The sequence below is a fragment of the Prenolepis imparis genome, unplaced genomic scaffold (genome assembly GCF_030444845.1).
Source record: "Prenolepis imparis isolate NDT839.2.m4 unplaced genomic scaffold, iyPreImpa1.0 SCAF_16, whole genome shotgun sequence".
In the NCBI taxonomy this organism is placed as follows: Eukaryota; Metazoa; Arthropoda; class Insecta; order Hymenoptera; family Formicidae; genus Prenolepis; species Prenolepis imparis.
Genome location: NW_028141174.1, coordinates 85,423 through 157,511, shown reverse-complemented (window position 1 = coordinate 157,511; position 72,089 = coordinate 85,423). Strand labels below are relative to the sequence as shown.

Sequence of the window (72,089 nt, the reverse complement as noted above, 5' to 3'; positions counted from 1 at the left end):
GATATAAGCGAGATTAATCTAAGGTTGTTTAATTAACGATTGATATGAACGGAATCAATTGAAGGTCATCCGATTAACAATTAATATAAACGAAATTAATCGAAGAGTTCGATTAACGATTAGTATGAGCGAATTCAATTAAAAGTCATTCGATGGACGATTGAACCGAGCAAATTTAATCGAAGACTGCTCGATTGACAATTAATTAGGGAAAATTTAATCGAAAATTATTTAATTAATGATTAATCATAACAAATTTGATGCGAATCTCTTCGATTAATGATTGATTTAAGCAAATGTAATCAAAGACTTCCCTTCCTTCTACGACGAAGTGAATCAATTTAATTGAAGTCCATTCGATTGACGATTATGATATGAGTGAACGCAATCATTCCCCTTCGTTCTAACAATTTTCTCGTATGCAGTAGCCACTGTGAAAATCTTCTTGTACGTAGTAGACATTTTCTATATTATTTATTATTATGAATTGTAATAATTTCGTTTATATTAATTGTTAATCGGATGACCTTCAATTGATTCCGTTCATATCAATCGTTAATTAAACAACCTTAGATTAATCTCGCTTATATCAATCGTCATCGAATGAACTGCGATTAACTTTTTTTTAAATCAATCGTTAATTCAAAATATTTTAATTAAAATTGTTTTATCAATTATTTAATTTTCAAAAAGTAATTAATATTTTTTCAACCTTGAATAGAAGGGAAATGTTCGATTACGTTTGCTTAAATCAATCATTAATCAAAGAAATTTGCATTAAATTTGTTATGTTTATTAATTAAATAATTTTTGATTGAATTTTTCCAAATTAATTGTCAATCGAGCAGTCTTCGATTAAATTTGCTCGGTTCAATCGTCCATCGAATGACTTTTAATTGAATTCGCTCATACTAATCGTTAATCGAACTCTTCGATTAATTTCGTTTATATTAATTGTTAATCGGATGACCTTCAATTGATTCCGTTCATATCAATCGTTAATTAAACAACCTTAGATTAATCTCGCTTATATCAATCGTCATCGAATGAACTGCGATTAACTTTTTTTTAATTAATCGTTAATTTAAAAAATTTTAATTATAATGGTACACTTCAATTGATAATTAAACATGGTAATTAATTGAAAAAGTAATTAATTATATACAACTCTGCCATATACCCCGGCGTCCCCCATTCCCCTCCCAACACCCATCTTAAGTATCTATCGTGTACCCATTCCGTTCCCTCCCTCTCTTTCCACCCCCATACTTCTACCCGTACCCTAGCACAGCCCACACTAGCGCGTCAAATAACCAAACCCTTTTTCCCCAGTCACCTCCAAAACGCCTCTTTCCCAGATCCACTTCTCCATCTCCTCTCCACCGTACTTCCAGACCTCCCCCGGTATCTCATCTACTCCTACAGCTTTTTTATCCCTTATCCTACCTAATGCCTTTTTCACCTCCTCTCTGCTTAACCCCTCTTCCCCATCCGTTCTTAATCCACCATGCGTCCCCATCATAACCTCGGACTTCACTCCCCCTAAAAGGTCCTTAAAATATACATCCCACTCCCCTATCTCTATTCCTTCCCCCACCGCCTTTCTCCCTCCCCTCCTTTCTCTTCTAACTATTTCCCAAGCCTGACCCTCCGTCTTCGCTTCCTTTGCCTTCTTTATCCATTCCTCGTTCTCCTCTTCCTTCTTCTCCCTACATAATTTCCCATAGTTCCTTTTCGCGTCTTTATAATTCATTCCTTCTCCTCCCTCTCTTCTCCACTTCCGCATCTCTTTCCTCACTCTCCTCTTCTCTTCCCTACATTCCTTATCAAACCACCCCCTCCTTTTACCTTCTTTTCCCCCACCGTCCCCGTTACCATCCTTTATAATCCCCAACACTTTTTCTTTCATCTTCCCCCAATCTTCTTCTATCTCCTTCTTCTCCCCTCGAATTTCTCCTAGTTTCCCTCTAAATTCTCTTATCCTTTCCTCGGATCAAATCCACCTCTTTTGCCCCTTCCCTCTCCCTCCAACCCCTCTTATTCCTTCCCTCTTTATCCGCATTATCAATGGCATATGGTCCGAATCTATCCTGCATCCCACCTCCAGGCTCCCTATTCTTTCCTTCACCACCCCACTCCCGATTACGTAGTCTATTACCGACTTCCCGTTCGGTCCCATATATGTCCAGTTCCCTTCTTCGTATCCTTCTATCCCCCCCCCCAAATAACTCCCATCCCACCTTCTCTAGCGTACCTACCAGCATTCTCCCTTCCCTGTTTACCTTCAAATCTTTTGACCTTCTCTCTTTCCCCTCCCACTCTATTTTTCCCTCCTCAACCCCTCCCCCTAACTCCCCAGTTCTCGCGTCGAAATCCCCTCCTACCATTATTCTAATATTCCTCCTTGCTCAGTTTTTCCTCCATATTTCCATTTATATAAATTCCTCCAATTCTCCATCTCTCTTTTCCCAGCCTTACTATCTTTTCCATACCTTCCTCCTCTGTCTTCGCCGTGACTTCTATTGTTATCCCCTTCCTAATCCCCACCACAATCCCTCCCATGGCTCTTCCCTTCCTATTTCTTCTCTTCGCGTATTGCACATCCCATCTGAATCCTTTCGGCAACCTCCCCCTTATCTTCTCCCAACCCCGTGAATCCACCCATGTCTCTAGTAAAAATATTATATTCCCTTCCTCTATTGCTTTCCAAAAATCTACATCCTTATTATTTAAACCTGCCACATTCCAGAACATCACCTTCCACCCCTCCTCCTCTTCTCCCCCATTCCTCATCTCATACTTTTTCGTTCTCCATCCCCTCTCCTCAATCCCTGTTTTTCCTTCTCCTCTCTTATTCTATCTTCTCTTACACCCCCCTTCCCCTATCATCTATCACTCCTTTTTTGCATCTTCCACTAGCATCGCCTCCCCCCTCTCCTCACTTTCTCTTCTCCTAATTTCCCCCCCTACTCTCCTATCCACTCCTCTTTCCAGCGTTAACATTTCTCTCTCCTCATCCCACTTCCACCATTTTCCGTCCTTCCAGATTCTCCCATATTTTACCCATGCTCTTTTGCCCTCGCTTTCTTCACCCCTTGCTATTTCTCCTAACCTCCACATCATCTTCCTCTCCTTCCATGTAAGATCCTCCTCTATTCTTTCGTCCCTCCCCTTTAATCTCTTTTTCTTTTCCATAATCTCTCTCTTTAAATTGATATTTTCCAGTTTTACCACCACCATGCCCAACCCTTTCATATTCCTTATTCCTACTCTCCTAGCTTCCTCTATCCGTCCTTCCGCGCCTGTTACACCTATCTCACTTAACAACTTCCCCACCTTATCCTTTATCTCCTCCTTTCCCTCCTTTAATCTCTTTATTAAGATATTCCTTTTTCTTTCCTCCCTTTCCTTTCTCTCCAGCTTCCACTCTAGTGACTTCATTTTCTCAGTTAACTCTTCAACCCCCCATCCCTTTCTCCTCCACATCCCGCTCCTGTCCTACCTCCCATCTCCTCCACCCTGCCTGTCATTCTCTCAGACTCCGCTTTCTCTATCCTTCTCTCCATTTCTTTCATCCTTTCCCACATCTCTTCCCTCTCCGACTCCCATCTTCTTTCCTTCTCCCCCAACTCTTTCTTTAGCTCTCTCAACTCCTTCTTTATCACTGTCTGTCCTCTAATTTCTTCTTTGATTTCATCTTTTATCTCCTTTTTCATATCCATCATCCCAGCTAAAATCTCTTCCTTGAATTCCCTATTCATTTCCCTAAAATATTCCCTCCAACCCTCCGCTCCCACCCATTTCTCTTTCTCCGGCGATTGAGTTAATTTTATACTTTTCCTAAAAACCCACCACCCATCCTCTCCTTCCCTTCCCCCGAATCTCCGTTTCATCCGACTCTACTCTTTTCCTTTTCAACATGTCCTCAATTGTTCCTAGACTCCCTCTTCTATCCTTTCCCTTATTACCTTTCAGTTTTATCACCTCATCCATATTCCTTTCTCTCTACTTGTTGCTCTATGCCTTATCCTTGCGCCACCTACTGCGATCTCCCTAGCTCCGGTCGCTTGCTCCCTCTCTCGGTCCCCACGGCTTTAAACTCCCTAGCTACGTCTCCTCTCCCCCTGTCACCCTCGCCTATCACTCTTCTGCTGACTCACTCCCGACCACTTATTTCACGCCCTTTTTACCGCTTTCTCTTTCACTCTCTCACCTCTCCTGCACTCTCTCTACTTGCATTCACTCCCTTTAACCACACACGCTTCTCTTTCCCTCTTTCTCACTCTCTGCAACCTTCTTATCCTACTTACAACCATGCACCACTTTCTCCACAATCAGCACCGTTGACACCGGAAACGGAAGTCCTCAACTAATTATATTAATTATATTAGCTAAAATTTTGCTATGGTAGCTAATATTTTCTTCCGTAAATGAGAAAAATAATGAAAATACTTACATGATTCACAGTTATATGATGTTGAATGTAATCTATGTCGTCATTCCATGAAATAATTTGAATTCTGTTTCCTTTCTCATTATTTAAATAAATATTAAAGAATTTGTATTGTTGTTTTGTGCATACGTATCGTGGAGACTATGCCATCAGTAGTGATAGTATGAGAGTACTAACTCAGGGGCAATGAGGGGGGTGAGGGGCGAGGGGAACCTTTGGCGAGGGGGAATGACGTCACGCGGGGAGGGGGAATGACGTCACGCGGGGAGGGGACTAACCTTTTTTTTTGACGCTGTGGTAACCATCATGGTACCACTCACCCCCCGGGTAGGGGATGAGGATTATGTGGGACTCCTTGTTCCCCTTGACCGATCCACGAATGAATCGGCCAGGGGGCCCAAGACCTACCGCACTAAAACCACAGCGGGTGTCCTTCGCGGGCGTTAGGTAGGGGACGGCGAGGATGCTGGTATCCCATGCCGTCTCGCCGCCCCCCCCTTACCTTCTCAGGGGGAGTGCCGCTCTCGAAGGGAACGACACTCTCCCTCCACGCATCGTGTGGACCGTCGCGGTTGCGGCGCAGGGTGATCACCAACCCCACGCCGCGCCCTCCTAAAAAGTTTGGGGGGCGGGGTCACGGCTCGAGTATTCCCGCTCGAGCCGCCACCCCCCGCCTCCGGAGTGGTGCTCCCTCCCCCTCCCTAAGGGAATGGGGATTCGGCAGCCAGCCTCGGAGGCTCTCACCAGGGGGCCCTTCTCCGAAGGAGAAGGACCCCCTCTACAGCATTGGTGCCCTCCCACCGGCGCCTAACGGCTTCCGGTGAGAGGGCCCCTCTGCTGCATCTACGTCCGTGAGGGGAGGCCGGACATGGTCCGGCCCCACGGGGCGCGCAACCCACCCCTCGGGGAGGGGACTAACCTTTACCTAACCTTGATTATCCTAACCTAATCTAACTTTGATTATCGTCGATTGTCGAACGAACCGCATGTCGTGGTTGTGGTCCGCGAGGGGTCCGCGGGGAGGGGGAAGCGTCCGCGATGTACCGCGAGGAGTCCGCGGTGAGGGGGAAGCGCCTCCCCCTCTCTGCGGGGTCCGCAGGGAGGGGGAGGCGTTTGTTAGGGTCCGCGGGGAGGGGAAGGTGTTTGCTAGGGTCCGCGGGGAAGGGGAGGCGTCCGCGATTTAGGTGCCGGGTCCGCGAGGGGTCCGCGGGGAGGGGATCCGCGAAAGACCGCGTGAAGCTTTGCGGGCGAGGGGTCCGCGGGGAGAGAGGAATGCGAAAGAGAGCGCAAAGCGCACGTGAGAGAGATGTCGCGAGAGAGACGTTCGCGAAAGAGAGATAGCGGTTGCGAGATGATGCAGCGAAAGAGAGCGCGAGGTGTTGCAGCGAGGCGTATATGCAAGAGCGAGAGAGATAGCGGTCGCGATATAGTGCGAGATGGAGAGGTAGCGAGATGACGCGAAGGAGAGCGCGAGGCGCACGCGAGCGAGATATCGCAAGAGAGGCGTATATGCAAGAGCGAGATAGCTAGCGGTCGCGAGATGATGCAGCGAAGGAGAGCGCGAGAAGATGACGCGAAGGAGAGAGAGATAGCGCTAGGAATTTTAAATAAATACATTTTTTTAATATTAATATTTTTTAATTAATATACGAGGGTGGATCAATAAGTACCTGTGTTTGAAGACAGGTGGTATTGCTGAGGGAAGTTCGCATTATCATCGTGTATTATCATCTTTCAAACGACGCCATACCAAATTTCAGACTGATTCATAGATTAGTTTTGATTTGACAGCCATTTGTATTAAACATGTTTGGTGTTTTTCGATACAATGGAAAAAGAGCAATATCGATCCGTAATTCGCTTTTTATTTTTGAATGGAAAAACGTGCGAAGAAATAAAAGTGAAGTTGGATGCTGTCTATGGGGACCCTTCGTCGTTTTTCCATTCAAAAATAAAAAGCGAATTACGGATCGATATTGCTCTTTTTCCATTGTATCGAAAAACACCAAACACGTTTAATACAAATGGCTGTCAAATCAAAACTAATCTATGAATCAGTCTGAAATTTGGTATGGCGTCGTTTGAAAGATGATAATACACGATGATAATGCGAACTTCCCTCAGCAAGACCACCTGTCTTCAAATACGGATACTTATTGATCCACCCTCGTATGTATATTAGAGTGGTCGTTAAATGGAAGATCATGTTGGATGGTCATAAATCAGCTCCAAATGTAGAAAAAATGATTCTCTAATTTTTTCAGATTTTTATTTTCAGCCCTGAGTCCCCCTGTTTACACGTGGATTTTTTCCATTTAAAAAAATACCAATTTAAGTAATTTTTAGATTAAAAATAGAATCAACAAACCTGATTTAAATAAGTTTCGCTGCCGTGAGGTATAGCATGAAATTGTATACGGGGTATTTCACTCGAGTTGTGTGTTATGTTATATTCTTATATCAATTCATTTATTTATTCATTTATATGTTATTTAAATATTATTTATATGATATTTTTTAATAATTTGAAAAAAATACTAATTTACTTCAGTTCTAGATGGAGTCAGCTGCAAAAGTAGTGAACAAAATTATTCAATTTTTCGTAAAAGATAGTCAAAAATCGTATATGGGCTATTCCACACGAGTCGTGGGTGTTTTTAATTCAGTTAATTATTTTTTATCCATTTTTCAAGCAATATAACGACGTATTTTATATTTTTTTGAATCTTCCTTGAACTTTAAATCGTCGTTATTTTCGATTATATAGGAAAAAGATGTGTAGGGAATTCCATTCCAGTGCTCAATGATTAAGCGCAAATTTTCGATAATTTTTTTTTTTTTTTTTTAGAAAAACAATTCGAGGAAATCAATAATCAATGGTTAAAATATTTTTAAAAAATCTAAAAAACTAAAAGTCGCAAAGTTTCAAGGAATATTATTGTACTGTATAATTGTATTTATTCAAAGTATAAAAAGAAAGTCGATCATACAGAATTAAAATTGTTTCATAATCGTCTCTTTTCTTGCATCAGGAAACATTTTTCGGTATTCAGAGACAATTTGCAACACGAACATTTTTTGGTCTTCGTTTCTCGTCAAGAGTGAAATATCTCATATACGATGTTTTACTATTTTCACGGCAATGAAACGTATTTCATAAAATGTCGCTATTTTAGACTAGAACTAACTTAAATAAATATTTTTTAAATGAAAAAGAAAATTACGTGCCAACAGGGAGACTCAGGGCTCAAAATAAAAATCGGAAAAAATTAGAGATTTTTTTTTTCACATTTAAAGCCGATTTACGACTATCCAACATTAAAATTCTGAAAAAACCCATATAAGGACCACCCTAATGTATATATGTGTTGTTGTAACCGTAAACACTATGACCCAACCACGACCTAAAAACCCACAAAAGAGAACGCAGAATCAGCATTTCAAAAGATATAACGCGCGCCTCGAAATCAAAAACGCAACCGATTGCATACACGCGTTAAGACATCGCGACACATTCGAGATCGTAAAACGCAGACGATGCAAAACCGATTGCATACAGGCGACACATTAACCAAAAAACAAAACCTACTTTCGGGTAATATAAGCGCGCTTGATTAACTCCTCGAGGCCGTATTCCGACACGAGGACGACAAGTAATTACATCTAATCTATTGTGAGGACGCGCTGCGATTCGACATACCAAAGGATTGTACACGTGAGTTGGAATAAACTCTTCTCTTGTGACCAAAGTGTTCTTTTCACTACCCTCGACACTCGGAGTCCTAACTCCTAAGACGAACGGACCCTCAAAGTATCCTACAAATCCCGTTGTACCCTGAGAGGCACAACAAAATGGTGGCAGCGGTGGGATGCTGATACTGAGCAATAAAGGATATCTGACAATACAAGATTCCTGACAACAAGAGAGATCTGCCAAGTAAGGATCTGCCAACATCGTCAGTGCTCGAGGACCTCAACAAAGGAATACCGAGAGAAGCTGCAGCGGACCAGAACAGGACCCCCAACCACGAGACAGCACAAGGAACCAACCAACAGCCGACCGTGCGAAAACGACGAGCGAGCGAAAGAAAATGCGTATCATCGTTATACTGTAAGTCAGCATATTGTATAATAATATTGCCTGAATGTCGGCACCGGCAAAAAAGAAGGTCACGTTTCAACGACCACGTTTTTTAAGCGCACCCGCGAAATTAGCAAATAGATTCGGCTTCGTAACGCCCGTGCAAGTGGTAGAAGAAGCGGCCCGCGATATTCGCGATAGCGTCCGAAAGAATCTCGAATCCGAATACCCAGGCGTAAATCCGCGCGAACCGGAAGCTCGCGAACCCGAAACCCAAGGCGGAACGGACAACCAGTCCTCGCCGCATAATAATAATAACGCAGGACCGAGCAATATCGATCGAACATCGGTTGATCGCGTTTCGGTAAGACGAAACTATTCCCCCGTGTCGTACGATAGTAGTATTTTTGAGATACCTGACGGAAACACTATGACACACCCCTCGGTCCCGTCCGACGACATAGATAGAGAAATCGAGCGTATGCGAACGCAGACTAGGCATGGCGCCGCCGCCCACTACGAGGATGCGGGACGTCCTAGCGAAGATCCGAGCAACGCGGTATTAGTCGAGGTTTTGCAGAGCTTCCGAGAAATGCAAGAGGAAATGAGACACCTCCGCGACCAGATGAGGGACCTACGTACAAACCGGGAAGACTTAAATAGAACGCGAATAATACACGAAAACCCCTATGCCGACCTCTCCTATGGACGAACCGTGAGCGATGTGCGCAGGCAAACCGCACATCTGCATGGTTTCTTACGACTGAAAGAAGCGCGAGACATGATACCTGAGTTCGACGGAACCTCCCAAGCCAGACTTAAAGAATTTCTAAGCGCCAGCTCCTACGCTATAAAAAATATTAACCCAGTAGACGAAAAGACGCTACTAGAAGCGCTACTCTGCACCAAGCTAAAGGGGAAGGCTATGCTCGACTTTGAAACACGCGACATAAACAACTTCGCCCAACTTAAACGGGAACTGGAAATCTGCTATCTAAGCAAGAGGAGCACTACCCATCTTCAGGTGGAATTCAATACCCTGAAGCAAAAACCCGGCGAAAGCGCCCGGGAATACGGAACACGCGTCGATAATTTAGCCATGGAACTGTACGAATCCATGATCGAAGGGCAGGCTTTCGGCAGCGAGCGCAAGCGCATTATACTCGATACGCTGCAACAACAAGCCCTGCAGAACTTCCAGATAGGCCTCCAGGAAAACATCCAGCTGATGGTACGAGCACAGCATCACACGACGCTACAAGACGCCATCGCACAAGCCAGCGCGGAAGAGAAAGTGAAGGGCCCGACAGAGCAGACACTGCGACCCCGGACCGACCAGACCGCTTCACACACAGGACACATCAATAAAACTATACAGTGTCACAAATGCGGGAAGACCGGACACCTCGGACGAGACTGCCGCACGAGCAGATACGCCAACAGATTCTCCTTGCCAAAACCACAAGGGAAAATCAACGCTGTTGAGAAACATTGCACCTACTGCAAAAAATCAGGTCACGGTCGTAACGAATGTTGGAGTCTGCACGGACGCCCGGGAAATACGCACACAAGGACAAACGGAAATAAGAGCGCCCAAGGCCATTCTAACACTAGTGGACAGCGAAAGAAACATACAACACCGGAGGATGAAGAAGACGAAGAAAACACGAAACGGCCGAGACCCGCGGCCGAGTATCAAATATCGCAAGTAACCACACAACTACCCACTACGACAGGTCTAGATCTAGTGACTCTGCCCATACAAGAGGCAAAGAAGGGAAGGTTAAATTTACTCTTCGACACCGGCGCAACAGTGACCTTAATTAAATTAAGAAATCTAAAAGGGGAAGCCATGATCTACGAAGAGAAAATGGCATTGACCGGAGTAACGGGACACCAGATCCAGACCATAGGAAAAATCAAGGCCACAATAACCTTGAAGGACCGAAAAATACGGCATCCTATCTACATCGTGAAGGACGATTTCCCCATCGACTACGAAGGAATCTTGGGAGTAGATTTCTTGCAAAAGCACAAGATAACGTGTGATTACGACAAAAAACAGCTACAACTAGCAGAGACAATATTAAAATTACGCCCGTACCGCGCGCTAATGCTGAAGCCGCGAAGCGAAACAATCATCCGAGCCACCACCGACTCGAATAAGGTAGGCGTGGTACGCGCCGAAGAAATGCTGCCCGGAGTATTTATCGGACACTGTCTCGTAGAACCAGAAGAATTTTCATGCCCGGTTAGCGTTATAAATACAACCGAAAAATACATTAAAATGTCAACTCCATGGGTAAACATCGAGGAAATTATGAACACGGTGGCTCGAAGAGAGAATGTCCCGCCTCTCAAGGAAGCGCCTACACTCTCCCGCAGAGAGCAAATAAAAAATTTACTCCGACTACAACATCTCAATCAAGAAGAAGAAAAAACATTGCTTCAAATCTGTGAGGAATTCGGTGACGTGTTTTACCTTAAAGGAGACGCGCTGACTTGCACTCCGACTACGTCACACGAAATCGCGCTCCGAGCTGACAGTGCACCTGTAAATGTACGCCCATACCGATTGCCGGAGAAACACAAAAAGAAAATAAATAAACAAATAGAGGGCATGTTGAAGGACAAGCTAATCCGACCTAGTAACAGCCAATGGAATGCGCCTTTACTTGTGGTCCCCAAAAAAGCGGATGCGGAAGGAAACCGAAAATTACGCATAGTTGTAGATTTCCGGAAACTGAATAATTTAACCATAGGCGATTCTTTTCCAATACCGAACATAACGGATATACTAGACCAACTGGGAAATGCAAAGTACTTCACCACCTTGGATCTAGCGTCGGGCTACCATCAGATACCCATGGCCGAGCCCGATAAATGCAAGACTGCATTTTCCACACCGTATGGACATTACGAGTTCAATCGAATGCCATTCGGGTTAACGAACGCGCCAGCTACATTCCAACGGTTAATGAACTCCGTGCTGACGGGACTACAAGGGATCAAATGTCTCGTATACTTGGACGATATAGTAATATACGGTAACAGCCTAGAGGACCACCACATGCGACTCGCCGAGGTTCTCTACAGATTACGTAAACACAACTTAAAACTCCAACCAGACAAATGCGAGTTCCTTAGAAAGGAAGTAATATATTTAGGGCACATCGTTACAGAAAAGGGGATCATGCCTGATCCTTCCAAAATAAACGCCGTACAAAAATTCCCCACTCCCACCAAAGCAAAGGAAATACAAGCGTTCATAGGGTTAGCAGGTTACTATAGAAAATTTATAGAAAATTTCTCAAAAATTGCTAAACCCTTGACAAAATTAACAAAAAAAGAAGAAAAATTTGAGTGGAACAGCGAACAGCAAAACGCATTTGACACGTTAAAAAATAAATTAACTACCGCACCCATACTAAAATATCCGGAATTCGACCAGGAATTCCTCGTAACAACGGATGCCTCCGATTACGCCATCGGAGCCATACTGTCGCAAGGCCCGGTAGGACAAGACCGCCCGATTGCTTACGCAAGCAGAATTTTGTCGCGGGCGGAACATAACTATAATACTACTGAAAAGGAACTACTAGCCATAGTATGGGCAGTAAAACATTTCAGGCCTTACCTGTATGGTACGAAATTCAAAATTATCACCGATCACAAACCATTAGTATGGTTATTTAATGTAACGGATCCTGGATCGCGATTGATGCGTTGGCGATTAAAACTTGAAGAATACGATTACGAGATTGTACACAAGGCAGGCAAAGCTAATAAAAACGCCGACGCACTCAGCCGACACGTAGGTGAAATTAATAAAATCGATGAAGAAGAAATTAATGACACAAAAACAGAGCGGAAATACACGGAAGAGGAGAAACGCCGCATACTATATGAGTATCACGACGCACCCCTAGGAGGACATCAAGGGACCGAACGCACCATTAACAGAATCCGGTTACTACACAACTGGAAAGGACTGACTAAGGACGTAGAAAACTATGTAGCAAGATGTGAACTCTGTCAAAAAAATAAACTTTCGCGAAAAAACAAAGCACCGCTGGTAATAACAGATACCGCAAGCAAACCATTCGAAAAATGCGCTTTAGACATCGTAGGACCCCTAACGATCTCTGGTAATGGGAATAAATATGTACTTACCTTCCAAGATAATCTAACTAAATTTAGTAAAGCGATTCCGATAACTAATCAAGAAGCCGCAACAATTGCAAGGGAATTCGTAACAAAAATTATCTTCGAACATGGTATCCCAGAAAAGGTCTTAACCGACCAGGGTACAAACTTCCTTAGCGAAATGTTCAAGGACGTCTGTAAATTACTAAAAATTGAGAAAATTCAGACAACTGCATACCATCCAGAAAGCAACGGAGCCTTGGAACGATCACACCGTACCTTAGCAGAATACCTTCGCCACTACATTAATGCTGAACAAACAGACTGGGATGAATGGACATCATACGCAATGTTTGCATATAACACCACACCGCATACAGCCACGGGGTTCACGCCGTTCGAACTACTTTACGGGCATCAAGCAACCCTACCTACGGCATTATCGCAACCCCCGAAGCCGACATATACATACGACTACGCGCAAGAATTGAAAGAAAAATTACGCGCCACCCAGCAAATCGCAAAGGAACACTTAAAAAACGAAAAGGTGAAAGCAAAGGATAACTACGACAAAAAATCGAAGAATACCACGTTCAAGGTAGGAGAAAAAGTACTATTACACAACGAAACCGTCCGCAGGGGCCGATCCAAAAAACTCGATGCATTATGGACCGGACCGTACACAATCATCGACAAAATCTCCGATGTCAATTATAATATTAAAGTAGGACGAAAGATAATAAATACACATGCGAACCGTTTAAAAGCGTTCATAGAACATTAAGAAAGAAAAATTTCGGCACATCTATTTCCATTCCAGAGCGCTAATGACATGGAAGATGCAGCCTACTACCGCAAGAAAGGACCTAGAAGAGGAATACGAGGTAGAACAATTTAATCGAGAGCCAGGGATATACTTCGAAAAAATCGGTTATCTACATCAGGTAGAATCCACCTGGAAGTTAATAATTAATATAGACCTAGGAACCTTAAATAAAAGATTCCACGATTTACAAAATTATATTGATCACGGACACCTCCTACACAAGATACAAAATAAAGAAAGCTGCCAAATCCAAAAAACGATTATCGAAACGGAGAATGATAAATTAACACACCTCTTAAAACGAGTAAACACCATATACAGGACACCGACAAACAAACGAAGAGGACTACTCGACGGGATCGGGACAATAGCAAAAACACTCTTCGGAACCATGGATGCCAATGACGACAAGGTCATCAAGGAACAACTACTCCTCTTACAAAATCAAGAGCAAACACTGCATCACACGATGAAAAATCAAGTAAAAATTTTAAACACAACAATTGCCCACATCGATAATCTGGAAAAAACAACCCAATACAACGAACAACTACTACTCAATTTTACCACCAAAATCCAAAAACAGATGGCAAATCAAGTACAACGAGAAGAAATACACGAATACTTCTCCATAGTTAATGCCATAATAACGGATTTGATGAGAGACGCGGAAGACGTCATCGAACACTTAATGGCAGTAAAAACAGGAAGGATACATCCGAGGTTAATCCCGTTAGATCAAATCATAGAAAGTCTCAAGGAAGCCACGTCACAAGTGCCCCAAGGACTATTCTTCCCCTTCGGAATCTCCGAAGACAATTGGCTCACGATTGAAAAATTCGTAACCGTTAGCGCATATTTTAATAACCCTTACGTACACACTATTTTGCGCTTCCCACTAATTTCGCATCCTAGATATAACATAGTGAAGGCTATCCCCCTACCGAGTTATAGCCACGGGAATTTATTTACCTTCGCAGAAATAAACCAACCGATAGTAGCCATTGATAACGAAAATCAAAACTATCTAACAATAACGCAAAGTAATTTAGAAAAATGTATTAACGTAGACAATCACTATATATGCGAACAAAATAGGCCCATCTATCACATAAACGACAATGCGATCTGCGAAATTCAAGCATACACACACACCCCCCCGGGGCAAAAGTTATGCGACATACGATATATACATTCCAATCATACCATATGGATTGAGCTGACTAACCAGCACTCATGGTTGTACTCCACACTTACCGAGCAGCCGATAACCATAAACTGCCAACACCATGAAGAATATAGGACAACCATCGCGGGGACAGGACGAATTACACTAGGCAACACTTGTAAATTAGTAACAGCCGACATGATTGTAAAAACTTCGGGAACCATAGACGGCACATATCTCCAAGCGTACTTACCAGAATATAATATCTCAAGGTTAAAAATCGAAATACCAGCGAACCTGAATACAATACAGTTAAAGAAAATAATTCAGAACCCTACCGAACTAAAGGATTTAAGCTCGAGACTACAAGATCTAACAGAAGATCTAGACAACGTCAGCGTCAATCCGTTTTTAAAAAAACAAGTTATATATCCAATATCAGGTGGCACAGCCATTCTTATTATAAGCACAATAGCCATAATATTGTACCGAAGAAATAGAAGACAAAACCCACCACGTGAAGAATAGGGAAAAGGAAAACTCGATCCGTTTTCTTTTTTCCGCGGGGGAAGGGTGTTGTAACCGTAAACACTATGACCCAACCACGACCTAAAAACCCACAAAAGAGAACGCAGAATCAGCATTTCAAAAGATATAACGCGCGCCTCGAAATCAAAAACGCAACCGATTGCATACACGCGTTAAGACATCGCGACACATTCGAGATCGTAAAACGCAGACGATGCAAAACCGATTGCATACAGGCGACACATTAACCAAAAAACAAAACCTACTTTCGGGTAATATAAGCGCGCTTGATTAACTCCTCGAGGCCGTATTCCGACACGAGGACGACAAGTAATTACATCTAATCTATTGTGAGGACGCGCTGCGATTCGACATACCAAAGGATTGTACACGTGAGTTGGAATAAACTCTTCTCTTGTGACCAAAGTGTTCTTTTCACTACCCTCGACACTCGGAGTCCTAACTCCTAAGACGAACGGACCCTCAAAGTATCCTACAAATCCCGTTGTACCCTGAGAGGCACAACAGTGTATACACGTGTGACGTGTGTGTGTGTGTGTGTGTGTTAGATTATATAATAAAAAATATATGATTATTAATATGATATAAAATATAAAATATGAATATATAATACAGAATATAGGAATATAATGAATATAAGAATATGGGCGGCTGCGAGGTGGTGAGGTGGTCGGGTGGTGGCAGCCGGGTGGGACTCCTACATAACACAAAATTTTTTATTAAATATATTATTATTTATTTTATGAATCATTTTATTATTTTAATAATTTATAATTGAAAAGAAATACTTACAACAATTATTCCTCCTCAGAATTCTCTATGCTCAGCATAGTAAAATCTAGAAACGCTCGACTCGAATTGGTGAGAGCGATTTTTCGAATCAGCATTAAATTTCGTAGCCCATAGTTCATTTTTAGAGCATCAGTATGAGGTTTTTTCAAACCTATTTCGCGCCCATGTATCATCTGCTCGATTGAATTAACCGGAGTGTTTGTCGATACTGCCGGAACATTCATATCTACGCTTAAGAAACGTTTGCGTAGCGATCTTTTTAAGTTTTGGAGTTGCACGATTCGAGCTTTCCGCGACTGCAAATTTCCAATTAATAATTTCTTGGGGTTGATTTTCATTCCGAAAATTCTCATTAGTTCTTGTGGACATTGTCCTTCTAACAAGTCGATACATCCATCGCAATCTGGCTCCCACATACAGTAAAACGTTTTATCAATTTCATGTGGATGCATTCCTCCGATTAAATCATGTTCTTTCAGCTCAGCAGCCTTCTCCAACACAAGTTGTTCCAGTAATTCAATGTATTCCTCCAGAGTTAACATCTTTACAGCACTTGCAGAATTATATATTTTATGTTTAATGCTTTCACACAACACTTGAGTACAAGTCTGCTACTCTATGACACGATACACATATTATAATGTTGCTCCCCTCTTGATTTTTAATTCTACATCTCTCTTGTTCTAACTGGAGTATCATGTCTCGGCTAGCTCATCACTTTTTACATCACCAGAGAGCGAAGAAATAGTTTTGTCAGCTATATCTTATTGGGAAAGAAATAATTAAACACAGATTAACAATAAAAATACTTTATTTATTACAAGCATCATGAAAAATATCATTTACAGCACATGTTAATAATTCACAATCAATAAGTGATTCGTTGTCAAACATAGAACTTTCACGTATCGCCTTTGCAGCATTGCTCGCATCGCGGATATTATCACGTTGTAATATATTTACAAATTGATTAAATTTTTCATTAACACTATGCGTATTTTCACACAGCCAGAAATACATATGATCTATATATTTTTCGAAATTGAATAAGTATTGTAACGTTGACGGCTTCATATACAAAGTATTAGAAGATAATGTGATTTTTATAATTTTTGAAGTAGACATGTTAACCACTTTAAGTATCAGATCACAAATCCGTAGCGGAGTTTCAGTTAGTCGTTCAATATCCGCTTGTTTCTGCATTAGCGATTTCCATGTTTCAATAGGCAATATTATTTGATTGCCTCGATTATCGCCAATAACCAATTCCACATATGATATGACTCCAACACAAATTCCTATTTCCAAATATTTGTATGACGTAGCAGTCAGGGCGTATCTTCTTCCAAGTATACGGACCGCACGATGAGAGGAAGCGCTATAAAAATTGTGATTATTTAAAAATCATTATTTAAAAATCATTATTTGACAAAAAAGAATCGAAACTTACTTGTCACATTTCTTCTTGCACAAAACATCACTCTCCTGAATTCTCGAAGCGTAATAATTCATGCTTCCGGCAGAGTACATTTTAAAAGAGCCTTTCACATAAGTGATTGATACAATACTAAATCATTATTATAAGTTTTTATTGATACAATGCAATGGGTGGGGATTATTGCTGACGCAATATTATTTTTAACCAATCATCAAAGCGCCAATGTATGGCTGCTATGACATCATCCTCAGATGAAATATTAGATGTAAAATAATGCAACATATCCAAAATTTCATGGCCGATGCACGATTGCTATGACATCATATATGTGATAAAATCACAATTATCCGATTTGCAAAAATGTAACACAAGCGCCAATGTTTGGCCACTATGACATCATCCTCAGATGAAATATTAGATGTAAAATAATACAACATATCCAAAATTTCAAGTGTCGATGCACAGCTGCTATCACATCATCCACAGATGAAATATTAGATGTAAAATAATGCGACATACCCAAATTTTCAAGTGCCGATGTACGGCTTCTATGACATCATTTGTACGTGACAAAATCCCCAATTTTCGATGTACGGCTGCTATCATCTTGAGATGAATCTCGCGAAATGTGCAAAAATGTATCAATTTCAAGGTCGATGCATCATTCGTACGTAACAAAATCACAAAGTGCAACATACTCGAGTACCAATGATCTCTACGATCAAATAAAAAGGATGGTAAAGAGGCATACTATGTTAGTATCATTGTCAGAGGTTCAGCAAGAGCATCTCAAAAATGGCGCTAGAAGAAGCAAGTTTGTTGGAGCAATTCGCAAGGGTGAATTCGGTGGAAGAATTCATTGTGTGGGAGCAGCGATGTGACGAATACATCGAATCATTGCAAGAACAAAGCCGAATCAAACGTCCACGATTAGCGATTGGAGTTCGGCAATCACTTGTCGCCCAAACTGCTCGTCTTGAAGGGCTGAAAAATTCGGTACGCAGACGTTTCATACACGCAGGTGCCGGATGCAGTACGCAAGAAAACAGATTATTTTGGCGAGAGATTGATACAGCGTTCGAGAGCCGCATCTTGACTGGTGCGGTAATAAACTGTAATCACATTGAACCTCATCAATTTCTCGAAGATGCCAAAGACATTGTGATCGAACACGTGCAAAAAGTGTTGCAAAAACATTTTAATGTAAAAGTGAACACTATATTTAATGGCGAGTTTGTGTCAGGCGATAAGCGCGTTAATGAAAGCATCAATACGAGAAACTACGAAATCTTTCGCACCTCCGATTTATGCGAGTGGTACGAACGTTGCGTTATCGATCCCACGCTAGCATCGCTAGAAGAATTTCAAGAACGCGATAGTGGTTGGGCATTGTCGCGAATAAACAATTTGACTATAAATGTAAACAAATACAATGCAATGCGTGCGGGATGCCACATTAAATTACCGCGAGAAATAATGATGAAAAGAGCAGTGGTGAATGTGCAATCAAAAGACAATGCATGTTTTGCGTGGGCGGTGGTCGCTGCTCTATACCCCGCAGAAAGAAATGTGGAACGGGAATCATCATATCCTCATTATACGACAGTGTTGAATCTCCAAGACATTGAGTTTCCAATGATGTTGAATCAAATAAAAAAGTTTGAACTTGCAAACATCACCATCAACGTTTACTGTATCGAGAACGGCATCATTCCGATGTGTCTCTCAGAGCAAAAGAAAGAAAGACACGTCAACTTGTTGTACATGCATGATAGCAACAGCGTAGGTCATTGCGCGTGGATCAAGAACCTCTCCTGGCTCGTGAGCTCACAACTGAGCATAATGGTCAAAAATATATCTGCGAGCGGTACGTATATTTATTGCAATAAAATTATATATTAAATAATCATAAAATAATTATAAAATTATAATTTTACAGATGCTTACACTATTTCCATTCGGAAGACAAGTTGCAATCGCATGCCATCGACTGTCGCAAGATGAATCCCTGTGCTATCCGATTACCGAGCGATAAGGGCAAGTGGCTCGCGTTCAACAACTTTAATCGCAAAGAGCGACTTCCTTTTGTCATATACGCCGAACTCGAATGTGTGCTGACAAAGACGGATAAGAAGGAAGAAGAAAAGAATTTATACCAACATCACCAAGTATTTAGTATAGCATATTATGTACATTGCTCATATGACGATTCGTTATCCGAGTATTATTCACGTCGTAGTGTAGATTGCGTTTTCCGAACAACTACCAAATTTAGCGATACGCGTAAAGAATATTTTAGCAACTAACGTCCCCATGGTAAATTTAACATCAGACGAGCGGGAAAAATTTCATAGCGCGACGCATTGTCATATATGTGAGAAACCATTCACGCAAGATGACGATACAAGCGTACGCGATCATTGCCATCTGACTGGCAGGTACCGAGGTCCCGCGCATTCAAATTGCAATCTAAATTATAAAAACTCTTTTTGTATTCCAATAGTATTTCATAATTTATCCGGTTACGACTCACATTTCATAATTAAGGAAATAGCTACAGCGTTCGAAGGGGGAATCGAATTACTTCCAATAACTAAAGAAAAATATATATCATTTACAAAAAATGTTCAATTTGCAGAAGACAAATCCAGAAATATTAAATTACGTTTTATCGATTCATATAAATTTCTCAATACTAGTCTCAACAAATTGGCATCATTTCTAAGTAAAGATAAACTCAAAAATTTAAAATCAAAATTTCAAATTTATCAACCGAAAATTTCAATTTATTAACACGGAAAGGTGTCTTTCCATACGAATACATCAACTGTTTTGAAAGGTTGCATGATACATGTCTACCATCGCGCGAATCGTTTTACAGTTCCTTGACCGGCGACATTGTATCCGAGAACGATTACGCGCACGCCGAAAACGTATGGGAGCGGTTCTCCATTCGAACGCTGGGCGAATATAGCGATCTGTATTTAAAAACTGACGTCTTGTTATTAGCCGACATTTTTGAAAATTTCCGGGATAAATGTATCGAGAGTTATGGGCTCGACCCCGCGTATTACTATACTCTCCCCGGGTATACGTGGGACGCCATGTTAAAGCACACAAAAATTACGTTCGAATTACTTACAGACTGACATGGTAATGTTTATCGAACGCGGTATACGCGGTGGATTGAGTCAATGTTCAAACAGATATGCACACGCTAATAACAAGTACATGCAGTCGTACAATCCATCGAAACCATCTTCATATCTAATGTATTTCGATGTAAATAATTTGTATGGATGGGCAATGTGTCAACCATTGTCATATGCAGATTTTCGATGGGTCGATGACATGTCTAGTTTCGATTTATCATCTATCGCGCTTGATTCGCCTACAGGCTATATCCTCGAAGTAGATTTAGAGTATCCACAACATCTTCACGACAAGCACACTGACCTACCGTTTTGCCCGACATGCGACAAACCGCCCGGCAAGCGGGAAGACAAGCTGCTCGCGACATTATACGATAAGAAGCGTTACGTGATACACTGCAGCAATGTACGCGTCACGGTCTTCAAGTTACAAAAATACATCGCATATTACAATTCGCGCAATCTCCATGGCTTCGAAATTATATCGAACTTAATACGCAATTTAGAACGCAAGCAAAAAATGATTTTGAAAAAAATTTATATAAATTAATGAATAATGCGGTATTTGGCAAGACGATGGAAAATGTGCGTGATCGTGTCGATGTAAAACTCATTACACATTGGGATGGGCGATATGGTGCAGAGGCAATGATTGCGAAACCAAATTTTCACAGTAGAAGCATCTTTTCTGAAAATCTAATCGCTGTCGAATTACGCAAACTCGAGGTAAAATTTTATAAACCAATCTATGTCGGGATATGCATACTAGACATCTCCAAAACGTGTTTATACGAATTTCATCACGAGTACATGTCACCGCTGTATCGTGACAGATGCCGGGTAATGTACACCGACACAGACAGCCTAATATATCACATCGAATGCGAAGATGTATATAAGAATATGAAGTGCGATGTGAGCAAATTTGATACGAGCGATTACGCTGTGGACAATGCGTACGGTATAACGCTCGTGAATAAAAAGGTACCCGGCCTAATGAAAGATGAAAACAACGGTGCGATTATGACCGAATTTGTAGGGCTTAGAGCAAAAATGTATGCCTTGCGAGTGGATGGCAAGAAAGATACGAAAAAAGTAAAAGGTGTCAAGAGTAACGTTGTCGCGAGAACGATAACGTTTGACGATTATACGCGGTGTTTGAATGATGATATTGAAATGACACGTAGTCAGTCTTGTATAAGATCGAAATTGCACGAAGTATACACCATTCGCGAGACAAAAATTGCTCTAAGTCCGTACGACGACAAGCGGTATATCATACCTGAAACCACTGATACATTATCGTGGGGACATTATAAAATACTATTGTAAATAATATTTTTGTAAATATGTATATTTTGTAAAATATGTAAAAATTGTATATTATATGTATATTAGTATGTATACCATGTAAAATATAAAATTGCATTATTTATAAAGATTATGTGTTAGATGTTTTTACAATATATTATTTGTAAAATAAACAGTGTACAGATATTTTAAATAAATGTTTATAATACATTTATTTTTATGTATCCATGAGTTGTGTGATTTATCCAGTCCCAACCATTACACATAAATATCATCGCCTTTCTTCCGCAAAACCTTTTCCACGAGATATACATCGGGATTTGCAACATGATGTAACTCGTACTCGTAGAATCCTCCGGCGACGGAATTTCCGCGCGAATCTTCGAGTAGATATGTTACGGGATTAGTTTTCTGCACTTTGATAATTTTAAATATTTCGGTAGTCCAATTTGGCGTAAAATCTTTTTCGAAGATGGTCTTGAATTTACTCACGCGTACCTGACAGCCTACTTTGAATCTTGCCGGAGCAGCAATTTTTACGTTACTGTATACCGTATTTAAAAGTTTTTCGGCAATCTCCGGAGTAACATCGATAGGTTTCATATCGATAGTGCGATGTTTTCGCGCATTGTACTCTGCAACGAGTCGGGACAGCGCGTCGATCCACTTGTAATTACCATTAAGTGTAAACATTTTCCACATATTGTTCTTTAAAGTACGATTAAATCGTTCCACCACTGAGGCTTTCATAACAGAATACGTCGAGTAATGATTGATGTTGTGTTTCTTTATGAGTTTCTGCACATTCGCATTTTAAAATTCTTTTCCTCTATCGGTTTGTATGTTTCTCGGACATCTCTTGCTATCTCGAATTATCTCGGCGATAGCGTCAGCTGTTTCGCGTCCGCTCTTATTCTTGAGCGGCACGGCCCATGCATACTTGCTCAACACATCGATAACGGTGAGTATGTTATTGTATCCTTTGTTAACTCTTGCATAAGGACGCATCTCGACCACGTCAGCTTGCCACAGGTCGTCGTATCCACGTACTATGACGCGTCTACGCGGAAAATTTCTTCTCGCTGGAGCGTGCAATTCCTCCACGAGTAGCTGCTTTTCAGAGGTGTTTGATCGAGGCATATTTGTAATAATGTGATATAATTTCACGTACAGTTCTTTATGTATCTTTTAATGTAGTCTGCGTTACAACCATTTTATCCAGCGTTAATAATAGCGCCTGCATATTCCTTTCAAACCTGATTATTTTTTTCTCAATTTCTTTCTGTTGATCTCTCAAAAGCTTGACACTCGATTCGACATATCGTTTGTTGGCTGCATCATTATCATCTTCCGGTTGTGCTACACGTCGTATCTTGCGCGACCTTGCGTCATAGCCGGAGGCTGTTAGACACAGAGTGTTATCGCGCACGTAATTTCTTAGTAATCCATTTCATTGATAATATGAATTATTATATTTATATACATCTGTAGGGGACGGACGTGTTTTTGTTCGGGCTGTTACTGGCGTGATTTTGAATTTTTGATAGTTGGCTATTTGGGACATTTACCGTGATTTTAAGCTTTCTTTAATGTCATGGATGGAAGAAAGACGCGCAAGGGGTGTGGCACTGTCGTGGCTAAGCCTGTAATTTGTGGTGACTGCAATTTTGCATCACATCCGTCCTGTCTCTCTCGAACGGGTCACCCTCATTCTAATGGGCAATTTATGAATTGTAAGAACTCTGCGAGTGCAGCGATGAGCCTGGATACAGACTCCGCCTTTCTAAAAAACATCAAGGATATGATTCGTGCTGAAATTCTTTGTTTTTCGCACTGAAATGACGGAGTTATATCGAGCAGATATGGATAAATTTAAGGAGGACATACGGTGCCTAGCGGAAAAAGTCAAACACGTCGAAGGTCTGTTGACTGAATCTCAGCCGTCGGCTGTCTCCCCATTATCTCTTGAGGAGGATTTGATCGAAAAACTTGAGGACAGGGAGAGGAGATCAAAAAATTTAATCTTCTATAATCTCGATGAGCCGGATGGAGGAAACTGTGCTGATGCTGATCTTGTAAACGATATCATCCGGAATATTCAACCTGATGCTCATGTGACGCGTATTTTGAGACTGGGGAAGAAAAAGCAAGATCATTTGAGACCGCTGCGAGTAACCTTCCAGGCTAAACGTGAAGCCATTGCGATCTTGAAGAACAAATCGCGTTATTCCGGTCCAGTCAAAATCTCACAGGATCAAACGCTTAAACAGAGGCAGCATCTTAAAAATCTTCAAGATAAATTAAAAGAGTATAAAGATGCGGGTGATAATAATAAGACTATACGTTATAAAAATGGTGTGCCTAAAATCGTTGATGTAAATACATCCTCAAAAAATCTGCTCGCCTCCCTCTAATCTATTATCAGAATGTGCGTGGCCTGCGAACGAAACTTTGTGATCTGCGCTGTGCTATTGCATCTGTCTCCGATGATTATGACATTATTATTCTTGTCGAAACATGGCTGAACGATGGCATATCTGATATGGAATTGGGCTTTGATAATTTTAACGTTTTTCGAAATGATAGAAATAACTCTAATAGCGAATATTCGCGGGGAGGGGGTGTATTGATTGCTGTGAGAAATACTTTGTTTTGTCGTGTTTTGAATGTAACGGTGTCATGGGTCGAACAAATATTTGTTGACATTCGACTCGAGCATAAACACTTAATTGTGGGTACCGTTTATATACCGCCGGGCTCGGATCCGTCTATTTATGAATCTCACTGCCTCTCTGTGGGAGAAGTGAGAGCTGGGTCACTTAATGCAGCGATTTTAATTGTTGGTGATTATAATCTGCCTCAAATCCATTGGCACAATAATAATGACTTTCTGCAATGTGATATTGAACATTGCAGTAGAATGTCTTTGCAGGCGAATATTGTAATGCAATACTTCAATGAATTTGATTTTGTTCAGCATAATAAGATAGTAAATGTCGATTATAATTCATTGGACCTAGTTTTCTCTTCTTTACGCAGTGTTTCGGTGCGGACGGCCACAGAGCCTTTATGCGAATGCGACCGATACCATCCGGCTATTGCGATATTTGTTCAGTTACCGATGAAGATTTCTCTACCTTCTAAAGTTGAATGAAGATGGAATTTTAAGCGTGCGAATTACAGTGCTATTAATGATTATCTTGGCAGTATTTTATGGGATGATGAATTCAGGTATCTTGATGTAAATGCGGCTGTTGAATTGATGTATAATCATATTGAGTATGCGATATCTGCCTATGTGCCTAGATATCCGGTTCGCAGGTCTCTGCATCCTGCATGGTTTTCGGAGGAATTGATCTCTCTTATTAAGGCTAAGAAATCTGCTCATTTCCGATATAAATGTAGCAATCAATATTCCGATTATCTGATTTTCTCGAGACTGAGAGCGCAGTGCAAATCACTTGCATCGACATGCTTGCGGAGTTACGTTCTTAACTCAGAGTCAGCGATCACCAAAGATCCAAAAATTTTTTGGAATTTTATTAATTCTATGACGACCTCCAATAAATCACCTACGTATATATACCACAACGATTCTTGTATCGATGATAGCTTGGATATTGCAAATTGTTTCGCAGATTATTTCGAATCTGTCTATTCCGTCTCTAATGGTCAAGTTTGTGACGTGATGTATGAGCATGACTTGAATATACGGGACATGGATATTTCCATTGGGGACATTTTCAACTGTATTAATTCCACTCAAATAAATTCCAGTTCGGGCGCCGATGGCATCCCATCGGTGCTTCTTAAGTCATGCAACTATATCTTGTCTAGAGTTCTGTGGATAATTTTTAATAAGTCCTTATCAAGTGGTACCTTTCCGGAATCCTGGAAGCTATCTATCGTTACTCCGATTTTTAAGAGCGGGGATGGGTCTTTAGTCTCCAACTATAGACCTATAAGTAAGCAAAGTATTATACCAAAAATATTTGAGAATTTGATTACTAATAAACTTGCTTTAATGTTGAAGAATGTAGTGATTGAGCAGCAGCATGGATTTATTGCTGGTCGTTCTGCGGTTACGAATTTATTGGTGTATCAGGATTTTATAAGCGCGACAATTGAGGATGGCCCAATTGGATGCTCCCAGGTGGATGCTATTTATACCGATTTTAAAAAAGCTTTTGATAGTATTGACCATGCTATATTGCGTTGCAAATTGCGTGCCTTTGGCATTGGGGGTAACATATTAAAATGGTTAACTAGTTATTTAACTGATAGACTGCAGACCGTTAAGTTCAATAATTGTCTATCCAGAGTTATAAAAGCGTCGTCAGGCGTACCACAAGGTTCTCATTTAGGCCTGTTACTATTTAATTTATTTATTAATGATATTGGAGAAATATTTTATCATAGTAAATTTTTGCTCTATGCTGATGATTTAAAGATTTTTCGTCGGGTGGATAACTCTGTGGATGCGGATCTTTTACAGCAAGATTTGCTTCGCCTTGACCATTGGAGCAATAGGAATAAATTACACTTTAATTTATCTAAATGTCATGTAGTTCGTTTTAATCATAAAAGATTAGTGTATAAGCACGACTACATGATAGGTGGGTTTACTCTATCAGTTGTTGATGACATACGAGATTTGGGTGTCACTTTTAGCGCGGATTTATCGTTTGGTAAACATATTCGAAATATCACGAGTTGGGCGTTTAAAAAACTTGGCTTTATAATGCGCTCTTTCAAGTATTTTAAAAATATTTTTACTTTAAGATTGTTGTATTGCACGCTTGTTAGGTCTCAGCTGGAATATGCTTCGATTGTCTGGGATCCGTATCGGAAGAGTTGTTGCATTCTAATTGAAAGAGTTCAGCATCGATTTCTCCGCAGGATGAGTTTTCTTACGGACAGGCCAATGCGTTTCTCCGATCATACGTATGATGTAATTTTGAAGAAGCTTAATTTAAGCACATTAGAAGATAGAAGAGTTTTTTAGATTTACTGTTTTTATATAAATTGATCAACGGCCATATCTGTTGTTCGGAATTATTGGCACGAGTAAATTTGCGTATCCCAGCTAGGCCTCTCAGAATCAGTCCAATTTTCGGTGAAGAATTTCATCGTACCTCATTTGGTAAATTTAAACCGCTAAACAAACTTAGCATATTGGCGAATAAATTTTCAGAACGTGTCGATTTCTTTCACTGTTTGCTCTACTCATTCAAACGATCTCTATCGAAATGTTTTCACTGATTTATCACGTATTTTTTGTTTCTGATTTTTAATACTTATATTGTGTTGTCTCTTATTATAATTATTTTAATTGTCTTTTACTGATGTTAATACATAAAATTTTCAATTTTGTTTGTTTGTATTAGAGGGATGAGTCCCGTTAAATAAATAAATAAATAAATTATTCGACGTTCCAAGTGATAATCCAAATTTATTAATCGACATTTCGATACCACTAATATTGACAGACTGACTCGTATCGTGGATGTATAGTTTATTTTATAATAATACCAGCTTCGTAAAGTTCCTCGATAATTGACAATATTTCATTGCCATGAGCATTGTTGCCGGCTTGACGCGAAGCTTCGAGCAATCGCAGACGATCTACCAACTCGTTGGGATCATTCCAATGCACGTAATCAATCTTATTATTGTTTAAGGTCATAGCACGCGGTATACCTTTTCCAGATTTTTTATCAGAGAATAATGGTGCGATTATATATTTATATTTGTATCCCTTGTTACCTAATACTGGCTGATTCACATTACCATTTCGTCTGTGAGCATTTGTTCTTATTAATATACTTTTGTAGTTCTGTAAGTCATTTGCAGTATATATTTCATCGTCGGGAATTCTCTTGAAAACCAACTCGTAAAGACCTGCTGTTCCAACGTATTTTGATCCATCGATAATTATATTATCATTTTTATCCACATCGAAATTTTTATTACCGAGCGTCATTCCTTTGTCGATAAATTTAACACAGTATACGTAATCCATCTTGGAATTTTTATCTTGACTCAATATATTAGGTGTACAACTTTGTTTCCGCCGTTTTCCTATAGATAGCTTTAGCGGTAAGTAGTGGTCGAAATAAATAGATCATAGACGTCATGCAATAAACTTGGGCATCTGTCAACATAACCCCATAGAAACATTAGTCGATTTGTGTCTGCATCATAAAGTTATTCTCGATTGAAAATGTCAGTTTACGAGCCAAATTCTCGTCATTTGCGGGAGGTTATTCGGTTTGGCCGTCGACGTGGAAGCATGACCGGGATATCCCCATGATTTTCTGCGCTTGGGGTTATCGTAATGAACCCATTTTTCGTCCCCAGTCACAATGCGATGCAGAAATCCCTTCCGTCTTTCAAGCAACTGTTCACAAGCAAACAAACGCCGTTCAACATCTCTCGGTTTCAACTCGTACGGCACCCAATTTCCTTGCTTCTGAATCATTCCCATGTCTTTGAGGCGTTTTGAAATTGCTTGTTGAGTCACTTCCAATGATCGTGCCAATTCTTCTTGACTTTGACTCGAGTCTTCATTAAGTAATGCCTCCAATTCTGCATCTTCGAAAACCTTCTCTCTTCCACCGCTATGCCGGTCTTCGACGTGAAAATCACCGTTCTTGAAGCGTTGAAACCACTCACGACACGTTCTTTCACTAATAGCGGCCTCACCATAAGTATTTGAGAGCATTCGATGAGCCTCAGCCGCAGATTTCTTCATATTGAAGCAGAAAATTAAAACCTCCCGCAAATGACGAGAATTTGGCTCGTAAACTGACATTTTCAATCGAGAATAACTTTATGATGCAGACACAAATCGACTAATGTTTCTATGGGATTATGTTGACAGATGCCCAAGTTTATTGCATGACGTCTATGATCTATTTATTTCGACCACTACTTACCGCTAAAGCTATCTATAGAAAAACGGCGGAAGCAAAGTTGTACACCTAATAGCTGCCACATATTTTTGAGCAAGTGGATCCAGGTGATTTCGCAATGAATTTTGACCATCGGATGTTTGTAATGAATGTTGAATTGATGTCACAAGCAATTCAGGTGAAGTCTCGAAAATTTCCTCGACAGACGTCTTATCATGCAATATTTGCCTTGGCTGTACATCTTGTATCGGAGTAGAAGTAGTTGGATCCAATAATTGTTGCATTCGCCGGCTTGTTATTCGCTTTGGAGTAGAAGTTATACCGCTCAATGATATATTTGATCGCTTTGTTTTAAACTCTTTTTTCTCTCCGAGGATACTCGATGGTTCAATATTTTCTTCACCAGACTCAACACCGACTGTATTTTCAACAAGCTGTTTCAGAGGTTCAGAGATTGGTTTAAAATGCCTCTCCAATGCATCGTCCTCCTCCATTTTACCAGTTTTCAAGAAACGATATTTTTTACGGATTGAATCACTCGTTTTCGCAATCTCTCTCACAATATTTTCACGATCGTTATTCATCATGTTGCAATTTAGACGTTGCTCGATCAATGCGTCGAAAGCGACTAATTGCTTTGCGGTATTGCAAATTCATTAAATCCTTTTCTGTATCGTCCATTAGTCAGCAGACTGTCCTTGTCAATCGCCGCGAATCCATATTTATGTTGCCATCATTTCTGACAAAAAGCGCGAAAATTATCGTAAGACATATCTGTATTTACGTGATCGTTGTACACATGTTTTAAATTTGTCCCGTCTTGTTTAAATAAAATTAATAAATTTGCATTGTCACGTATAAGATGCTTGGGTATCTTGGCATACGTTTGACAAAGATAAAAACAGTCGACGCTCGAGTGTCCTATTGCAAAGTACTCTCTTATCGTATCTTGCTTGTCGCATGCCACGTCATCAAAGATAAAAATGGAATTCGGAAGCGCCTCGCTCGATGGAATGACATCGCTATTATTAGAGAATGTAAAATAACCAATTTCTTCTATCGGTGATAGCAAATTTTCCAAATATTGATATTTCCAAATATTGAGTTGTTGAAGCGATTTCGAGTAAACGTACATGTTCTCGAAGCGAACACCGTACGGGCTTTCTATCAAACTAATCAACACGTTAGTTTTACCACAATTCGAAGGACCGCAAATGGTTCCGCGTAAAGTATTCGGCAGCATGTTTCCATGTCTGCGTATTTCTTTATCCGACATCAACCGTGTTTTATCATCGAAATTTGCAATTTTGATTATCGTCGATTGCTGAACGAACCGCATGTTTTCACTCGAATGAATGAATGAGTCATGGAGAGCCTATTTATAGCTGCGCGGAACCATGAATCGCTCAGTACCGAAAAAATGTTTGTCATGCTAACAAGTGCTTCCGATATTCACGGTTTAAGCGCCGAACAGCTGCAATTTGTGCCAAAAGCAGTTTTATTACGTTGTGAAAATCACACCCATTACATGTGGGACAAGCTTCCGGAACATATAAAGGCGGATCCAGAGATTCTGACCTGTCGCTGATGTTTCAAACATTACAATCGGCCGTGGCAGTAAAAGCACATCGATGGTCCAGCGCCGATGATAAAGAATTGCAGCTAATGTCAACGAAAATAGGTAGTGATCTCTTTAATCGCGCGATAAACGCACTTCCGATCGAATTCCATATCCCCGGCTATCAGTTTTGCGGTCCGGGGACTCATTTGGAAAAGCGATTGGCTAGAGATGATCGAGGTATTAATCCATTGGATGCCGCGTGTCGCGAGCACGACATTGCGTATTCTCGAAGCAACGCCCTCAGAGAACGACACGTTGCTGATAATATACTCGCTGCGAAAGCGCGAAAACGTATTACTGCGAGAGATTCGACTCTTGGTGAAAGAGCAGCCGCTACGACTGTTTGGGCAACTATGAAAGCAAAGACAAAATTCGGTATGGGGATGAAGGTGCAAAAATCTTTGAAAAAGAAGAAGAAACGAATACTGCCTATGGCGAAGCGTGGTGGTATCTTGCCAATTTTACCATTGTTGGGAGTTCTCGGTTCGTTGGCCTGTGGAGCAGCGGGAGTCGCAAAGGCTGTGAATGATAGCTAGGCTGTGCAACGTCAGCTTGAAGAAATGCAGCGTCATAATCGCGCTATGGAAGGTCGTGGAGTATATCTCGCTCCATACAAGCGTGGACAGGGATTCTCAACTAAGAAAAAAGAACGTTAAAAATGCCTGTGGGTGTAACAACTAATGAGCAATTAGAACAACTGGCAAGACGTATGCGTATACCATTCTTTAGAGGTGTTTTCATGCGCAATAATTTACCGATAAGCGATATACAACAAAATGAGAGCGGTATCATCAATTTGGATGACGTTGATGGTCTCGGTACTCATTGGGTAGCATATGTAAAGAGGGGAAATCGATCAATATATTACAATAGTTTTGGTAATCTACGACCACCCAAAGAATTGGTACAATATTTAAACGTTACGAAAATAGAATACAATCACACATCCTATCAAAATTATAATTGAATAATTGTGGACAATTGTGTCTAAAATTTCTTCAAACGACTGATATAAAGCCTGTCAATCCATCATCACAATTCAGTTTGACAACATGTCGCTAACACTAACGTTGACTGGCAAAAGTAGTGTTCTCGCTGTAAGCTACTTTCCAACTATAGATTTATCTGATGGTGATTACGAGCTCGGTTTAACAGACTTTGAAACTTATCATACGATACCGAATGTGAATTCTAAGAATAATAAATTTTACTTTGATAACGATGACAAGGAAATTACGATACCCGAGGGATCATACGAATTACAAGCTATAGATGGGTATCTGAGACGTGCAATTTCACAATATCCTTCCAATAAAGAGCAGAATGAAGATGCAATAGTGCTTCGCGCCAATCATAATACTCTAAAGAGCGAAATCAAATGCATCTATAGAATAAACTTTAATAAACCATACAATATAGGATCGCTATTGGGATTCTCGTCGAATCGTATATTGCAACCTCAAAAATGGCATGATTCGGATTTACCTATAAATATTATTAGTGTGAATATTATTCGTATAGAATGTAGCGTCACCACTGGTGCATACAGTAATGACAAGCGCGTACACACGATACATGAATTTTCACCGAGTGTACCGCCAGGATATAAGATATCGGAAACGCCTGCACAGATCATTTATCTCCCGATCGTCATTACTGATTTAACGATATGTATTGTTGATCAAGAAGGATTGTTGGATTTTCGAGGAGAGGAAATTACTGTAAGATTGCACGTACGTCGACAAAATTAGCGTGTGATGCTTGTGCTGAATGATACGGAGCACGTGAGAGACAATAATTTTACGAGGAACATCACGAGGGACAATACTTTTGCGAGAGCAGCTGCGGCGACGGCAGTGAGCAATAATAATCAGAGATCTCGTTACACTAAAAAGAAACTCAGCGCATTGAATCGTGAATTTTTAAAATCATTGAGATTCATCGTACGAAAAGATGATTGACATTTTGAATATTGGTGGTGAGCCAGTTTTTGATGATCGTATCGTCAAGGTTGAGACATATACATACAATCCATATGCCAACACATCGCTTGGACATAGCGACGAGATACGGATACCTATACACCACCAGGATTTGTACACGTTGCCGTGTGAAAGCTTTTTGTATGTTGAGGGAAAGTTGATGATATCTAAAATAGATGCAAATGAAATGATGATATTAACAAATAATTGTGTTGCGTTCATGTTTGATGAAATTCGATATGAGCTCGATGGTGTGGAGATTGATCGCAACAGAAACGTTGGAATAACTTCAACGATAAAAAATTATGTTTCTTTAACAACCGAGAGAAGTAAAATCTTGAAGAATGCTGGATGGGATATGACACATAATGGATAGTGTAACGAAATTTGTATGTTCAATTTCTGCGTGCCGCTCAACATGCTGTTGGGATTTTGTGAAGATTACAAGCGAGTTGTGATTAATGCTCGCCACGAATTAATTTTGATACGTTCGCGCAACGACAACAATTGTCTGTATAGACCTGCGGAAGCTGCTATTGAATTACTCAAGATACAATGGCGTATGCCCCATGTACTATTGAATGAGGTCAATAAACTGTCCTTGCTACGAGCATTGGAAAACGGGCGATTCTTAAACATGAGTTTTCGCGCTTGGGATCTATACGAATTTTCTCTGCTACATAGTACAACCAAGCATTCGTGGACTGTGAAAACTGCTTCTCAGCTGGAAAAGCCGCGATATGTGATCTTTGCACTGCAGACTGGTAGAAAAAATATTATGACAAAAGATGTTACTGTATTCGATCATTGTAAATTAACCAATGTTAAGCTCTATCTAAATTCGGAATCTTATCCCTACGATGATTTAAATTTAGATTTTGAAAAAAATAGATTCGCCCTCTTATTTGATATGTACTCTCGTTTTCGCAAATCTTATTATGGGTGTGATATTGAGAATGTACTAACTATCGCAAAATTTCTACATTGCGATCCTCTAGCAGTTATTGATTGCTCGCGACAAAATGAATTTGTCAAAAATTCTACCGTGGACGTGAGAATAGAGTTTGAATGTAAGGAAGATGTACCAGCAAATACTACAGCCTATTGTCTCATCTTGCACGATCGTGTTGTCGAATATTGTCCGTTGACCAACATAGTTCGTAAAATTACTTAATCAGCAATTATACCCTCCTCCGATGTAATATAAATGATTGAGATTTTTAACAATCGACGTCAGTTGTCCAACATTCTTGCAACAAAATGGTTGTACCAACGTTTGTGGATCTGCAAGGATTTATTCTCAATAAACGAATTATCGTGAAGGAAGCGGTGATTCTGAGAAGAGGATTCATTGTTTCACATTATTTTTTCGCATGTCCCGTAACATGGCGTGTGCTCACACAATCTGAAAGACGTCAAGCCACATGGTTGATCTGAAATCACCATAAACTGCAATGGGAAGATGGAAACGTTCCATATAGCATGGCTCAGCGTTTGATTACAGCTATCGCTGGCGGAGTACATGAAGAAGAAGAAGAGATCCTCTCTCGTGTACGTAAAAGGACTTGAAAAGCAAGAATGGTTGACCGATATATTGGACGATGCGAGAAACGGTTTCACTATTGAGATCTTGGATGCAAACTATGAAGATATTCCTGCCTTAAGCGAATTAGATCCTACATATAGCCTACGTTGTGAAAAACATGTAAAAAATTGTGCTTTGCAAAATGTATTTAAAACATTTAATTGGTGGTTGAATCATCGCAATGAATCACCACACCCTTTTTTTGAATAAATTAATATTAAAATAATATTCTCTTTGTTCTCTCATTTTCCTCATACCATACAAGTATTATATGTCCGCACGTGCTCGTATTAATTTCAGTATGCGACATCATTCTTATGTTATAATTTTTAAATGTAATCGATCGAGGTTTGAATGGGGTTGATTGATGTTCGATCGATGTTGAAAGGTGGTTGATTGATGTTCGATCGAGGTTCGAAGGGGGTTGATCGAGGTACGAACGTGGTTCGATTGATGTTCGAAGGTGGTTGATTGATGTTCGATCGAGGTTTGATTGATGTTCGATTGCGGTTCGATCAAGGTTCGAACGTGATTCGATTGACATTCGATTGACGTTCGATTGAGGTTCGAACTTGATTTGCGTATTCGTTGTATGGAAACATTAAGTTTAGTTTTCTCATGATCTGTGAACATGCTTTTTGTTTTCTTATCTGTGTGTGCTGACTTTTGTCTTTTTATCAAATATTATATGTCATCCCATACTTTTGTCTTTTTATCAAATGTTATATTATATGTGTCCCTACTTTTTCTACCAAGAGCGGGTCTGTATCCGCGATGTTCGTCATAAAGTTTTTAGCATTTGACGTGTCAAAGCGTGAAAAAGTGTAAAACAGTTTTAAAAAATGAATTTCGAAGACATATTGCACCATGACGATCGGACCAGGTGGGTCGATATGATATTTCGTGACGATTGACCCATGTATCACGACTTGTGGTATGAGTCGGAGCGTGAGGTCCATATTAGGTGGGTGCGAATAGGGCGGGAATATAACCGCTATTAAAATGACCAGTTGTGGGGCGACATAGAGGAAGAGGTTCCTTACGGTGAATGGGACGATGTGTGCTGCCTACGCAAATTGTTCGGTGAGGAACCGTATCCTCCCGAACATGTCCCGGAGCCATTATGGGCCTAGTAAGTATTTCTTTTCAATTATAAATTATTAAAATAATAAAATGATTCATAAAATAAATAATATATTTAATAAAAAATTTTCTGTTATGTAGGAGTCCCACCCGGCTGCCACCACCCGACCACCTTACCACCTCGCAGGCGCCCATATTCTTATATTCATTATATTCCTATATTCTGTATTATATATTCATATTTTATATCATATTAATAATCATATATTTTTTATTATATAATCTTACACACACACACACACACACACGTCACACGTGTATACACATATATACATATATTAATTAAAAAATATTAATATTAAAAAAAATGTATTTATTTAAAATTCCTTGCGCTATCTCTCTCTCCTTCGCGTCATCTCCTCGCGCTCTCCTTCGCTGCATCATCTCGCGACCGCTATCTCTCTCGCTCTTGCATATACGCCTCTCTTGCGATATCTCGCTCGCGTGCGCCTCGCGCTCTCCTTCGCGTCATCTCGCTACCTCTCCATCTCGCACTATATCGCGACCGCTATCTCTCTCGCTCTTGCATATACGCCTCGCTGCAACACCTCGCGCTCTCTTTCGTTGCATCATCTCGCAACCGCTATCTCTCTTTCGCGAACGCCTCTCTCGCGACATCTCTCTCACGTGCGCCTCGCGCTCTCCTTCGCATTCCTCTCTCCCCGCGGACCCCTCGCCCGCAAAGCTTCACGCGGTCTTTCGCGGATCCCCTCCCCGCGCACCCCTCGTGGACCCGGCACCTAAATCGCGGACGCCTCCCCCTCCCCGCGGACTCTAGCAAACGCCTCCCCCTCCCCGCGGACCCCGCACCGTAATCGCAGTCGCTTCCCCCTCACCGCGGACCCCTCGCGGTACATCGCGGACCCTTCCCCCTCCCCGCGGACCCCTCGCGGACCACTACCACGACATGCGGTTCGTTCGACAATCGACGATAATCAAAGTTAGGTTAGGTTAGGATAATCAAGGTTAAGTTAGGTTAGTCCCCTCCCCGCGTGACGTCATTCCCCCTCGCCAAAGGTTCCCCTCGCCCCTCATCCTCCCTCATTGCCACTGATTTAGAACTCTCATACTATCACTACTGCCATCCACGTAGCCAATAATTTCGCTATTATATAATTTAATTAAAAATAATTAGTAATAAATAATAATACAATTGTATTATATACACTCCACAAAATAATTAAAGAATCAAGAAAAATTGTCTAAAAATAGGCAAATTTTAAATAGCTGTGTCTTTGTTTTAAAAAATGGGAGTTTAAATTAAAAGAAAAATTTTAAAGCTTGAAATCTCTACTTTTGAAAGGTCAAGGTTGAACTGTTTTCCACTTTCTTCAATTCTGATATTTTTTACATATAGAAAACGACAAACTTAAAGAAATAAAAAATTTGTATCTTACTTTGTGAAAGCTGTTGAAATTTGCCTATCTTTTAGACAATTTGTCTTAATCCCTTAATTATTTTGCAAAGTATATATTATAGAACAAGCAAAAATCAGCGTTAATATAAATATACATGTATAAATATAAATAAATATAAATACAAATTTAAATATAGTATTTCGCTTTTAAAATATTATAACTCATTATCAATAAGAAACCAAAAGCTTTAAAAGTTTTTTTTTATTAATAATTGTTCATTCTTAGGATACTATAATAATTTAAACAAAAAATTGTTTTTATATATAATTGCAATTAATTTTTCATATTTTGTATTATAATTACATTAAATTAACTGTAGTGTAGTAGAAAGCGGGTAGAAGTAGTGCTATTTCGAATTGCGCGCGTGGAATAGATGGCACCGTGGTCGATGGTGTGAGAGGGAAGAAAGGAAGGAAGGACAGTAGTAAAAGAAAAAGGACGCACGTGTTCGCTTCATAATTACGTTCTGTGATCATTATACTTAAGTTTTCGATTAATAAAAAGCACCTTACAAATTCAGAAATGGGATAGAACTATCGGGCTAACGATCGGTCAAAGTGACGAAGAAGTGTGAAATCGTGAGTCGATACAGTAAGACAAAATAATTACTCGCAGCATTGTCGAAAAGTCGTGTGAACATGGCGGACGAGCAATTTAAGGTGATGCACTTGAAAGCAACGTTACGGCGATTGGAATTATCACAAACAGGCGACAAAGCCACATTAATAAAAAGGCTAAATGCGCACGATCCGGGCGGTGCCTGGAAAGACATCGCGAGGAAGATAGCCATGGAAGAAATCGAGAGAGACCAACAGACAGACAACGAGGAGGACGAGGAAGACGCAGCAGTGGGATAGAGCGATCGACTCGGAAGTTTAGTGACCGGCTTATCGAGAGACCTAGAGCGTATGAGACATGAAAACGAGCTTATGAGACGACAGCTTGAGGAATTGCGTCTGGAAAGAAACAGAACGGCAAGAAACGTGCCGGCGGTCATTCCGGGAAACAATGGCGCTGTTGGTGCTGTTACCACGCCGCGTCCCTCCATTACGGCCCTAGGGGAATTACTTACAAGTAAACCTACAGAAGTGTCACTCACCGATTTTAATGAAACTTTGCACATTTGTAGAACTATGAAAAATATTCAATACGTATCTTTTTTTATCGGCCAAGGTTCGCTCTGAAGGGTTGAAACGACAAGGGTTGGATTTTATGCACCAGATGGAATAAGTTGAATATTTCAAGACATTAAATAAGTATAGAGGTTTTTTGGGGCCGCCGAAACTGAATCTGATGTTAAAATTATGGAAATCAAAATGGCCGACCCAATATGGCCTCCAGGTACATAAAAAAAGTGTTCAGTTCGGCCTTGTAGGGTATGTAAATATTGTAAAAAATGTTAAATTTGAATTTCGGTGTTTCTCAAGGTTTTTGATATCGCTAATCAAAATTCTGATTTCGAAATTTTACGCAGAAACAATGTTACCAACGTAAGCTGCACTATGTATATCAGCAGTTACATTCATGCATATAAAACTTTGGTACATGGTGAAAATATTTGGTACAACATACCCTACAAGGCCGAACTGAACACTTTTTTTATGTACCTGGAGGCCATATTGGGTCGGCCATTTTGATTTTCATAATTTTAACATCAGATTCAGTTTCGGCGACCCCAAAAAACCCCTACACTTATTTAATGTCTTGAAATATTCAACTTATTCCACCTGGTGCATAAAATCCAACCCTTGTCGTTTCAACCCTTCAGAGCGAACCTTGGCCGATAAAAAAAAATACGTATCGAATATTTTTCATAGTTCTACAAATGTGCAAAGTTTCATTAAAATCGGTGAGTGACACTTCCGTAGGTTTACTTGTTAGTGAATTTTCGGGAGCAGAAGACACTTTTGGTAACTAGCGGAAGCAACTAGAACTTGTTCGTGTCACATATAATCTAGACGATAATCACACACGCATCTTAATTGGTATGAAATTAAAACAGAAAGCTTTAAAATGGTTCCACGCAAAGCCAGAACATTTAGAGATACCGGTGGCTGAGTTGATTGATCATATGAAAAAGATGTTCGACCATCGTCCGGCGAAAATCGAACTGCGACGGAAATTCGAGAAGAGAGGCTGGCGTAACGACGAATCTTTCAGCGACTACTATTATGATAAGGTAATATTGGCAAGCAAACTATCCATGACGATGACGAATTAATCGATTGTGTTATCGATGGAATCCCGGAGATTCCTCTTCGCAATCAAGCACGCATGCATCGCTTCGAGACGAAAGAGGACCTATTAAGAGCGTTTGAGCAGGTCAAGTTACGCCCAGAGAACAAAAATCGGCAAGGACGTTACGGAGAGAGGTCGAGAGACAAGGTGGAAGAAAAAACGCCATCAAAATCCAAGGAGGTGGAGCAGCGACGAGAGAGCAAATGTTACAATTGCAATAAGGAGGGACATATTGCCAAAAATTGTGACAAGGCTAAAAGAGAACGAGGTTCCTGCTACGAGTGTGGATCAACGGATCATCTGATGCGAGACTGCAAGAAGAAACAGACGACGGCTGTGGCAGCGGCAGCAACGAATCCGAAGGAATCCCAAGGAGAGATTTCCAACGTGATTGTGCCGCATGAATGTGAAAACGAATACCGCAGGCGAGCGGAAGTGCAAATAAGTGCGGACAAATTAGAATGTAGACTTATCGCGGATTCGCAATTAGATACAGCATGTCCGGTTAGCTTAATTAAGGCGAGATTTGTTCTTCCAAGCTTAATAATACGAGTAAAAAGTGAGCATTACGAAGGCATAAACGGGTCCGCGCTAGAAGTTCAAGGTGTTATAAGAGCGAAAATTTGTGTTGAGAATGCGATAGCAGAGGACGTGACACTACGTATTGTGCCGGAACATACAATGAACTGCGATGCGTTGTTAGGTAGAGACGCGTTGAAAAAGTTAGGCCTGACGATAATTAAGCAATCGCGCGAATGCGAAGTCAAAAGTACAGCGAACGAAATATTAAGTATCGACGTGAGCGAGGTAGTAAGTAGTGAGGTTGATAGGTTAGACATAAATCCAGATTTGCCGTACGCGGTAAAGTGTCGAGTCATAGGAAAAGGAGGATGGGTAAAATCACCGGATTTTGGCCCAAGCGATGGAACCTTTTTTATGCATGTTTTCTTATATTTTTGGATGTGTTGAATTCAAATCAAACGTTATTTTCAAGGTGCACCGATGGGAAAATATTGAAAATCGCATTTAAATTGAAGTTCTCCTCTTAGCATGACCCTTCGTCGTACTTATTTGGAATTGTGCTTTTGAACAGCTTGAGTTTGGTCACGATGAGATTTTCTGTAACATATTACGTATTCAAACATATTATCACTTACATGACGATATGATGATCTTGCTTTTTTAGCTAAGCTCACGCCACAAATGTTACAATCTTATCCATTCCAATCAATAAAAAAATGAAGAAATATATTATAACACCGCGCCGGAGTGATTATTGCCGGAAAATATGAAAAGATAAATCTAAGCGCTCTAATAAAAATAATTTTTTTTTTTAATAGAGCCGAATTTGACTGTAAGTCAGTCTAAATGTGAGAATAAAACTAATTTTTTCTGAAATATCCCAATAGTATCTTGTGTGGCAAGTGTGGAAAACAATGAATTATGTCGCGCGTGAAGTTGTAGCACAAGCCGAAGGCACGAGTACGAGTGTGAATGTATCTGTATCATAAGCTGAGGCGAATGCGACAACTTCACGCGCGACGTAATTCGTTGTCTTCCGCACATGCCACATACAATATTTTTTGTAATGCTTGACTTTTAACACACACACACACACACACACACACAAGATGAGATAGCCGCCACGTTCACTTCATTGATCTTGGGTCATGCTAAGAGCAGATCTGCAATTTAAATGCGATTTTCAATATTTTCCCATTGGTGTACCTTGAAAATAACGTTTGATTTGAATTCAGCAGATCCAAAAATATAAGAAAACATGCATAACAAAAGTTCTATCGCTTGGGCCAAAATCCGATGATTTTACCCATCCTCCTTTCAAATGAAATATTTGCAAGCGGAGAAGCCTAAGGAACCAAAGATGAAAGCAGAATTAAAGCTAAACATAAAGGATAAACAACCGTTTCATCACGCGTCTAGTAGATTAACGGTAGGTGAGAAAAGTAAACTACGTGCAATAGTAGATTTATTAGAGAGAGGCATAATCCGTCCTAGCGTATCCGAGTATGCGTCAAGAACTGTACTAGTACAAAAGAAAGATGGAAGCACGCGGTTATGTATAGATTTTCGTACATTGAATAAGGTTACGGCGCGAGAAAATTATCCATTACCGATAATTGAAGAACATGTCGAGGCGCTAGAAGGAAAACATTATTTCACATCATTAGATTTGAAGGAAGGATTTCATCAAGTGAGCGTACACGAAGATAGTATAAAATATACAGCATTTATTACGCCATTTGGCCAATTCGAATACGTAAAGATGCCCTTTGGGCTCAAAAATGCATCTGCGCGGTTTCAGCGGTATGTCAATGAGATTTTTGAACCATTAATTAGAGATGGATTGATTTTAGTATACATAGATGATTTCCTGATAGCGACCGAGACTGTTGAAGAACATATGGAAGCGCTTGATCGTGTTTTTGAGGTTTTCGTAGAAAACAAGTTGGAACTGCGGCAAAATAAATATAAATTCATGTACGAAAAAATTGAATTTCTAGGATATATGATTTCGAATAGCGGTATACAGCCAAACAATGCAGGAATAGCGGCAATAAAAAACTTTCCAATGCCTACATGTACTCGAGATGTGCAAAGTTAGATTTGTCATCATACTTTAGAAAGTTTATCAAAGATTTTTCGTTAATTGCTGGACCTTTATATGACCTAGTTAAAAAAGACGCGACTTTTCAATTCGGTCCTAAACAAAGAGAAGCGTTCGAACAATTAAAAGACAAGCTAACTTTGAAACCTATTTTATCTATATACAGTCCGACTGACGAGACGGAATTACATTGTGACGCGAGTGCGCGGGGATATGGCGCAGTGTTGTTGCAACGGAAAGCGGATCAAAAATTACATCCAATATTTTACTTTTCTAAAAGAATGACAGAAGTAGAATCACGCTATCATAGCTACGAACTAGAAACAATAGTGATCATATATGCATTGAGGAGGTTTCGTGTATATTTACAGGGTATTCCGTTCAAAATAATAACTGACTGCAACGCGTTAGTCATGACGCTCAATAAGAAAGAGATAAATCCGAGGATTGCGCGTTGGACACTAGAGCTTCAAAACTATGATTATAAAACGGAACATAGACCGGGCAAAAGAATGCAACACGTAGATGCGTTAAGCAGGGTGGATAGTATACTAGTAATCGAGCCAAATACGTTCGAGTTCGAATTAGCCGTGTGTCAGAAACAAGATCCAACTATCGAAGATATAAGAGCGCGATTAGAGACAACGCAGAATAAAATGTATGAAATGAGAAACGGAATCGTGTACCGTAAGAAGAATAAGCAAATCTTATTTTTCGTTCCGTGAGCAATGGAACAAGATCTATTGCATAAATACCACAATGATTTCGGACATTTCGGAGCAGATAAAACCTTAGCATTATTGCAAGAGGCATATTGGTTCCCAAATATGAAAGATAAAATTCGCGATCATATAAAAAACTGTACGAAGTGCATTACCTTCTCGAGAACGTCAGGAAAAGCTGAAGGCTTTCTGCATAAAATTCCCAAAGAAAACGTACCGTTTAACATGGTGCACGTCGACCATTTTGGTCCGGTGGATAGAGCGAATGCGTCAAAAAAACACGTGTTATTGATTGTAGACGCGTTCACGAAATTTGTAAAATTATACGCGACAAAAACAACAGCTTCGCGCGAAACAATCAGATGTCTGAAGGATTATTTCAGTGCGCGTATTATAGTAAGCCCAAAATTTTGATATCGGATAGAGGAACTAGCTTCACATCCAGTGAATTCGAGGAATTTATGAAAGAATGTAACGTAAAGCATATTAAAATCGCGACCGCTTCACCACAAGCAAACGGGCAAGTAAAGCGATACAATCGCATTTTAGCTCCGGCGCTAGGCAAGCTATATGGTAAAGAGTGGCATAAATCATTAGATGAAATCGAATTTGCGATGAATAACACCATAAACCGAGAGACGGGTGAAACACCGAGTAGATTGTTGTTTGGAGTATCGCAACGCGGATATGTACATGATGCGCTAAAAGAATATGTAGAAGAACAAAGAGAACCGGAAGAGAGAGACTTGATACAAATGCGAACTAGAGCGGCTAAAAAAATAGAGAAAGCGAGCGATTATAACGAAAATTATGTGAACAAAAACGAAAGAAAACAAAAGAATACGCGGAAGGTGACTTAGTTGTAGTAAAAAACTTTGAAACGGGAGGTAAACTAGCTCCAGCGTATAGAGGTCCTTATAGGGTTGTGCGAAAATTGAGAAATGACCGGTATGTAGTAGCGGATGTAGAGGGATGCCAAATATCCCAGAGGCCTTATCAAGGAACATGGGAAGCAGATAACATGAAGCCGTGGCGCGAGAATGTAAAAGGGAGCGACTCGGCTGAGAACGATGTAGAGACGAATGATGAGGAAAGCGAATAGTAGCGATAAGACGGCCGAGGCGGCCTATTGTCAGGAACGGCCGAATCTGTAGTAGAAAGCGGGTAGAAGTAATGCTATTTCGAATTGCGCGCGTGGAATAGATAGCACCGTGGTCGATGGTGAGAGAGGGAAGAAAGGAAGGAAGGACAGTAGTAAAAGAAAAAAGACGCACGTGTTCGCTTCATAATTACGTTCTGTGATCATTATACTTAAGTTTTCGATTAATAAAATGCACCCTACAGTAGTATGTGTCTTTTTAAAAGATGAGACAAATTCACAAGGAGAACAGAAAAGTCTAAATGATGTCAATTTGACGTCATATTGACCAAATTAGAATACATAGTTGGTCAATAAATCAAATTAATATTATTTTGACTTTTCTGTTTTTCTTATTTTAGTAAATAAGTTTAATAAATTTTATAGCTTTATAAAATAAGAATAAATAAAGTTTTTCAATATTTTTATAATAATTATACTTGATCAAATGAGTTCTACTTTTCTTTTTTTAATATGCATGTGCAATTTTAAATTGATAACAGTGATATTTAACATATATATTAAATTAAAACAAATATTTTATACAACTTTTTGGTAAAAATAATTTTTTTTAGTTAGTACGATTCTACATGGGTTTGCAACTTGCAGCATGAAGCGAGATCTATAATTATATACGATTCTATATAGATTTGCAATGAGTAATTATCATACGATTCTACATGGGTTTGCAAAGAGTAATTTTTCACTGGTATAATTTTACATATATTTGCAATTATGATTCTACACACACACACACACACACATGGGTTTGCAATGAATAATTTTTCATTGGTACGATTCTATATGGGTTTGCAATGTACGATTCTATATAGATTTGCAATGGGTAATTTTTCACTGGTGCGCGTGTACTTGACGCCTTTTTTGTACCTTTTTTGAAAAGGTAAGTTTTTAGGGATTATATCATTCTTTTTTGTAGTATGTTAACTTTTTTTGAAAAGATAAATTTTTAGGGATTATATTTTTTTTTTGTAATATGCGTTAAATATTTTTATAATAAATAAGCAAAGTACCCGCCACCACCCCCATCATATTTTATGGAAATACGACGGTCCTCTTTGCTTACTATGAATATCTTTCAAATTTCTTTTATTCTTATTCTAAATATTCTTATTCTAAATATTCCATATTCTAAAAATAACGAGTAATTATCAATGTCATTAGAAATATATTTATTTTCATACAATTATTATTCGCAATCAATGCTTCTGGTATATTGATGGATAATCGTTGCTGCTTATCTGGTTCGTTATTAAATATGTAAATAAAACAGAAGAAGCAAATTATATAATTCTATTTTTAATAAAAGTAATAAAGACAGATTATTAACGATTTATCTAAATATTTTTTCGCAGTTAATGAATATAAAATATAGAATATAGAATATAATTTACAATATTGCAAATACATTATGATACATTCTCTTATATGGGATTGATCAAAATACAATTATTAAATGATTAAATATTAATCACAAATATAATCATTATCTTTTATCATTCAAGATGTATTATTTATTAGCCATCTTTTGTAAAAATATTATACAAACATCTTTAGCACCTCTAGGCCATTGTCTTTTTTTAACTTGCGCATCATCAATTTCAATCCAATTATTAGATATTCCTTCTCTACATATACTTACATAATGACCTTCATCGATACATGAACCATGATGAAGTATATTATTCATTGTCTTATACAATTGTCCTGCTATTAATACTTTAGTTGCTGGGACAGTACATAAGTTAAATTTGTGTGCTGCTTTTATTAATTTATCATCTTGTGATAAAAATATTATAAAACGAATAACAACAATTTCTCTTGTTAATGTTATTTCATTTTTAAATATTATATCATTTTCAGTACAATATTCACATGATTCATTGTGTGACTGACACCAATGTAAAAACGTAGCATTTAATAAATCATTAAGATTATAACTTTTCTTCTTTAAATTATCAAGAGAAATCGAAATAGCATTATTATTATTGACAATAATTTTTGTATTACCACATGTTTTGCATCGCTTAGTAGATGTTATTTGATGTTGTATCAAATTTCTTATACAATCATATTTTTCACAAAGTGCCGTAAGAAAATCATACGCATTTCGTTTTATGATACGCGAAAAATATTCTCCTAAATATTGCCGTATTGCATATGTATTTAGATTAGACATTCCATTTTCATATCGATGCATTAATATACGTAAAACATCTGTTTTATCGCAATTAATCAACTGTTGCCTAATAACATTTAAATGTAATAAACATTGCAACACTGTATTTGTATAACATGAAACTTCTGTATTCTGAAAACCATGTATGACCCAAGCAGTACTTTGTTGAATTATTTGATCTGAACTTGATTTTTGAATAGAAGCAACTACTTTTGGTAACGCCTATAGAATATCTTTCATTTTACGATAGCGTTCTTTTGACACAGTAATCATTTCTGATTTTGGATTGTGTATCTGTTTTAGACGATTATATTCAATAATAGCTTTTTCATTAGCTATTACCGCTGAAGGATCGTAGTTAATTAAATGTAATCCTTCTAGAGATGTTACTCGCGACAAAGAAACATAAATTTAGCCACAACTAAATATAGAGTTGCCAATATCCATAATAGCACTTTGCAACTCAATCCTTGGCTTTTATGAATAGTGATGCCGTAACTTAAAGATAATGGAAATTGTTTTCTGATAACATACGCTCTATCCATCACCTGAAATTTAACACATACTCTTTCAATTTCATATTCTGAACCTGATGGTAAAAGAAGTTTAATCTTTTCTACATCATTAGTAGACGTATCTTGTATAACTGAAATCACTTTAACAATTGTACCATTTACAAGACCCAAACTAGCATCGATATTACGTCGAATCATAACTTTTGCTCCAATTTTAATTACGATTTGTTTTGAAAGTCCAGCTGTTTTAGAATTATCACCATCGTTATTTGACAATACTTTTAATACTTTCTTTTTTACATATAGAACACATTCCAATGGTATCTTCAGCAATTAATAATATTTCTTTGGAAACAATGCGACTTAACATTGCATCATTAAGAACATCACACATATGACAAGTAGGTAATAAATAAACAGTGTCTGATGGTAAACTGTTAATAAAATCACATAATTTATTTAATCTAGATTCGAAAGAATCACTTTTAAAAAGTATTTTTTTACTCTCCAGAATTTTACAGTCAGAATTTGTCACTAAACCAATACGAATTCTCGATAATAACTCACAGTAAAAATCATCTCCTTTCTGGCGCATATTGATTGTCAATTCATCGTAGTCGAATAATGTAGTCCATAAATTAATAGCATTTAAAGAACCAAGATATTTAGCAATTTTTTCATTTAATAACTGTACAAAAATAGAATCTTCATATACAGGAAGTAATTGAAGCAAGTCTCCAAATAAAAGAATGTGTTTTTGACCAAACCAACCATCATCGCAATCATTAGAGTCAAATATTTCAGACAATCGAAGATGTATGTACATTAAAGTTAAATTAGATATCATTGACACTTCATCAATTACAAAAAGAATAGCATCTTTAAGATCTGCTCGTAAAACTTTCAATACATGATCAGATAATTGTTTATACTTAGGAGTATGACCATGTTCAACGGGTAATTGAAACAATCTATGAACTGTCAAACCATCTATATTAAATGCTGCTATACCAGTAGGTGCTGCTACAGCAGTATCTTTGTTGAGATTTTGTTTTATCCAGCATTTAATAATTTTGATTAAGAAACTTTTTCCAGTACCACCTTCTCCACTAACATATAATCGTAAAATCGAGTTATCTGATTCTACAGTATTGATAACTTTATCGAATACTCGTTTTTGATCCGTATTTAATTTTGCTATCATTTCAGATACATCAATTTCTCGAATTACTTTATCACCAAGATCTTTGAAATCTTGCATTGCTTCACCAGCCTCTATATTTTGAACACCTATCGCATTTTCAGGATCATCCTGAGACTGCTGTTTTTGTAAATCGTCTAGATATTACTGAACTAACTGTTTTGCAGTTTCAAATGCTTTTTGCAATTCTTCTAATTTTTTATGATATTACAATGCTTCTACAAAATGCAGTTTTATTTTGTGAAACGACTCGGCATAAGTATCGCATTCATTTCTAAGATCCTCTAATTTTCTTCATGGTATAAACATAAGCAATAACGAAAATAAATAATTTTCTTACCTTTACCTATTTTACCTATCTTTACCTATTTTATAATATTCAGTATTCTTATTTTTCGGTTTGATTTTCGAGATATCATACCATTGTGCAAATTCATAAAAAGACATTTTCTAGTTCATACGGTCTATATGGATAATGATTATCTATTAAAGATGGATAAAATATATCTGTAGAATCAGCATCAAGAGCTTCTATTTGTTTCCGACTTTTTAATTTTCTATATCGTATTTGGTTAACATCTAACCACTTGAAAGTTGTATTTCGATCAGTTCCATACAAAGGAATACCTAACAATGTATCAGCAGCTTCCAAAGCTCCACATTCTCTATTATTCGTAAATCGCAAAGCAATATTCCAAAGATAACTCGCTAGTGATTTATTATTATTATTATTAGTCTTACTAAGGATAGCATCAGACAACTCACTTTTTCCCGCTTTATTCATATATTTAGTATGTACCAAGTAAGTAACGATGATTTTTCATCAATAAATTGTATATCCATATTACCTTCCCATGCAGTAAGAAGAACAGGATTATAATCATTTATATTAACTTCATTATCCATTCGAGGAAGATCGTAAAGCCTACTTTAATGTTTCTATTGTTTTCTACCTGCTATTGAAGTTGCCACATCTCTCATATTCAAAGTTTCAGTAACGGGACGAGGAAATCCAAAACGACACCGACGAATAACTTTACGTCCTACTTTTTTTAGAGCGAAGACAATAATCGTTATGTATATGTCGCTGATGCGTATTAACACGCCTGTATAATAATGGCGAAATATTTTTGTCCGGCATTTTGCAGCTTATATGTTGTAAAATAAATTTGGAGACTTCTTTCATAGTAGATTCACCGAAAATCGGTGCATTTTTAATCCAAATTAATAAGTAGAAATGTTGTATACCTCTACCTTGGTATTCTCGTCGCCAGAAATAGTGCGTTACTTCTCCAATTGGATGATCTTGGGAGTTAATAAAATCAAGCATTGCCCGAAATTTATTATCGAGAAACCTGGATGCTGATACAGGATTTCTAGCAATAAGTGTGCTAATGCATAAAGAAGCGTCCATTTACTTCACGAATATATTCACCTAAATCTTCCCATAACCATTCACTCGGACTTAATGTTAAAAACCATGTCGCAGGTCCATAATGCTGTGTCATACAATTTAAATCACTTCTCGGTCTACGCCAATATTGCTCCGTATTTCGAAGTGTTGAAAATATTGTACTCAGATTAGTTTCCAACAATTCTTTGGACATTGCGTCTAAATATTCTGCAGCTGTATAACGAACTCGCGGATTAGTTACGTTTATTTTATGAAAAATTCCACGACTTAATTGACGCATATTTGCATCATTCAATAAATAAAATAAGTATTGTTGATTTAATCTGTATTGCGGATGTTTAGATGTCAAACGACATTTAATAAATTCATGATCATAAAGTTTGACTTGTCTAGTCTCATGTTGTCCATTAATGCCAAAAGAGTATATATCTGGAAAACACATTAAATCTAAACATTTTTCACGATTATCCAAAGGCAAATCTTGAATTTTTAACATTTGATATAAACTTGTCGCAGTTTTATTTGCTTTTTTTTCATATAAGGGATAGATAGTAAATTGTTCGTAATAGCCATAATTTTCGTCAGTAATTTGAGTTAACATTGCTTTTTGTTGATCTTCTAACATATCTTCCATATCATTTTTCGTCTTCTTTATTGAATTATTTAATTTAGACTTGTCGTCCAATATTGTTTCTGTATTATTTTCTTCTGTCTCTTCTATTTGGAATACTAAATTTTTTAATTCCAAACGTAATTCATTGTGATTATTTGGCAATATAATGTCAGAGTATAAAGCATTGTTATGCTTTAACCACGTTAAAGCGTCAAATACTTTTTTAACACTAACTATCTCTTCCCAAATAATCTTTGATTTTGTTGGAACACCTCTAATTAAGATATATAATTCGTGATTAATGTTTATTGGATCAGTAGTAGAACATAATTTATTCATCGTTTCTTGTAATGGAAGCGGTAAATGAAATGTTCTACCTTTAACTTTTGGCATCATTTGCCTTTGAGGCAATTTTTTATTCATAACAGTTCCCATTTTGAGAATAGTTTGAAATGCTTTAGCTCTCTGTATAAGAATTTTTTCAAATGTATTAAGAGATGATATTATTTCGGGCACAACATCTGTAAAAAGATTATTCAAGATGCAATATGCAGGCATTAGGCCTTTACGAAATTTGCCTGCACAATAATTACATATATATTCTGCATTAATTTTTTGTTGTTGTACATGTGCCATTAAATCTCTCTAAATTTGAATGTCTATTTGTGTTTGAATACTATTAACTTTAAATAGATTTTTTTTATAACACAATTTCTCACATGATGCGCAAATATGTCGTGGTGTATCAGCTGAACGTTTAGTTAAAGCCTTAAATGCATTATTATATTTAGAAATAATATCATCATCGCTCAGAATTGTATCTGTCTGTTGATGTTTGTACATATCTGCTTTTTCTTGTGCAGAAGTTACAATTTTATTTAATGTGTTTAAATCAGCATGAGTTAATGCCTTATCGAGATTTTTCATCTCTTGATAAAATGCTATCATTTGATAAATTAAACGCTTAATATTTCTTACTTTTGGAAAATGAGACGATAATAATTGAATAGGAAAAAACATTCCTTTACAAAGTTTTGAATCAATATGACAGCTACGCGTATGACCTAATTTTTCATTTGAAGTTTTCATAGTACATTTATGAATATTTTGTATAAATTTAGGTACCTTCTTTAAAGTACAAGTATTGATAGTTTCGAGGAATTTCTGATAACGGTCAATTAAAAAATTGTCAATTTTACATGAACTATTGCACAACCACGATTTTTTTGCTTGTAATTGTAATTTTTTTGCTTGTAACGGTAATATATTCACAACTTGTCCATTCCCATCTATTACCAAAGGTTTTGATGAAGTTACATTTTTTATTAATGGTAACTTATTCAGAATTTCTTCTTTTAAGGTATTCAAAGGTTTTGATGAAGTTATATTATGGTATATAGAATCAATAAAATAATTTTCGGATAATGCTGTATGTCTAGAATCGCCACATAATGTATGTATTTTTTCTTCATTTGTAGAACATTCAGCGACAAGTGTCAAACTCACTTCTGATTTCTTTTTAATTAAAGCTAACATTCTGTATACATTGCGAATATATTTGTTTCTAATATATATGCACCATCGTACGATTTTTTCGGCTTTTAATCGTCTCTCAATATGACTTTTAATACTGAGTTTTTTAATAATATTTTTTATAAATATTTCTGAAGAATGACGAAGTTTTATGGTGTTTTTCGACTCAAATTTTTCGTATTTTTAAATAATTTTCTTCCCGCTATCGTGATTTTTTATTGCAAGTATAGATTTTTTATTTTTCCCATAATATCGTTTATTATAAAGCCATTTACGATCTAATCCTTTTTGGCTTTTTTGTTCATGTTGAGAGTTTCTAGAACGTGTACGATTTTGTGCACGTAGTTTCATATAATCTCGCTTATATCGATTTTGTTCTTTAACACAAATATCTTTTGAATTTTACTCATTTCGTTTAGCACGATTATTTTCTAAGTTCTCTTCATATCGATGTTCACTGCAATTTTCAATATTATTGTTATAACAGTGTCGTTTTCTAGCACATTCTTTTTCTAAATTCTCTTCATAGCGTCTTTTTTTATTAGTGTGCTTATTTTCTAAATTCTGCATATAACATAACCGTTCATTCATACATCGATTTTCTAAATTTCGGTGAAATTTTTTCTCTTGATTAGTGTCTTCTAATTGGACATTATTTTCATGTTGAGAACATTTGGTAACACATATTTTTTCAAAGTCTTCGTTTATATTGAAAATTTGTATATTATTTTTTTTGTCGTTACTGCATAAATTATTACGATTATTAATTTTAAAATCGATATTATTTTTAATATAAAGATTATTTTGAGAACACCTATTAGATTGCTCAACATGAATATTATTCAGTGTTGTTTGTAATCTTTTTGTAATACTTTGCCCTTTTAACTGATTGCTATATACTTCTTTATATTGACGGCTTTTTTCTAATCGATTCAATTTCTGTTGTTTTGTTTCACATTGACGTATCATACGGACGCGAATTGCTTCAGTCTCTCTTGCTTTCAACACTGCCAATGGAAGCACTTTCTGAGGAATACCACATTGTGGATCTTGAGGGAAATGCTCAATTATACCAGATTCAAAAATTTTTATCAAATGAGAACGCATTAAACTATGATTATATTTCACTTTTTCTGGTTTAATATTAAACAATAACGAAATTGCAAAAGCTATTGCGAAAATACCGCAATCGTTACTATTTGGTTGATGTTGTACAATAGGAAACTTGACACACTTTTTGTCAAAATTATATGTTGGAAATCTTTTTAAAAATTGTTCATGATGTTTGTGCAACTTTTTATTATTTAGCGAATCATAAATAAATATATTTTTGTATCGTAATAACTACACACCCAGTGTCCATCTGATGGACCTGATGAACTGTGTAATATTTGTATATGTTTTTTATCAATTGGCATAGACTGAATCGTATCAGGAAGTTGTAATCGCCATGTTTCAACAGGTCTATAATCAGAACAATTTTGTAATAAATGGTTAAAATGTTCCATATGTTCATCGGTTAACCATTCACCTTGAACAATTATATTTTTATTTCTTGGTGATAGAATTCTATGTTTTTCTGTCTTTAGAGACATTATATATATATATATATATATATATATATATATATTCGATAAAAATATAATAATTACAAAGATACAATTTTTTTGTAAATATTTTTTGTAAATATGTATAACAGTTTATCAGCAGGGCCGCCGCTAAGCGTTCAAGCGCCCGCGTGCGAGTTTGAATTTGGTACCCATGTCTGTAGTCCGAATCATGTCCGAGCATTTGCAAGAGCTACGTTCAGAAACTTTATTTGGTTACACATGAGCGTCGTTCTGTCCTGGTTCAACTTTCAGTAAGCAATAAAGGACGGTGCTGGTGTATATCCGAGTGAAGTTTTCAAACGCAGTTAAGGCTACAAACAGAATAAGGAGATTTTGAAGTATTTTGGACGACTTATGCTTATATACGAGGGTGGTTTGAAAAGTCCGTGCAAAGTCAGAGAGATGGCACCACTGGTGCGTATCGAGGTTATTTTTAGTTAGTAGCATCTCTTGGAAGAACACACACCAAGTTTCAGCCAGATCGGTCTATTTCTCTGTGTTTGGCGTTCGTTTGAATCGAGAAAGTCGAGTGATTTCCAAAAAATGGATGAAAGAGAATTTCGTGTGTTGATAAAACATTACTTTATGAAAGGCAAATCGCCTCAGAAGACTAAGGAGAAGCTTAATAAACATTATGGTCAATCTGCACCTTCGATTAGAACAGTTTATAAGTGGTTTCAAAATTTTCGGAGTGGCCATATGAGCACAAGTGACGCTGAACGTTCTGGACGCCCTATTGAGGTCACTACTCCAGAAATCATTGATAAAATCCATGATATGATGATGGATGATAGAAGAGTGAAGGTGCGCGAGATTGCTAGTGCTGTGGGCATCTCGAGTGAACGGGTACATAATATTTTGCATCAACATTTGGGCATGAAAAAGCTATCCGCAAGATGGGTGCCGCGATTACTCACAGTTGACAACAAACGAAATCGTGTGAGGTGTTCCAAGGACGGTTTGCAGCTGTTTCAGCGGAATCCACAGGACTTTAAGCGTCGTTTCGTCACTGTGGAAACATGGATACACCACTACACGCCTGAGATCAAGGAACAGTCCAAATAATGGGTTGCCAGCGGGGAGTCTGCACCAAAGAAGGCGAAGACCGTTCTTTCGGCCGGGAAAGTTATGGCGACTGTCTTTTGGGATTCGCAAGGAATAATCCTCATCGACTATTTGGAAAAGGGCAAAACTATTACAGGTGCATATTATTCATCGTTATTGGACCGTTTGAAAACCGAGCTGCAAGAAAAACGTCCACGATTGGCCCACAAAAAAGTCCTTTTCCATCACGACAACGCACCAGCTCACTCATCTGTAGTTGTAGCCGCAAATTTGATGGAATTAAGGTTCCAACTCGTTCCGCATCCCCCCTATTCTCCAGATTTGGCTCCCTCGGACTACTACTTGTTCCCCAATATGAAGAAATGGCTGGGGGGAAAGAGATTTTATTCAAACGAGGAGGTGATTGCGGAAACGAATGCCTATTTTGCAGAGTTGGACCAATCTTATTATTTGGAAGGGATCAACAAACTGGAGCAGCGTTGGACGAAGTGTATAAGCCTAAAAGGAGACTACGTTGAAAAATAAAAAAAGTTTATCCCGAAAAATTAAGTAGTTTTCATTTTTGCACGGATTTTTCAAACCACCCTCGTACACTACGCAAAACAATTAGGGGAGCGCTTTAAAACTAACAAAATTTGATGATTTTTAAGAAGCCATATCTCGGCTTCTTAAAAATCATCAAATTTTGTTAGTTTTAAAGCGCTCCCTTAGAGAGGTCGTAGAACAATGTTTCTGGGCGCATTTTAACGGGTGAAGCCTCAACTTTAAAGTGGGTAATGTAGCATTATTTGTCTCATCGAACTGTTTTTCGTGTGAGGCTTAAAATTATATGGCGAAAAAACTCTGGAAATTGTTTGAATTTGTAATTGTCCATGGAAAAAGCAGGGATGGAACCATAAATGTCACCACATTGGCTTTGAAGTAGGAACCCTCCCCTTTAAAATGCCGCAAGAAACATTGCTCTATCATGTCTAGAAGCCGAGTTATCGCATTTCAGTTACCCCTGCATTTTGCAAGATTTTTAGCAATACCGCCGGCATTCGTGTTATCCAATGTGCACTACGGGGAGGTTGTTCGGTTGGATTGTGCACATCATGGGTATGGTGTATGTGTACGTCAATGTTAAGTGTGTGCGTGATGCGCGTGTGTGTGTAGAGGTGGGTGGGAAGGGGGAGGGGGGAGGGAGTTTCAAATGATGAAGAAGCAGATCATTCTGTAATAGAGCCTCGAGAAGTTATAGCTAACAACGAAAGAGTGCGAACGCCCGTACGTAATAGTCAAATAAAAGTGCCGAGGATCGAGCTACCCACGTTTAATGATAAATATGAAGATTGGCACGCGTTTTTTAATTTGTTCAATTCATTAATTCATTCGAATCGAGATTTAAGTGATACACAAAAATTCCATTATTTAAGATCATCATTGAGGGGTGATGCTGCCGAGATCGTGTCATCTTTAGAGATTTCCGGGACTAATTATGTAGACGCATGGGCAAGATTAAAAGAGCGCGATGACAACAAAAGATTAATTGTGCAAAATCATATCAGAGCTATATTCGATTTGCCTATAGCAAAAAGAGAAAATGGTACTGCTATCCGACAAATTTTAGACGATGTTCTAAAACACACTAGGGCGTTACGAGCATTGAATAGGCCGACCGATAATTAGGATGATCTATTAGTATATGTTGTAGCTAGCAAATTAGATTTTAGAACGGTAAAAAGGAATGGGAAAATACCATCGATTCAACTCAAGTTCTTACTTTCACAGATTTTATAGAGTTTTTGAAAAAGAGATGTCAAACACTAGAAGCAGTGGAAAAAATCGGCAACAACAATGTAACTGGTCTGTCTTTGCGTCAAGGTAGTCAACACAAGGTCAATAGCTGCAATGTCGCCACATTGAACATCAAGTGTACATATTGCCAAGGAAAGCATAACATTTATTCATGCAAGGAGTTTAAACATTTAACTGTTAACGAACGATTAAAGCATGTAAAGTCTAAAGGATTATGTTTAAATTGTTTGAGAGGAAAGTATTTAGCAAGAGATTGCACTTCGAGGAATTGCAAAATATGTAGTAAACGACACAACTCTCTATTACACATGGAGAATGCCGATAAATCTGAACTAAAAACGAAACAAAATCCTAAGGAAGCAGATACAACTGATAAAGAAAAAGATAATATAGTATGCAATCATTCTAATGTACGTGAAGTATCGCTTTCGAGTCAAGTATTACTATCCGCCATAGTAAAAATAAAGAATAGGGACGATCATTACGTGAAGATCAGGGCATTATTAGATAATGGTTCGCAATCTAATTTTGTAACGTAATCGCTGGTTAAAAAATTAAGGCTTAATCTTCGCGATTCGCACATAAAAATAAAGGGGATTAATCAGCAAGTATCCAATGCATTAAAAACGACAGATTTAGAAATGAGTTCTCATTTTGAATCTTTTACCACCAAGTTACGATGCGTAGTGTTACTTGCCATTACGCAAAGAGTTCCTAATGTAAAGTTAGATAAGGATTTATATAAAATACCCAAAAACATCAGGTTAGCAGACCCACAATTCAACATTCCTTCTGAAATAGAGTTGTTAATAGGAGCGGAAAAATTCTTGGATATGATATGTGTTGGGCAAATCAAACTAGGCAACAATAAACCGGTGTTGCAAAAAACGTTGCTCGAGTGGATTGTGACCGGAAAGGTAGCATTGCCGAGAAATAGTACAAGCATTTCCTGCAATTTAAATTGTATGCAGGAGTTAGATGAGACTAAAAAAATTTTGCCAAATCAAAAATATTGAGGGGTGTTAAAATACAATACTCGAGGATACGTATTGTGAGAAACATTTTAAAGAAACTCATAATAGAAACTCACAAGGGAAATTTATAGTTAAATTACAAAGGACAATATACTTAAAGTCGTAGGGAATTCAAAGGAAATAGCGATGAAAAGGTTTTTATCGTTAGAGAAAAGGTTAGCCAGAGATCCCGATCTTAAAGTTGAGTATGTTAACTTTCTAAGGGAATATGAAAATTTGGGACACATGAGAACTGTAGACTATTCACAGAGTAGGACGCCAAGGATTTTCTTGCATCAAGCTGTTATAAAAGAATCTAGCGAGACGACAAGGGTGGTGTTCGATGCATCTAGTAAAGATAATAACGGAATTTCTTTAAATGATGCATAAGGGCGCTACTATACAATCTGATTTGTTCTCAATAATATTAAGATTTCGTTGCTTTAAGTACGTTTTAACAGCAGACATAACTAAAATGTACAGGCAGATATTGATTCATGAGGAGCAAACGTGCTTACAAACTATTTTATGGAGGGAAAATTATGGGGAGCCTATCAAATTCTATGAATTAGTCACACTAACTTACGGAACTAAACCTGTTTCATTTATAGCAACCAAGTGCTTACAACAGCTCGCGGAAGATGAAAGAGGAAATTTTCCGATAGCAGCTAGAATTGCACAGACGGACTTTTACATGGATGATCTACTAACGGGCGCGAACGTTAAAGAAGAAATTTTACAATTGAAAGAACAAATGATTAATTTATTAAAGAGAGGAGGTTTCGACTTGCATAAATGGCATAGTAATATTATAGAATACGAAGGGGATATTCCTAAACAGGAAGAATTTATCGAATTAGAAAAAGGTCAGGAATCTAAGTTGTTAGGCATTAGATGGAACTCGACGAAAGACACCTTACGTTTTGTAGCTCCTATGAATAATAATAAGAATAGACGTGTTACCAAGTGTATGATATTGTCTGATATTTCCAGGTTGTTTGACCCGTTAGGGTTGGTGGATCCGGTAATAACCTTCGCAAAAATTTTGATGCAAAATTTATGGACCTGGAGGATAGGTTGGGATGATTCGGTGTCTGCTAGCGTGCAAAACTCCTGGTTGTTATTCAGATCACAATTGTCCGAGTTGGAATCAATAAATATACCTAGATTAGTATTTGAGATGAACGAAGTGGATAGTCTTACTTTACATGGATTCAGTGATGCAAGTGAACAGGCGTATGGAGCTTGCGTATACATGGTTTGCAAAAATTTAAATGGAGAAATTACCACCTCTTTGATATGTTCTAAGTCGAGAGTGGCTCCGTTGAAAGTTTTATCTTTACCAAGATTAGAGTTATGTGGCGCTGTATTACTAATACGATTAATGAAAAAAGTGTTGACTAGCTTGAGCGTAGGGGTGCATGGCCAGATCTATTGGACTGACTCAAATTGTATTAGCTTGGATAGGTTCGCCAGCTAAAAGATGGAATACTTTTGTAGCTCACAGAGTAGGTGAAATACAAAATAGCTCATTACTAAGCGAATGGTGTTATGTAAAGTCGAAAGATAATCCAGCGGATTTGATATCAAGGGGGACTGCTCCAGAGCAATTAAAACATTCTAATTTATGGTGGGAAGGCCCCAAATGGCTAAAAACAATAGATAATTTTGCTACTCACGAAGGAGTTAGAATTAAGACTGAATATGTACCTGAAGAGCGTAAGAGAGCGATAGTTCGCTTAAATCAAATACAGGAATCTGTGATAAATTTCGAAAGATTTTCGTCTTTGTTAAAATTATTACGTATTATAGCATATTTGTTAAGGTTTATATATAATTTAAAATGTGACAAAGAAAAACGTAAAACAAGGCATTTATCTGCGTAGATAAATAGAAGTAGATTTAAGAGAAACAAGAGATGCGTTAGTTAAATTAATCCAAGCTGAGATTTGGAAGGCTGAAATTGAAAGGCTGAAAAGCAAGCGAGCGTTACACAAACAGTCGAAACTGATTGGCCTTAAACCTTACCTGGATGAAAATGGATTACTGAGAGTTGGAGGAAGGTTGGAGCATTCATACTTATCTGATGAAGCCAAGCATCCGTTATTGATCCCTGCTGCTCATAATTTCACGAAATTGATTATTTTGGACCGTCATAGAAGATTGTTACATGCCGGGGTCAACGCTACTTTGGCCGCCATTAGAGAGGAATTCTGGTCTATATCTGCTAAAGGTTAGGTGAAGAAATATTTAAAAGAATGCGTGGTATGCAGTAAAACCCATCCTGTTCCAGGGTATCAGTTAATGGGACAATTGCCAGCTGACCGAGTGAAGGTATCCAGACCCTTTGCAAAGATCGGAATTGACTACTGTGGTCCGATTTTCGTACGTGACAGAGTAAGACGCAACAGCAAGCAGTACAAGGCTTATGTTGCAATATTCGTGTGCATGACCACTAAAGCTGTGCACATTGAGCTGGTGGAAGACATGACAACCGAAGCTTTTATCGGAGCTTTGAAACGTTTTATGGCTAGAAGAGGCATACCATCGGATATATATTCCGATAACGGACGCAATTTTGTTGGTGCTGAACGCGAAATAAGAGAAATGATCGTAGACCCAGAATCGGAGAAAAAGATTAAGGAAACTGCTTCTAAACAAGGGATAACTTGGCACTTCATTCCTCCTAGAGCCCCACATTTTGGGGGATTGTGGGAGGCACCTGTGAAGAAAATGAAAAAACATTTAAAGCGTACTGTAGGAAATGCGGCGCTTACCGTCATCGAGATGGCAACAGTTTTAAGCCAAATCGAAGCAATTATGAATTCCAGACCATTAACACCCATCTCTGATGACCCAACGGATCTAGAGGTTTTAACACCAAGACATTTTTGGTTGGAAGCTCGATAGTTTCTCTCCCAGGAGCAGACGTGCAGGAAATCCCAATCAACAGGCTATCGCGATGGCAACATGTTGAACAAATACGACAGCGGTTTTGGACTAGATGGTCAAAAGAATATTTAGCAACGTGTCAGCAACGAACTAAATGGAAAACTAACAATTCGAGGTAGCTCAAAGTGGGTCAATTGGTAATGATGAAAGAGGACGAAGTCATGCCATGGACATGGACATTGGCTAGAATATTGGAGGTACATCAAGGAAAAGACGGAATAGTACGTACCGTCACATTACGAACAGCTAAGGGCGATTATAAGCGACCTATTGTTAAGTTAGCACCTATTCCGTGCGAATAAGTAGTTGATTAACGATTTTAATTTAAAATGTTTTGCTTGCGAAAGTTAATTGTCATTTTATTACGTCAGAGTTTATTTGTTTATTTGCGTTAACAATTATGATTTGAACGAAAGATCACGAGGTGTGATTGGCTTTGAGAGCTTAAGCGCAGTTATTGAGGCGCGGTATTCTTTATAATAATTGTATTTATTGAGATGTTAATTACATGTGGCGTACGTTTCGGCTCCTTTTTTGGGCCTTCTTCAGCGTAATACAAAAGAGAAATTATATATAATCAGCGGTTTACAAACATAAGAATACAGTATGACTTTATAGTCTACGAATTACGTTCTTTATTATCCAAGTCCAACTCTACGCACGTTATTATAATGCTCCACATCTTTACTTATAACCGGATATTACATTCTATGTGGCTGCATCTGAGATTATGTAAAAGTTATTTACGCAAGGCAATTTACAAGGTTAAGAACATGCATATAGAATATGTGGAAAAAAGACTTACAGATATAATATCTTATTTGCCATAACGACGTGTTTCGCGTTTAGTAATAGTCGGAGGACTCGACTTAATCAAGACGAACGAAATCACAATTTAAAAGGCGCTTGTCTATTACCACTTCGTATGCCGCTAATGTGACTAATGTCGCGAGTAGTTAAAAACAATTTATGTAGGTCTTACACATTACCAAAGTCACGCAAACAAACAGTACATTAAGTACAATAACCGTCTAAGAAAGTCAGCCACACAAATAATAGACAGAGATTATGAAAAGTCGATCACGTAAAATTTAAATTGTCGTGAGGTAAAAATCTATTAAAACAAGGCAAATAGCATTATAAAAACCAAGGCATAAAATAAAAGAAAAATTAAATAAAAAACATATGATAACAAATTCGTTCTGTACGGTTCCCTATGTTGAATTTAATTTATATTTTAGGAAGTTTATTAATTAGGGTAAGATACGTGTCCGGTAGAAGTTCTGTGTCAGTTTGTAAATTTATGCTATTTTCCTGTCTCTTGATAAACAGCATTTCTGAAGTTAGTCGTTTTGCCAAGACGGGTTCTCTGTCTAATATTTGTACGTCTTCCCATTTAAAATCATGGTCGAAATCTAGTCTGTGTTCGGTTATAACAGAACGGTTCGCCGACTTCCATCTTATGTGATTATGATGTTCTTTAATTCTTGTCTTTAGTTGTCTGCTCGTTTGCCCTACATAAGATGCGTTGCAGTTTTTACATTCAATCTTATAGATTATATTACTACAGTTGTTATTTTCTAGAGGGTCTTTGTGTACTTTAATAAGGTTGTTCATTTTATTGAGGCCAATATATGCAACTTTGAAATTTATTATTTTCGTGATGTTTTTAAATTGTTCCGATATATTGGGAACATAAGGTATAACAAAGAATGGATTTCGCTCCTCGTTCTGTTCACTGTTGCTAATTTCTTTATTTGCCTGTTTATTCTTAAATATCGTGTGTAAGCGGCTATGTATTGTTTCGAAAATAAATTCAAGAGGATAACAGTTGTTTAGTAGAATTATGATTTGATTACTATTCAATTATATTGAATTGATTTATATTGAAAATATGCGCACATATTTATCAAGGGGGGCGGCATGTTAACGCCAAATATGTTATTTGAATTTCGCGGTTAATTTATCAGCGGCGTGCTAGTTACCGGCGCGGTCGAGAGAGAGAAGGCGAAGTAGGGGAAGTGACGAGTCACGAGAGAGTGCGCAGTCGAGTAACTACCTTTGTAGCTGTCTCTTGTAAGCTCGTAATAAAGTTGATTGCATTGAGAGATCCCAGTGTAATTTTTCTAAGCGAGAAGTCTTGGAGAGAATTCCCATTATTGATGAGATTTTCTTATAACATTCAATACGAACGTCTTCGTATTAACAATTCAAATCAATTAGTTTGTCTTTATTTTGGGATGTACTGCTTCCAGAAGCTTCCATCTTTATTTTAATTTTCAAATATGTGATAATTAATTAATCTGAAAAGCACATAACATACAATATAAACATGTATATACAATATAATGAAAAAAAATATATTTTGATGTGTTTTCTTATGCAAATTATTTATATAATCTTAAATTATGCACTATAAGTTATCAATCGCTTTTCGAATAATTTATTAATGTCACTATTCAGCTGTATAAAATATTGAAAGGACCCCGCACTATTTGTACGTAAAATAGGTCCTGACCGATTTTCTTCAAACTCCGTATATAATTAGATATATCATTAGGTAGATCAACCATAAAAAATTTTTTTACAAAAAAGTCACTTTTTTGAGCTGTTAAAGTGATATACCTGATAATGATGCAGAGCCCGTATTATACGATATTTTGAGATTTGCATCGAAAATCTCATTGTAAAAAAAGGAATAGATGTAACGATATCTAGAATTATATACAGGGTGTCCCAGAACTGGCGAAGAAGCTTTTAATGACAGATTCTTCATGAAATTCTAAGTCGAAAAGTTCTTTACAAAAATGTGATCCAATGAATAGAATTTGAATGGTGAGGCATTGAAGTTGACGTATGGGAGCGCATGAAATTCGCGCGGTCAGGAGCGTAACGGCCAAACTCGGCACGGGTACAACTTATAACTCGTGTATCGCGCCGATGCGTGTTTATCGTTATTCTATAATATTCTGTTATTAATAATTGCCTAAAGATTGGCCTGCAAGGTCACCAGATTTAAATCCTATAGACTTTTTCCTGTGGGGCCACATGAAAGAGCTCGTGTACCGCGAACGTATTGATAATGAGGCAGCACTAGAAGAAAAGCTGTTGACATCTTTAGGCTACATTACGGCAGACATGATTGAAAAAGCATGTCAAAATCTAATAAAACGTGCACGTCTATGCATTGCAATGGGTGGTGAACATTTTGAATACTTGTTGTAATTGTAACGTGCAAAGCAATTGTAATTCTTTTCTGATTAATCGAAAGACATTAAACTTGATATTTTATCAAAATATGTATTTGAAATTTTTTATATTCTTCTCTGAAACTTTATTTCAATATTACACTATTATTTAATTATTCATTAACTATTTATTTATTTTTTTCTATTTTTCAATATTTATTATTTACTCATTATTTATTAATTTCAGTTATTTGAGTAATTAATTAATTAATTGATAAAATTATGATTAATTTGTTATTTATTAATTTATTTTAAATTTGTCATTTGTTAAGTTAGTCTAATCAATATCTCGCATATCCCATAGTTTAAGGATATTCAACCAGTAGGTCAAGTACACAAAATTATTAATTGATAAAGATAAATATTATTATTAATGAGAATAATTAATTCATATTATTAATAACAGAATATTATAGAGTAACGATAAACACGCATCGGCGCGATACACGAGTTATAAGTTGTACCCGTGCCGAGCTTGGCCATTACGCTCCTGACCGCGCGAATTTCATGCGCTCCCATACGTCAACTTCAATGCCTCACCATTCAAATTCTATTCATTGGATCACATTTTTGTAAAGAACTTTTCGACTTAGAATTTCATGAAGAATCTGTCATTAAAAGCTTCTTCGCCAGTTCTGGGACACCCTGTATATTCTCGATTTTGGAAGGATTTTGGAAATTTTAAACTTGCAATATTTACAAAAATTAAAGGAATAAAAAAGTCAAAATGATGTCAATTTGATATCGCATTGACCAACTTTATAACTAAATTTGTTCAATATGACATCAAATTGACAATTTTTTGACTTTTCTGTTCTCCTTAGGAATTTGTCTCATCTTTTAAAAAAACACATTAAAGTTAATTTAATCTCATTATAATACAAAATATAAAATTAATTGTAATTTATATATAAAAACTATATAATTTTTTATTTAAATTACTATCCTGAGAATGAATAATTAATAAAAAATCTGTTAAGGGTTCTGGTCTTTCATTGATAATAAATTATAATATCAAAAGCGAGATACAACATTTAAATTTATATTTATATTTATATATGTATATTTATTAATACTGATTTCTGGTTGTATTATTCTATAATAATCACTTATTATTATTATCTCATTATATTATTTTATTAATATTATTATTTTATTATTATATTAAAATGTCACAACTATATTTAATTTATAAAGTGCTTATTACTTTTTCAGAATAATACATGTGTGAACTTTTATATATAATTTTATATTTTTAATATTAAAAAACGTTTATTTATATAACAGATATATAAAATTATATATAATTTGTAATCGATATTTATAATTATTTCACGTATCTTTTCTCCGGCATGATCTCTTTAGGGGCCTTTAATAATCGAAGGTCCGGAATCTCGAATCGGGGGCTCTACCGTTAACCGAATTTTATTGGGCGCCAGATATGGAGAACCGTACCGCTCCACGTATGTCTAACCCGCGGCAAGATCGACGCGTATGTCCCGAATCTGGCAACAACTTGATCGATTACCCGTTTTAAGAGATCGCGATGGTTAAGTGCACGGCAGCTCGGCCGAAGGAAAGGGTTCGTTATGCGACAGAGGGAGAGCGAGAATAACGGGGACAATAGTTTTAGATTTTCGAAGAATATATTTAAACAACAAAAAAAAAGAGAGAACTTAAAAATGAATAACAATAAAAAAATTTATATGAATCGATATAATTATAGCGACGACAAGAATTCGGCGGTCGTTTCGCCGGTCGCTCGCAGTTGACGACGGGTTTTCTCTACACGTGCCCAAGGTCGAAGTCAGGTCAGAAAAACAACGAATTCGAAAACGTAGTTTTCGAGGACGATTCCTCGACAACGAAGTTTTCGCCCCGCGAGGCTTAACCGGGCCCCGGCAGTTAAGATCGACGTTTCAAAGTCGACAATCGCCTTGCTTTCTCCGCGACAATCTTCCCTGGCACGAGAGAGGACGGGCGCTCGTTAGCCGCCGTAACGCCGTACGAGTCGCTAGACGATATTCGACAGATCTTAATTATGCTGTCCGTACACCGAAGTAGTCGTGTATATCGCCGTTATAGAGACGCGTGTAAGCCGCGCGCAACGCCCGGAATTCGATACCACAAAAAACTTGAGTTCACGCGCCGGGATATCAACTTACACGCGCCGCGCACGTGATCCGCACGGTATTCGCTATACGCGTGAGTATCGAACCGAGGAATCATTATGCTCGGTAGTTACAATAAACCGAAGGTTCGGATCAATTTCTCGTCAGGCACCTCTTTTAAAATACGCCAAGAAAACTACTCGAAAGGATATTCTAGAATTGCAATTACGAGCCGATCAATTATGCCGTAGGCGGCAGCTAGGATCTTTGCAATAAATCGCGTTACACACACAAAAGAATCGGACAGTATTCAATACATAGAGCTCGGACTGTGGGCTATTGTAGAGAGAGAGATTATTCGCTACAAATAAAGGAGTTCGAATGAGTCAGGGCACCTTCGGCCTCACACAAACACGCGGAATTCTATGACGTTATTTCGATAATTCTGCCATCATTTCGGCAGCTAAATTTTCTTCACGGTCCTTATGCTCTCGGTGTGACTCATTCAAACCATTTCTCGTAATTAGGTCGGGGATGACGACGACGTCTCACCAGGTCCTCGTCCTTCTTTTCGTCGACCGCTCGCTTCACAATTTTCCTTTTACTCGCTCTCGTATATAGGACCTCTGCTCTCTCGTCAGTCTCACCAGACACAAAAAGGATCAAATAGAGTGGAAGCTGGCCGTGTAACGCGATTCGCGCCATCTTACAGTTCGGAGTGCACTACGTGCAATCCTCTCTCTTCCTCTCTCCCCCTCACTCTCACTCTGCAAGATAGTCTGATGGCAGAGAACTCGTAAAAACTTCGTCTGTCGTAGACATAAAGTAAGGCAGAGAAAAACGTATCGTAATACGAGGGTGATTTGAAAAGTCCGTGCAAAAATGAAAACTACTTAATTTTTCGGGATAAACTTTTTTTATTTTTCAACGTAGTCTCCTTTTAGGCTTATACACTTCGTCCAACGCTGTTCCAGTTTGTTGATCCCTTCCAAATAATAAGATTGGTCCAACTCTGCAAAATAGGCATTCGTTTCCGCAATCACCTCCTCGTTTGAATAAAATCTCTTTCCCCCCAGCCATTTCTTCATATTGGGGAACAAGTAGTAGTCCGAGGGAGCCAAATCTGGAGAATAGGGGGGATGCGGAACGAGTTGGAACCTTAATTCCATCAATTTTGCGGCTACAACTACAGATGAGTGAGCTGTGCGTTGTGATGGAAAAGGACTTTTTTGTGGGCCAATCGTGGACGTTTTTCTTGCAGCTCGGTTTTCAAACGGTCCAATAACGATGAATAATATGCACCTGTAATAGTTTTGTCCTTTTCCAAATAGTCGATGAGGATTATTCCATGCGAATCCCAAAAGACAGTCGCCATAACTTTCCTGGCCGAAAGAACGGTCTTCGCCTTCTTTGATGCAGATTCCCCGCTGGCAACCCATTGTTTGGACTGTTCCTTGGTCTCAGGCGTGTAGTGGTGTATCCATGTTTCGTCCACAGTGACGAAACGACGCTTAAAGTCCTGTGGATTCCGCTGAAACAGCTGCAAACCGTCCTTGGAACACCTCACACGATTTCGTTTGTTGTCAACTGTGAGCAATCGCGGCACCCATCTTGCGGATAGCTTTTTCATGCCCAAATGTTGATGCAAAATATTATGTACCCGTTCACTCGAGATGCCCACAGCACTAGCAATCTCGCGCACCTTCACTCTTCTATCATCCATCATCATATCATGGATTTTATCAATGATTTCTGGAGTAGTGACCTCAATAGGGCGTCCAGAACGTTCAGCGTCACTTGTGCTCATATGGCCACTCCGAAAATTTTGAAACCACTTATAAACTGTTCTAATCGAAGGTGCAGATTGACCATAATGTTTATTAAGCTTCTCCTTAGTCTTCTGAGGCGATTTGCCTTTCATAAAGTAATGTTTTATCAACACACGAAATTCTCTTTCATCCATTTTTTGGAAATCACTCGACTTTCTCGATTCAAACGAACGCCAAACACAGAGAAATAGACCGATCTGGCTGAAACTTGGTGTGTGTTCTTCCAAGAGATGCTACTAACTAAAAATAACCTCGATACGCACCAGTGGTGCCATCTCTCTGACTTTGCACGGACTTTTCAAACCACCCTCGTACGTGTGTACGGAAAGTGCACGATGTACTTTCCGCATACACGATTTACGTAGTTACGTATATGTTTTTCTCTGTCTTGCTTTACGTCTACGCTACGACAGACGTAATTAATTCTCTGCCATCAGCCATAACTTCCATGTTGACCGATGCTATTGAAGAGTGGGGGGATTTAGGATGGCCTCTGAGCTGGTAGATGGCTCTGAAACTCGGACACGCTATTTAATATTGTGCTCTTATGGCAGCTTCCACTCTATCTGATCCTCTTTGGCCAGACAGTGACGAGCGGAAGTCCCGCCGGAGACACGCTGGCGCCGAACTGCCGAAATAAGCCGCGCGGAGCGCTCATGGGATCAGGGTCGTGACGCGGCCGGGATGGTCCTGGGGCCGTAGTTACTATTTATAATTTCTTCTTTTTTCTTCCCGTTACCGGGACCATCCTTCCATTCCCTCAGGTGACCGGGCTGGAAAATTTTCTCAGCAGCGTACGAAGGACCCGACTCAGGCCTACCAGGACACCGGATGTCGTCCGCCTCGATTCCTGAGTCGATCGTGGATCGCATTCGGGTCCGGGACCCGGGCATGTTATCCCTTGTCGTAACTCCGTGGCGGGGCTCCGGCGCAATCCTCGCGCGGAGTGGCCTTCCCCTTTCATGAGCTCTCGATTCCTAGAGAAGAGGATTTTTCTTTAAATTTTTACGCGGCATCTTCTGTCCCGAAATGTAATAATGATCGTTACGACTGAAAGGCTCTCTCACTTAGCGTACTCTGTACTCCTGCAACTTTTCTCTTCGAATCCTCCTCCGGATGAGATGTCGCCGTCCTCCCGTGCCCTTCGCTAATACCTGAATTTGCTACCGCGTGTAGGATAAATTCTCACACAAAAGAAAAGTTTTAACAAAAGACCTATCTACTATTTATGGTTGCACGCACCAAAACGGATCTCTCTCTCTCTCTCTCTCTCTTTTTTTCTCTGAGAGAAGACGTGTCAAACATCGCTCTGCAAAAGTGATAACTTTTAAGTGGTTATATAGTGAGGGAGAGTGGCGAAAAAGTATTGAAGTAATAGTTGCATAGACCGGGAATAGACATGAGTGTTATCTAACAGGAATATGCTGATTTGTGGGCGTGAGAGTTATATTTCTTGTATGAGGCATCGAGATTTCACGCGACAGGTAGACATTAAAGGTGGACACAAAGCGCTGACGTGTGAATTTGGACAAAGGTAATTGACCGCCTATGCTGGTATTAACAGCTTCGGCCGATAATTATCGATATGAACGATGAATATGACGAGTATCGATGCTCGGCATGTAAGAAGGCAATAAAAAATCAGGTTGTTGCATGCAAGTCTTGTGTTAAGCTGTTTTACCATCCAAGATGTGCAAGTAAACATAAAATTTATGATAGAAATCACGAACTGGTGTCGTGTCCTGGCCCATTTGAGAAATTTACAATTGAAAGTGAAGCAGATACGAAGAAGGCACCGACAGCAGCGGGGAGCAGCAGGGAAAGACAAGGATCTACAGGATCTACGGGTTCGTTTACGACATCAAGCAGTGGAAATAGAATATCAGGAGCGAGTGGATCATCGAGTATTGACGTAAAAATAGATTGGCTTGTAAAAACTGTGAAAGAAATAAAAGACGAAACAGCATGTAAGAAGGAAATTAAAATGATGGTTAAGGAAATAGTTCGAGAAGAATTTGGAAGTATTAAACAAGAACTGGAAGACTTGAGAAGAATTATACAAGGAGGAGCGGGTAGACTGGCAGGAGGAGCTCAAAGATGTTATAGTGAAGCAGTTAAAGAGAAGAAAAAAGAAAATATTATAATTGTCAAACCCAAGGTGCAACAGGAGAGTGAAGCAACTAAAAAACTGATAAAAGAAAAGGTAGATATCAAGAATATGGGAATAATGAAGTTAAAAAAAGGAAGTAAGGGAACAGTGATTCTCGGCTGAGACTGGAGAAGAAATGGAAAAGCTAAAGGCGACAGTACAAGCCAAGCTGGGCGAGAATTTTAACGTTACTGAGTCACCACGGATGAAACCTAAGATAAAAATTGTCAATATTGGCGAGGAGGAAATGGAGTTGAATGATGATGATTTAATAGGTACAATTAAGAAGCAGAACAAAATTGACGCGAAAAATGAAGGAATTCATATGCGAATAGTGAAGAGAATAGTTAAAGAGAAAATAAATGAGAAAGATCAGTCCGGAAGAAGAGGAAAAGATGATATCGTAATAATTGAAGCAGATGGAGAGACTCATGAAGTAATGTTGAGAAAAGGGAAACTGAATGTAGGATGGAGAAAGTGTCCTGCATTCAATCACATTAACATTAAAAGATGTTTTAAATGCTGGGGTTATTATCATATTGCAAAGAATTGTACGCGTAATGAAACATGTCACAAATGTGCAAGAAATCACAAAGTGAGTGAATGTACAGCGACAAAGAAAAGATGTATAAATTGTATGTTTAAGATTCCAACATACAATTTGAAAATAAATGATGAGCATGGCGCACTTGATCCGGAATGTCCGACTTTCAAGAGGGCGATACAGGATGAGAAGAGGAGGGCCGGATGGGAGGAAGATAAATAGCAACTACAGAAGGAAACGGAATTAATACTATATACAAATGCGCAAAGTTTGATGGCGCATAAAGACGAGATACAGCATCAGATTATGAAGAAAATGAATCCTGCGTTCATAGCGTTATCAGAAACCAGAGTGACTGCTGAAATTGAAGACTGTGAAGTGAACGTACCGGGGTATAGTATGATTAGATGTGATGCTGAAAACAGAAATACAGGAGGGGTTCTTTTATATGTAAGGGACGATATTAAATATGAGATAGTATTAGTAAAAAAGTTAGAAGCGAATTGTTGGTGTGCTGCGATTGAGGTGAAAGATAAATTGTATAAAGGAGTGATAACAGTAATATATCATTCACCGAGTTCATCGCATGGTGAGTTCGTGAGATTTCTGGAGGATATAATAGAAGAATTAATAATACGGGGAGAATGTATAGTAATAGGAGACTTTAATATAGATATTATGTTGGACTCGTTTTATACAAAGTTACAAACGACAATGTTGAGCTTAGGCATGAAACAATATGTAAATAAACCGACGAGAATTACGAAAGATAGTAAGACAATTATAGATTTAATTTACGCTAATAATAAAATAGAAGTGCAAGTAATACATGAACCTAAAATAACGGACCATGCGTGGTTAAAAGTTGATCTTAATGCGAATAAAATTGATAATAAATACAGAGAATTTAATGCTAGGAATTTTAAAGAGTTTAATGTAGATGAATTTATTAAATTAGTGGAAAATAAATTAGGAAAAAGCCAAGATATGAATGTCAGTGTGAGAGCGAAGAAACTTGTCGATAATATAGTAGATGCGTTGGATGCTACAGCACCTAGAAAAAAATTTAGAATTCCGAAAATATGGGAAGGGAAAAAGTGGTTTTCGGATGAAATAAGGGAAGCAGCGGCTAAAAGGGATGAGGCGTACAGTAAAGCGTTGTATGATGACACGGATGAAAATTGGTCACAGTTTAAAATCGAAAGAAATGCAGTGGTTAAACTAATCAGGACAAAGAAAAAAGAATACTATGAAAATATGATAGATCATAACAAGGGAAATCCGACATCTATGTGGAAAACCTTAAAAGAAATAATAGGGGGCGAACCAACGGGTACAAAAAAAATAGAGAATATAGATTTTGAAATATTAGATAATACTGAAGGGTGCAATATAGCTAATAAATTTAATTTATATTATATACAGAGTATTGAAAACATAGTAAAATCTATAAGTAGAGATAAGTTAGGAAGTCCAGTTAAAAGAATTATTTTTGTTATTGAAAGCGAGGGAATAATGGAAAATTTTGAGATGATTAGAATAGAGCATTTACAAAAAATTGTTATGGAACTACCAAAAAAGAAAGGCACGGAGGAGGGATTAACTAGTGATATACTTAAAGCAGTATTTTATGTAATAAAAGAGGAATTTATTGATATAATAAATAACTCTTTGAGGGAAGGTTGCTGTCCAGAAGGTTGGAAAACGTCTACGATAATACCGATTTCAAAAATAGAAAAAGCCAGAAAAGCAAGTGAATTTAGGCCTATTAATATGTTACCAATATTCGATAAAGTATTAGAATTAGTAGTTAAAAAGCAAATTAAGGCGTATTTAGAAGATAACTGTATTATAACAGAACATCAGTCAGGTTTTAGAAAACAGTATTCGTGTGAAACAGCGATTCAAACAGTCATTGACGAATGGAAACTGGTAGTTAGTGAGGCAAAAATGGTGGGGGTAATTTTCATGGATCTCAAGCGAGCATTTGAAACGATAGATAGAGAAAGACTGTTAGAGAAATTATATCAATACGGAATTAGAGGAACAGCTTTAGAATGGTTAAGATCATATTTAAAGAATAGAACACAGCAGGTACGATTTAACGATGAATGGTCTACATTATTGGCCACAGAATATGGAGTACCACAGGGATCTGTATTAGGACCTTTGTTATTTATAATATATATAAACGATATAATTAAAGTCTGTCCGGAGGGATGTAGTATAAAAATGTTTGCAGACGATACGCTAGTGTATGTGACTGGAGAGAGTAGTGCGGAATTAGAAAGAAAAATGAATATAGCATTTGTTACAGTGGAAAGATGGATGAATACAAATAAGTTAAAAATGAACGCAGGGAAAACGAAATATATGATAGTTCAAAGTATAAGAAAAGAACTGAGAGGTAACATTACACTGAAATGTTTGGATGGAACGGAGATAGAGCGTGTGGAAAGAATGAGATATCTAGGCATAATTATTGACGATAGATTAAGATTTAAGGACCACTGTGATTATATGCTAAAGAAAATAGGGAAAAAAGTGAGTTTTTTAAATAGAATAGGTAACTACATATCGGCATACACTAGATGTATTATATATAAGTCAATCATAGCGCCTCACTTTGAATATTGTGCGACGCTGTTAATTGATATGGGAGAAACACAACTGAATGAATTGCAAAAAGCGCAAAACCGGGCCATGAAGGTCATATTGCAATGTGATAGATATATCAAAGTGGAGAGTATGCTGCAAGCGCTGCAGTTTATGTCCATAAGACAGAGGCTGAATTATAATGTGTGTATATTTATCTTTAAGATTTTAAAGAATATGTTACCGGATCAATTAAGAAATAAGTTAACAATAGTGGGAAAAGAGAATGAAAGACAGACACGGCAAGCTGGGGACATTGTAGTACAGTTTCGTAGAACAACGAGTGCACAGAAGAGTATGTTTTATGAGGGAGTGAAAATGTACAATGCCTTACCAGCTG

General features: G+C 38.1%; 1 protein-coding gene and 2 pseudogenes across 1 annotated transcript; 1 reads left to right on the top strand and 2 right to left on the bottom strand.

Moving 5' to 3' along the window:
* Nucleotides 1-45,556: 45,556 nt before the first annotated feature.
* LOC145946437 (ATP-dependent DNA helicase PIF1-like) lies at nt 45,557-46,213 on the bottom strand (annotated as a pseudogene).
* A 6,716-nt stretch (nt 46,214-52,929) lies between these two features.
* On the top strand, nt 52,930-53,451 carry LOC145946436 (protein GVQW3-like). Its single transcript, XM_083056050.1, has one exon. It carries the CDS (start codon nt 52,930-52,932, stop codon nt 53,449-53,451), a length of 522 nt encoding a protein of 173 aa, XP_082912176.1.
* A 12,551-nt stretch (nt 53,452-66,002) lies between these two features.
* LOC145946426 (protein GVQW3-like) lies at nt 66,003-66,427 on the bottom strand (annotated as a pseudogene).
* Nucleotides 66,428-72,089: the final 5,662 nt, after the last annotated feature.

Excerpts from the sequence above, each read along its gene's own strand:
- LOC145946436 (XM_083056050.1), top strand. The coding sequence starts at position 52,930 with ATGGATGAAAGAGAATTTCGTGTGTTGATAAAACATTACTTTATGAAA.